Genomic DNA, 72,089 nt, shown 5'->3' with positions numbered 1-72,089 from the left:
CTTATGTTGTTAGTTACTGAGAGGGGCAGTTCTGTGATGCAGTTTCTATCAGCCAATTCAACTGGAAACGCTGGCTGTGTTTTGATGAATTGTTCTTTTTTTTTTTGTCATTGCCCCTCTGGCAATCTTCAAAAGCCTACTACATTATCAAACCTGTGGAGTAAGCCAGGAAAGTGCCTCTGAACTTGAATAAGGGCTTTAAAATGGGGCTAATATATGCTCTTCCCTCCTTCTTGCCTGACTGAAGGAAGCAAAACTGTTGCTCTGAAACTGGGTTGATCCCAAAGCATTCCCAAGATTGCAGAGAAATATAAATTCTCTCAACTGTCTTATAGGCTTGAGGACAGCAAGGGTCAGATTGGCTAATTTTAATTATATTCACTTAGCATGTCTTGAAGCCCATAAATCTAAATGCCAATAAATTAATATATCATGCCGAAGGCCTTCCAGCCACAGAGTTAAATCAACTATGCAGGGAGTGCCATGTGGAACAAGGCAAACTCCCAGAAGCTCGAGTATTTCAATTTCACTGTATCAATCTGCCATTAAAGGGGCCCTCAAGTCCCAGTGTCCAGATGTGTGGCTGTGAACAACGGTAACTTGCTGGGTATGAATTCAGCCCATTGTACCCTTGGCTTCTGTATGGCTGTCCACCCCTCACAGCCCCTGAGGATGGATGCTGAGTCTCCCCTGTCCATGAGCCTCGTGTGGTTTCAGAGATGAGGTGGTCCTTTTGTGTAGGAATGTTATAGTTAGGCTGAATGAAGGGTTTGATCAGGCCTGAGATTGGGGTGAGGCAGGCAAGGAGCAAAATCTCACCTATACCACTTCCATTTGATGGTGAAATCCTGCTGTGCACACCCTACTCCACGGCTTGGTGGGTCAGACAACACCCAGATCGTGATGGGCAGCTTAGGTCAAATGGTAGCTTGGTGGCCCATGGTTAAGCGTTCAATCTCCACTAAGACCCAGTAACGGTCCAAAAGCCATTTATCAAAAGGAGAGTATTTATTCAAAGGTGATGGCAGAGCCGTGCTCCAGAATCTTAAAGGCCTGCACTGCGATTCACATATAGGGCCTGACAAAGGCTCCAAACAGCATCTCTATCCACTACTGACATTCAAACATGACTGGCTCCGCTGGGTCACATGGCCCAAATGGCAGGGCAACTTGCCCAGCAGCTGGACCTCCTTTGTTCAGAACTCCACTCAAAACTAGCAGCTTTGGGGGTCACTCAGTAAATGAACTAGAGAAACGTACCTTTGTTGCCTGCAAAATCCAAAAGGCTCCAGCTAGGTATGGAGCCTCTTTTTGGTAGTAGGGGTACCGGATACAACAATGTATCCCCTCACTCTAGAAGGGACAGCTCACCATGTCCTAGATCATTGCATCACTACAACTTCTACTGAAGTGGACGGACACTGAATTTTTGTGGGATTTATTTCTCACTCTCTAGCATATAAATGTTTTACCAGTGTGTCTGGAGTGGTTGCTATTTCTGGCTCACTGGGTCCAATCAGCATAATGTCATCAGTGTAATGAATGAGGCGTTGCTTTTGGTGTACTGTTTTCCTGGGTAGAGGCAGTTTTAGTGGCTTCCATTTGGTCTTTCCCATGATAACAGCCCTCACTCCGTGGGTCAGGGAACCAATGTGGGAATTCTGTCAGACCCTGGGTATGTCTATTCCAATTTTGTATTCTGGAACTGGGGAAATAACCGTAAGATAAGGTAATGGACCCACTGTGTTCATTGTGAGATGGACCTGAGCAGTACAGGGCTTGGCGCTCAGACAAGGTCCATTGTTCACTTGACCTTCATAAGTGGCTACTCTGACTGGTGAACCACAGTGACATTCTGGGTCTCCTGGAATGAGTGTTAGCTTAGAACCAGTGTCCAGTAAGTCCCCAAAAGTCTGATTATTTCCTTTCCCCAGTTCACAGTCACCCTAGTAAATGGCCATAGGTTCCTTTGGGGGAGGCTGGGGAGAGAGATGAACAGTATAAATTTTTGGCAGGATAGAGGAATCCTTCCTCAAGGGCACCCAAATTCTGCTTCGTTCAAGGAGTTCTGACTTGTCTGGGAGTTGGTTGATTGTGGTGGGGGAGGTTTTCTGTGTGGGTCATTCAAGGCAGACTTTGTTTAGTAGATCTAGAGTTCTTTTCTTTCTTTTTTTTTTTTACGGACACTTTTTCTATTTTTGTTGTTGTTGTTGCTTTTGACAGCCTTTCCGTCTGTCAACATGATTCCCCATAAATTGTTCTTATTTATAAGACATTTCACACTACGTGAGAGCTGCCAGGAACATGGGGAGTCAGGGAGGGGGTGGGGGAGGGATGGGAAAGCCAGCTCTGAGGCTTGTAGGGCTGTTTGTGTTTATGTAGAATACTGGGGAGTGGCTATTCCCCTGGCTGGGGCCTGGGATCAGCGCTGGGCAGGAGCTGTAATTAAAGGCAAAACATTGGTACTTCTGGGCTTTACCACTCCCTCCCAGCTCCCAGCTCTGTGCTAGCTGCAGCCCCTGGAAATTCCTGCACCAAGCAGTGAATTATTCAACAGGACAAGGCAGGTAAAAAAAGAGGTGGATGTATTCACCTTAGCCCCAGTATGCAGGTGAGCAAAGAAGCTCCACAGTGGCAAGAAGCAGACACTCAGTGCAGAAACAAGAGTATTTACAGTGCAAATGCTTCTTTTTTTTTAACTTTCTTTTTTATTACTTAATTTATTTTATTTATTTATTTTTGGCTGCGTTGGGTCTTTGTTGCTTGCATGCAGGCTTTCTCTTGTTGTGGCAAGTGGGGCCACTCTTCTTTGCGGTGCACGTGCTTTTCACTGTGGTGGCTTCTCTCGCTGTGGAGCACGGGCTCTAGGTGAGTGGGCTTCAGTGGTTGTGGCTCGTGAGCTCGAGAGTGCAGGCTCAGTAGCTGTGGGGCATGGGCTTAGTTGCTCCGAGGCATGTGGGATCTTCCTGGACCAGGGCCCGAACCCGTGTTCCCTGCATTGGTAGGTGGATTCTTAACCACTGCACCACCAGGGAAGTCCCTACAATGCAAATGCTTCTTAACCAGACATATCTAACCAGAAGCAAAAAAAATCAGTGCATGCTTTTCCTACCACTTTTGTTAGTCTACTGTTTTATTTATCTGTCTGTCCTCATTGGGGACTGCTAATGTAGCGTACGTATTTATTTGTTTGTTCTTAGAGATGTTGTGATTTGTTGTTATTTTTAAGGTTATATATCGCATGCCATTTCACAAAAACACATGGGGTTTTATTTATATATTTGCCCAGAAATTAAACTTATAAAATGCATTTATCTTATGAAGAAGTTGTTTCAATATTTAAAAGCTATGTCAAGGTGGCAGGAATCTGTTATCTTGGGTTTTTTGGGGGGTGATTTGATAGTCTTATTTCAGAGTTTTAAAAAAACACAGGGGATTTTTTTCTGGGATGTTTCTGTAAGGAGATATATTAAGGTACTGAGGGCAGGGTCTGTTTTCAGACTACACCTCCTCTCTCCATCCTAGTCTTGACCTTGAAGTCTTCTAGGAGAATTGGGACCTTGCTGACCCAGCCAGGGGGAAGTGAGTGATGCCCCTGTCGACTGAAAAAAATGCACAACATAAAAGTTGAGAATTATGTTTTATTTGGAGGGCATTCTGAGGACTTAGGCCCAGGACACAGCCTCTCAGATGCTCTGAGGGATTGCTCTGAAGAGATAAGGGGGGAGCCAGGATATACAGGCATTTTTGCAACAAAGACCAGGTAGTAGGAACATCAAAAGATTACTGTTAATTAAAGAAAACCAGACATATCAAGTTAATGAATTTAGCGCTTTTCTATGTACAGGAAGATGTAAGAGTCTGGGCTCACTGAACTCATTCCTTTGATAGGCACCTCAGCTATCTGGGGCCAGCATCCTGTTCTTTCCCATCCTGAGTCTCCTCAGGGTGCATCGTTGCGGGTGGCTGTAGTGTCTGATGACTGCAACATCAGACAGCATTCTTAGTCCACACCTCAAAGGAGAGTCACTGCGTTGTCTCTTAAGGAAAAGGCAGAGGACAACACACTTCTTCGGATTTCTTAAGTTTCTCTCTCAAATTCCCCATCAATTAAAATTAATGTCTCGCTCTTCACTTTAACATTGTACTGTCATTCATGCAATTGGCTCTCCTTCCAAGGATCTGTAACAAACAGATCCTTTCAGTTTGAAATAGTTTTTTCTCAAACACCTTCATTTCATTTTACATGCTTTATCTTCATTAATCTCATTCTCTGTTGTATTTATATTATTTTGTTTACATCCTTTACCTCTCCAGACAGACTACAGGCTATCTGACTGCAGGATCCATGATTGACTGGTCTTCGTAGACTCATAGTTATTGCTAATGAAAATAAATGGCTTATCTATGTTTAATGAGTGAGTGAGTGAATGAATGAATGAAATCTCAGATCTTAATATCCTATTAAAAATGCTCTCTGTTACATATTTATTTTTAGCCTAACAGTTAGCTCGGGGATAAGGGAAAGGCACAGGCATATTTATCACTTTTGTCAGGAATAAGCAACATTGTTCTACTATGAAAAGAGCCCTTTATCGGGCCAATCACCATCCATTGAATGTGTAAAGAAAGCACTATATTGAGATGTGGAAAATGAGTGTTTTGGCTTTGCCCAAGGCTAGTTACAGGACATTTTGGAAACTGAGTATCCAGAAAATGGTGTGAAGTCAGACAGGTAAGAGCTTCTGGTAGGTGCTTCAGTAGCTCAGGTTTGACACAGGTGCAAAAGCCCAACTAAGAATGAACCAGACACTGTGTGCACTAAATGGCATTCGCAAGGTGCTGGGGGTGTTTCTGGTGAATTTGAGGTTTTTGATGTCTCGCCACAGAAAGAATTCAGTGAGAGACAAAGTGATAGGTAAGAAATGGATTTATTTAGAGAGATACACACTCTACAGAGTGTGGGCCATCTCAGAAGGCAAGAGTGGCCCCCAACTATGGTGTGGTTAGTTTTTATGGGCTGGGTAATTTCATAGGCTAATGAGTGGGAGGATTCATGTAATTATTTCAGGGAAGCAGTGGGGATTTCCAGGAATTGGGCCACCGCCCACTTTTTGGCCTTTTATGGTCAGCCTTGGAGCTGTCATGGCGCCTGTGGGTGTGTCATTTAGCTGAGGTATTACAATGAGCGTATAATGAGGCTCAAGGTCCCCTGGAAGACGGATCTTCCCCCACCTTGGACCTAGTTGGTTCTAACCAGTTTTTGTCATGTCCTGTGGCTATGCCATTCTTTTAGAGGTTGTGCCCTGCCCCTTTCCCTCCTGCTTCAGTGGGGGGTGGTTGCTGAGAAAGCTACAGAAATATAAAATTTATTCAGAATTAGGATAGATTTAGCAAAGACTTCATGAATAAAACACAACCCCTGGTCCAGGGGAGCTCTGCCCATGAAGGGAGACAGACATGGTAACAGGGAATTCTAAGTGACTGGATGGCTGCAAGGCCACACACTGTGTCCTGGGGTCGGGAGCCCTGAGCCAGCCTGTGGGAGTCTGGGTTGACTCTCCAGAGGTGGCAGCATTTGGGTTGGGAGTTGAAGGGGAAGGAAGAGTTTGCTAAGAAGATAAGCGTTTGTTGGCGAAAGACATCATGGGAATAAGGAACAGCACAGAGTAAGTGAGAAAGTGTGTGTGCCCATGGTGTGTGTGTGTGTGTGTGTGTGTGTGTGTGTGTGTGTGCACCCATGAGAAGGCCGAGGAGGTGGGGAGAGACAAAATGTTTCACCTGAGGACTTAGGGGTAGTTTAGCTTTGTTGGAGAGTATAGGCACTATAAAGGGCACTCACTTACTTATCCCCCTCTGGTTCCGGAAGCGATTGCCCGAGGCTTATAAAGGTGTATCATCTGTAGTGCCCCAATCTCTGAGCACACAGTTATCACATGGCTGCCATGTGCAAAGCCCTGCTCTAGGGGCCAGGGACACAGAAGTGGACAAAACACATGAAAACCCCTGCCTGCGTGGGCCTACTTTCATTCAAAAAACAGACAAGAATCAATACAAGTTAGTAAAATCTTGCATTGAGAGTCGAGAGTGACGAGCACTAAGAAGAAGAACAAAGTAGGACAAAGGACAGAAGATGTGAAGGATGGGCTGGGGCTGCTACTTTCAACCAGGTGACCAGGGAGTCCTCCCCGAGTGACACTTAGAGTCAAGAGCTGAAAGAGGTGATGCTGTAAGGTAGATGCCCTTGATGTTAGACATGCAAATGAAATTCCAACCCCATGAGACCAGCATTGCAGATTCTCTGACCAAAACAACCAGCTTTTCTCTGTGTGACAAACTTCACTAAAACAGAGGGCAGTGAAGGGATTCACCTTGTTAGGTTACCGAGCTTCCTGCCATTGTCTGAAGATCGCTGCTTCTCTTGGCCTCAGGCTGGTGGCCATGACATAAGGATGTACTCCTTCAAATCTCCATGATGCTCCACACACCATGAGGAAAGCACTTTCTGACCCACGGAGCTTAATCTCCCCAGAGCCCACACGTGGTTCTCTCAGCCAGCTGAGTTGTTCCATCCAGAACAGTGCTGTCCAATTGGATGATCTATGATGGGGGCGGGGGGTTCTATATCTGTGCAGAGTGCTGCAAATACAGCTGGTGGGATTGAGGATCTAAATTTTTAATCAAATTTAAGTTGAAAGAATTACAATGGAAATAACTACATGAGGCTAGTGGCTACTGTATTGGACAGTGCATATCTGGAGTAACACTCCAGGAGGCCTGGGGGGTGGAGCTCAGGTGTGCTAGTCCAAGGTGAGATTGGTAACTCCAAGTCTCACCCTTGACAAGGGCTTCCCAGCAGGTAAGATATTCTTCTTAGTGTGTAGCTACTGAATAACACACACACACACACACACACACACACACACACACATGTCCCTCTAGGACAAAAAATAATTTCTGGACCATTTGCAGTCTACGTCCTTAACCTGAAGGCTCCACACCCACAGGGGAGTTGACAGTGAGCATTCATTTACTCATTCTCTCTTCTTCTTCACATTGTGCTCACTAGGTCTCTTAATGTCTTCTTAATGATCTCTCCTTTGGCCATAGCAAGGCCAACAGGAGTTTTGAGGCATATCTTTGGCTGCCTTTGGGGGTGGGAAGTTGGGCAGGTTAAAATAATAGTGTAGCCTCTGTTGAAAAGGAGCAAAGAAGAAAGATAAGGGCCAGGAAAAACCAAGCCAGGAATAGGACCCCAAATGCAAGCCATGGTGATGAACGTACTCTGTGGTCGTACTGCAGAATTGACTGCCTAGCCTAGGTATCTCTATGAGAGGGGATCCTGGGCTGCTGCAGAGTATGAGAGGAAGGAGAGTATAGTGGTTAGAAGCACAACATTTACACAGAACCTGTGTCACTCCAGTATCAAATGAGCACACTTGGGCACAGACTATGGTTTCTAAATACCATTCTCCACCAAGAGGAAGCAGGGCTCCTTGGAGAAATGGGAATGCAAGGGCTGGGGCAGGGAAAATATAAGATGAACCTGGAACATCTTGTGCTACAGAGAGAGTGTCCAAAGAATAATAAGGACAACTCAAGGGAACGGGAGCCAGGCTGAACTGGTGCCTACTGGCCACATATAGGACCATCTGAGCATCAAAATGAATGGTGATAGTGATGAAATATCAGATATGAAAAACAAACAAACAAAAAAAACGGTCCCTGAGTCCCTACTGATAATAAATGATTAAATGGGGGAAAAGAGAAGATCAGCTAGAGTAGAAACTCAATTCACACGTAGAAGGAGTGATGGAGATGGCAAGGCACCCAACCACACCCAATGATTCAGGTAAGAAGCAACAATGGATGCTAAAGTGATCGGTGAAGGTTTGATGGCAACTGGCCATTTACATACTTTCAAAGCATCTCCCCACAAGTTACTTACTCATTACAAAGGGAAAATAGTAACTTTGTAGTGGAGAAAGCTGACAGATATCGCCTTAACCAAATCAGCAAAGTAACAGCACCAGAAATGGGGCAAATTAACATCATGTTCCTCCTGACATCACACACTGATAAAACATCATCACCTCTAAGGATTCCTACCCTAAATATGTAACCTAAATTTTATGGTGAGAAAACATTGGAAAGACCCAAATGGAGGAAATTCTGAACCAAAAAACTCCCACTATGTTCTATTTAAAAATGTCAATATAATAAAAGATAAGGAAAGGCCAAGAAATCATTTCATACTAAAGGAAACTAAAGAGACATGAAAGCTCTGCACCAAAAAAATAGTAGCCAAGAAGAATATCATTGGGAAATTGATGAAATTTTAATAAGGTCTGTAGAGTAGAGGATACCATTGTATCAGTGTTAAACTTCCTAATTCAGACAATCATATTTTGGGTATGTAAGTGAATGCTATTATTTTTAGGATTTTCATGTATGCTGAAATATTTAGGGATAAAGGGACATGTCAACAATGTACTCTCAAATATTCAAATAGCTGAGAGAGAGAGAGATAGAGAATGATAAAGTAAAAACAGGGTAAAGCCTTAGTAATTAGTATATACACGTTCTTTTAAATATTCTTTCAATTTTCTAAATTTGAAATTATTAAAAAAAATTCTAGCCTTTAGTGTCAGATTGCTTGGCTCCAAATCCAAGCACTTCCAATGATGAGCTGTGTGTCTGTGGGCAAGTTACTTAAGCTCTCTGGGCCTCAGCTTCTCTATCTGTAACATGAGGATAATAACAGTGCCTTCCTCAGGGTTGTGTTGAGATTGAAGAGTTAATATACGTAAAGCATTTAAAAGAATGTCTGGCACGTGGCAAGCATTGGACAAGTGGAGATTGCTGTTCTTTGTGTCTAAGAGATAAAATCATGGCAACTAGGAAGGTGAGAGGGGGATTTCTCCTGAGACTCTCAGAGTGATTATGTGCATAAGCACTGCTCTGGGGGGTACTTAATGCCCCTCGACCCAGGCCCCATCACCACCCTATGCCGTTCACGCCCTGGCAGTGCAGATAAGGGCCCTTACTGCCTTTGGATCTGCCACTGTCTAGCAGGTGACTTCAGCCTTTTACCCAACTTCTTTGAGCTTCAATTTCACCACCAGCAAGAGGGATTATAATCCCCACCTCTAGCTTTTCACTATAGCAAATAATTATCCAGTGATATTTATTGAAAATGCTGAATGTGCCAGGCATTTGGGGTGGATTACCATCTAATCCTCAAAACAAACCTCTGAGGTAGGTACTATCATTATCTCAATTTTAGACAAAGGCCATTGAGGCTTAGAGAAGTTAATTAAATTGCCAAGGTCACACAGCTCATAAATGGTGACACAGATTCAACCCAAGCCTCTAGGGGTAACTTCTGAGATCTTATTACTGATAATAACCCTTTCCTTTGTTATGAATATTTTTCTCTCATCTCTTCCTCCCTTCCCTCCTTCCTTCCTTCCTTCCTTCCTTCCTCCCTCCCTCCCTCCTTCCTTCCTTCCTTTCTCTCTCTCTCTGTCTCTGTCTCTCTCTTTCTTCCTTCCTTCCTTCCTTTTCTTTCTTTCTTTCTTTCTCTTTCTTTCTTTTTTTTCTCTTTATTTCTTTCTTTCTTTTCTTTCTCTCTCTCTCTCCCTTCCTTCCTCCCTCCCTTCCTTCCTTCCTTCCTTCCTTCCTTTCTTTTTCTTCCTTTCTTTCTTTTCTTTTTCTCTCTCTCTTCCTTCCTTCCTTCCTCCCTCCCTCCCTCCCTCCCTCTCTCTCTCTCTCTCTCTCTCTCTTTCTCTCTCTCTCTTTCTTTCTTTCTTTCTTTCTTTCTTTCTTTCTTTCTTTCTTTCTTCCTTCCTTCCTTCCTTCCTTCCTTCCTTTCTTCCTTTCTTCCTTTCTTCCTTTCTTCCTTTCTTCCTTTCTTCCTTTCTTTCTTTCTTTCTTTCTTTCTTTCTTTCTTTCTTTCTTTCTTTCTTTCTTTCTTTCTTTCTTTCTCTCTTTCTTTCTCATAAAGGAGGAAAACTGCCCAGGGAGGTTAAGTTACTCTTTTAAATTCACAGAGCATTCTAGTTGATCAGATCTGTGTCTCAAGCTGGAACTGCTGGTAAATGCTGTTGGAGGCCAGGAAGGTGTTTCTGACTTGGCCAGGACATCTGTCCAGGGGTCCAGCATGTGTGCAAAGTGTCAGTTTTCCCGGTGGCCAATCTCATGAGGTCTCACCCCTGCTAAGTAGGAGGCAGATTGGAGACAGACAACCTGGAGGCTTTCAGCCCAGACCAAAGCTGTCCCTTCCCCAGAGAGGAACCCTGAAGCCAGAGCAGCTTCTGAGGCCCCAGGTGCACACCTGCGTGAAGCTGTCGCCCCAGGTTTTCAGACTCATTTGAGGGGCATTACAAAGCCTGGTTCTTAGATTCCCAAATCTGGATAAGCAGCTTAAGCAGAGCTGAACAGACCCTCCCCCCACCTGGAGGTGGGCACTCCAGGAAAGGATTTGGGCTCAATCTGGTGGACCCTTGGCCCCCAGGTGACTCAGGAGCAGCATTGAGATCAGGGGGCTGGATCATGTGGGTGTGCAGGGCACAGGTGCAGCCAACCCCATAGCCCTGTACCCACAGACCTTCCTCACACACACGGCGGTCGCCCCCGTGGTGACAGTACTCTCACCCCCTCAGCCCCTCACAGCTTAACAGCCTGACCTGGGAGCAGGGGCGGTCATTTCCCTGCTGGGACATCTTTCTCCCAGCATCTCCCAAGGTCTGCCTGCCCACTGGCTTGGGCGGCTGGTGCAGTCCGGCTGCCACCTGGCTTCTGCTTCCCGCTGGCCACCCAGCACCCCAGCGCCAGGCCTGCCCTCAAGGCTGCCCCTCCTCACTCCCTTCAACGTTCATTCCTGGGCTCTGCTGATGCCCGTGTCCCCGCTGCTGTTTCTAAGAGCTGGCTCATGCTGGGGCAAGGCCAGGGGAGGAACATTCTAGAACCTCCGAGGAATTTACCCCTTTCCTGGAAGACTTTGAGGATATTCCTTAAGGGTGAGGGCGATTGACACCCTGGGTCCAGCAATCAAGCCAGCTGAGTGATGTTGGGGGGACTGGCCAGCGTTCACGCTTCCTGAGAACTGTCACATGCCGGGCCTTTATAAATAATGCCAACTCCGGTAATCATCCATCCTGCTGGTGGCCAGCTGCTCCTTCAGGTCTTGGGGCTCAGGTACATCAAGTGGTCTGCCCAAGGCCACGCATGAGTAAGGGGACCCCAAAGACTTCCTGGGGTTGGGAGGTGGTTGAAGAGAATGGAACATACCTGTTATCCTCAACATCTGGAGACCACTGGAGGCCCAAGAATGGGGGGAGAGTTCAGGTCACAGTGGCAAAGGTTCTCCCTACGTTTGGAACCTTCCATAAGCAGTGTGCTCTCCCCGATCCCCCCGGCAGGATTGCCTGGCCAGAGACTGGCTAGCCAGATGTGAGGGGTGCGCAAGTAGTGGCATTAACTGGAGGTTGGACTTTAAGAGCCCCGGGTCTGAGAGGTAGCAGGCTAGACACTCATCTCTTTGTATTTTAGTGAGGATTTGCTTCTCAGACTGGCAGTCCTGCCGATTTTCCCTCCTAAATATCTCTTGAGCCTGTCCATCCTTCACCTCCGCAATCACATGCTCCAAGTGTCAGCCTGCTGTGGCCATGGCTTTCTAGTTATCTCCCAGCTTTCTATTTGGCCCTTTATCCATCTTTCTCCAGTCTGCAGCCAGCATGATTGCGTTAAAATGTGAAACTGTCAATTTCTCCCCTCCCCCACTCCCCCCAATACAACCTTTTTGCATGGCTTTTTATCACTCTTAAAATAAAGTTTCCTGCCCTGACTACAAGGCCTGAATGGTCCGCACCCCTCTGCCCAGCCTCACCTTGCCTCTTCTCCCATGTTCTTCATTCCTCCATGCTGGCCCGTGGGACAGGTGATTCTGGTGCAGTCCCACCCCAGAGCCTTTGCAGACACTGGTCCCGCTCCCCGGATAACTCTCCACCACCAGCTTCCCTTCCACTTCCCCCAAGGAACTCCTTCCCAACCTTCAACTCTCAGCTCAGGTCTTGCTTTCCATGGAAATTTTTCTTGATGTCCCCTCCCCATTCCATCCTTAATAGCACTGATGTCCTATTATAATTGCTCACTAATTATGTGCTTATTTCTTCCTCCAGCGTCTGCTCTCTGCCAGCTGTGAGCTCCATGAAAGCAGGCACCAAGCCTGCTTTGCTCACAACCTGTCTCCAGCAGTGGGGAAAAGAATAACTACACCAGGCATACCTGCTGCATACATTAAATGGCAAATCCTGAGGCAATGAGACCCAGGAGAGAGGATTTTGAGAGATGAAGGGCTAACCTGACCCTGCTGACAGGTAGGCTGTCCAGGGGTCATTGGGGTTGGCTTCTGGCCCCCAGTGATGGCAGAAGGGCCCTGACATGGGAAAGCCCTTCACCAGGGTACCTGCTCCCTTGGGAACAATTCACCTGTCTTACCTCTGTAGGGACCTGTGATCTGTTGGGGCTGGAGTTACAGGTGAGGGCGGTGGGCTCAGACCAAGATCCCAGGCAGGCGCACCCCAGACTCTGCCCAGCTCAGGTGGTTATGGGTCCTCCTGGGAGAGAGGTTTACTGACACTTCAGCGAACATTCATTCTTACCCTAGTAGTCTTCAGTATTTGCATTATTACACATTCATTCATTTGTTTGGCCGTTCATGATTTCATTCCTTCTTGAGCATCAATTGGGAAGAATTGTGTTCATTGAGACAGCTACTTTAACTAATGAAATGGAGCAGGACCCCATGGTCCTCCCCCCAACCCAGGTCTTTCGCCTGCTTTTTGTCTGTAGAAAAACTTCAGTCAAAAAATAAATTTAATCAGAGAAGTGAGAAAATACAGAAGCAAAGGAAAACAGTCAAACAGGACAAAACAGTAATAGTTTAGTCATTAAGCAAAGTCAAGGACTTTTAGTTCCTCCTCAAGGGCTATAGATAATGTTATGCGCCATAAACTTTGAGCTGTCTTATAGATACTGAAACCCCCAATAGGTGGAAGGAGTTAACTACATGATGACCAGATTGTTGCCATGACATAAGCTGCCACAATTCTGAGCACTGGCCTCAAAGAAATGGGAACAAACTGACCCTGGAACTGAAGACTAACTTAAAACAATCAAGATGACACTGATCAGATACTACATGATCAATTTCAAGATGATTTTCAGAGCTGACTGTGCTGTTTCTGCATGTAGCCCCCTCCCTCCACTTATACACCCCTGAAACTCCCCTTTAAAAGCTCTTGCCCCCTGATTGTCAGTGGGGGGGAATTGGCCTTTGGACGAGTCTGCCCTGCCCGTCCCCGACCCTGGTTGCCAGCCTCTGAAATAAAGCAAACTTTCCTTTCTACCAACCTTGCCTCTTATTTGCTTTAGAGCAATGAGCAGCTGGACCCCACTTTCGGTAACAGTAGTGCTAATTTGGGTGAATATTCTTATTTCCTTGTAAAAGTAAAATGATAGTTTACCCTTTTTGAAGATGGCTTGATTTCAGCCATAATGAGAAACCAGAAATCTTGCTAAACTGTCTCCCTTTTGCTTAAGAGCTGGCATCCCCACATCTGGCTGATGGAAATGTGATCTCATCAGTTACCTGTGCTAAGACCTGGGCTTCCTCTGACTCGGCTGTTCTAACCCAGCTAAATATTTAATGTGTGTCTAGTTCATTTTATCTCCTCAGCCTCAAGTTAGTTTATCCCCATCACGATCTAATTCCAGCTTTCCTTTATTAAAGGGGCTTTCTTACAGAGCAGAATGCTTGGGCGGGCTAAGTAATAAATATACAGCAGTGTTCCTCAACACTGTTAGACCCAATCACCCCTTCACAGAAAATATTTTGTAACACTCCCTTTACTATACTGAAATGGAATTCAAAGATAGGATGACTTACCTGTACACATGATTTTTTAAAAAGTCAATAAAGCCCTGAACATAATAACTAGAGTGAAAAGGAAAAATAAAGGGAAAGCAATCTGTAACAAAATGCTATGTATTATAATATGTAAATGATCAGGCCTGACTCTATTAGAAAATATAATGAAGTTATCAGATGTTTTCACCTACTTAAAGTGAATAAATGTGGATGAAGAGAAAGGAGACAATAATTTTGCTAAACATTTTTCTTTATGTTTGACCTTTTGAAGTAAGGGCTACAGAAGAGTACTTATACATGGAGTGTACTTATGTATGGGGCCACTGTGATAGCCACAAATGCAGATGTATCCAGGTGTTTGTGCTGATGTATCCAGGTGTTTGTGCTGGAGGTGACTCAAACACCTTGAAGGGCATTGCCCTTGTTGCAGGATTTTCCCGAAAGAAGAGCAATTCTTGGTAAAGAAGCAATTCTTCCCTTGATTCACATGATTGTTGCATTTGAAAATTCAGTGTATGTGAAACTATGTAAATATACTTTGTGTATATATGTAAAATCATGTAAAGTTAAAATAACAAACAAGTCTGTTGCCTATATGAATGTCCAGTAGCACATTCAAAAGTGGGTTTGGGCCCTTCCCCATACCAAAGAAGGGCCACTTGTCATATTGATAACCCCAAGCACCTCCACAAAGTTCCAAAACACCCCTAAGGGTCAGCAACCCCCATGTGGAGAGCCACTGATTGACGGACAGGGTGTCAGTGTGGCCCAGAGGAGCTGAATCAGGGTTTCTGCCTCTGCCTCTGCCTTTTCTCCACAGGTTATGAGACAACCACGCCAGTAATAGCAATGATAGGATTCTGAGTATTCGCTGCCTGTTGGTCACCGTGGTAGCCACCCTACCTATGTGATTAACCCACATCAACTTCCCCAGGTTGGTGGTATTATTCCCATTTTAAAGAAGGAAACACTAAGTCTCTGATGTTGGGCAACTTGTTTAGGTTCTTACCTTTGAATGTATCAGAAGAGAAGAATATCTGCTCTGCAGTTTCAATAGAGGAGGAACAAAGACTGTGGATAGGAAGGTTTTCATCTGATGGGCTATGGAAGTTCTAGTGGAGATTAATACGTGTTAAGCATGTAATAATTTGAGAGTGCTTCTCTACTGTGTGCAGCCACAGGAGATGTCCACTGGTAATCACTAGGAAGCATAAAGAGGTCTGTGTTTCATATTACAACCAGGAAGTGACTCTTGTGACCATTTGGGTTTTAAAGTTTCCTTCCTGTTCTGACAGAAGCAGGAAAAGTGGATAGTGCCAATGGGCTGTTGAAGAGTGAGCCCTGGTTTAGAGAAATAAGGAGCTGCAGCCTCAGGGAACCATACTTGTAAAGAACAGAGAACTCAGCAGCATGACAAAGAGCCATGGCTTCACAGGCAAATTCTATCAAACATTTAGAGAAGACCTAACACCTATCCTTCTCAAACTCTTCCAAAATATAGCAGAGGAAGGAACACTCCCAAACTCATTCTACGAGGCCACCATCACCCTGATACCAAGACCAGACAAAGATGTCACAAAAAAAGAAAACTACAGGCCATTATCACTGATGAACATAGATGCAAAAATCCTCAACCAAATACTAGCAAACAGAATCCAACAGCACATTAAAAGGATCATACACCATGATCAAGTGGGGTTTATCCCAGGAATGCAAGGACTCTTCAATATATGCAAATCAATCAATGTAATACAAAACCATATGATAATCTCAATAGATGCAGAAAAAGCTTTTGACAAAATTCAAACCCATTTATGATGAAAATTCTCCAGAAAGTAGACATAGAGGGAACTTACCTCAACATAATAAAGGCCATATATGACAAACACACAGCCAACATCGTTGTCAATGGTGAAAAACCGAAACCATTTCCTCTAAGATCAGGAACAAGAGACGGTTTCACACTCTCACTGCTATTATTCCACATAGTTTTGGAAGTTTTACCCATAGAAATCAGCAATCAGAGAAGAAAAAGAAATAAAAGGAATCCAAATTGGAAAAGAAGAAGTAAAGCTGTCACTGTTTGCAGATGACATGACACTATACATAGAGATTCCTAAAGATGCTACCAGAAAACTACTAGAGCTAATCAATGAATTTGGTAAGGTAGCAGGATACAAAATTAATGCACAGAAATCCCTGGCATTCCTATACACTAATGATGAAAAATCTGAAAGTGAAATCAAGAAAACACTCCCATTTACGATTGCAACAAAAAGAATGAAATACCTAGGAATAAACCTACCTAAGGAGACAAAAGACCTGTATGCAGAAAACTATGACACTGATGAAAGAAATTAAAGACGATACAAACAGATGGAGACATATACCATGTTCTTGGACTGGAAGAATCGACATTGTGAAAATGACTCTACTATCCAAAGCAATCTACAGATTCAATGCAATCTCTATCAAATTACCAAGGGTATTTTTCACAGAACTAGAACAAAAAATTTCACAATTTGTATGGAAACACAAAAGACCCTGAGTAGCCAAAGCAATCCTGAAAAAGAAAAACGGAGCTGAAGGAATCAGTCTCCCTGACTTCAGACTATACTATAAAGCTACAGTAATCAAGACAGTAGTGGGGCTTCCCTGGTGGCGCAGTGGTTGAGAGTCCATCTGCTGATGCAGGGGCCATGGGTTCGTGCCCCGGTCCGGGAAGATCTCACGTGCCATGGAGCAGCTGGGCCTGTGAGCCATGGCCGCTGAGCCTGCACGTCTGGAGCCTGTGCTCTGCAATGGGAGAGGCCACAACAGTGAGAGGCCTGCGTACCGCAAAAAAAAAAAACAGAAGGGGAAGATGACGGAAGGGTAAGCCACGGAGATCACCTTCCTCCCCACAGGTACACCAGAAATACACCTACACGTGGAACAACTCCTACAGAACACCTACTGAACGCTGGCAGAAGACCTCAGACTTCCCAAAAGGCAAGAAACTCCCCACGTACCTGGGTAGGGCAAAAGAAAAAAGAATAAACAGAGACAAAAGGTTAGGGACAGGACCTGCACCAGTGAGAGGGAGCCGTAAAGGAGGAAAGGTTTCCACACACTAGAAGCCCCTTCGCGGGCGGAGACTGCGGGTGGCGGAGGGGGGAAGCTTCGGAGTCGCGGAGAAGAGCACAGCCACAGGGGTGCGGAGGGCAAAGTGGAGAGATTCCCACACAGAGGATCGGTGCCGACCGGCACTCACCAGCCCGAGAGGCTTGTCTGCTTCCCCGCCGGGGCGGGCGGGGCTGGGAGCTGAGGCTCCGGCTTTGGTTGGACCACAGGGAGAGGACTGGGGTTGGCGGCGTGAACACAGCCTGAAGGGGGTTAGTGCACCATGGCTAGCCGGGAGGGAGTCCGGGGAAAAGTCTGGACCTGCCGAAGAGGCAAGAGACTTTTTCTGCTCTCTTTGTTTCCTGGTGCGCGAGGAGAGGGGATTAAGAGCGCTGCTTAAAGAAGCTCCAGAGACGGGCGCGAGCTGCAGCTAAAAGCGCGGACCCCAGAGACGGGCATGAGACGCTGAGGCTGCTGCTGCCGCCACCAAGAAGCCTGTGTGCAAGCACAGGTCACTATCCCCACCACCCCTCCCGGGAGCCTGTGCAGCCCACCACTGCCAGGGTCCCGGGATCCAGGGACAACTTCCCCAGGAGAATGCACGGCGCGCCTCAGGCTGGTGCGATGTCACGCCGGCCTCTGCCACCCCAGGCTCGCCCCGCAATCCGTGCTGCTCCCTCCCCCTCGCCTGAGTGAACCAGAGTCCCCGAAGCAGCTGCTCCTTTAACCCTGTCCTGTCTGAGCGAAGAACAGATGCCTTCCGGCGACCTACACACAGGGGCGGGGCCAAATCCAAAGCTGAGCCCTGGGAGCTGTGAGAACAAAGAAGAGAAAGGGAAATCTCTCCCAGCAGCCTCAGAAGCAGCGGATTAAAGCTCCACAATCAACTTGATGTACCCTGCATCTGTGGAATACCTGAATAGACAACGAATCATCCCAAATTGAGGAGGTGGACTTTGAGAGCAAGATTTATGATTTTTTCCCGTTTTCCTCTTTTTCTGAGTGTGTATGTGTATGCTTCTGTGTGAGATTTTGTCTGTATAGCTTTGCTTCCACCATTTGTCCTAGGGTTCTATCCATCCGTTTTTTTTCTTGTTGTTTTTTAAACTTTTTCTCTTAATAATTATTTTTTATTTTAATAACTTTATTATATTTTATCTTATTTTACTTTATCTTCTTTCTTTTTTTTTCTTTCCTTCCCTCCTTCCTTCCTTCCTCCCTCCCTCCCTCCCACACTCCTTTCTTTCTTTCTTTCTTTCTTTCTTTCTTTCTTTCTTTCTTTCTTTCTCTCTCTCTCTCTCTTTCTTTCTTTCTTTCTTTCTACTTCTACTAATTCTTTCTTTCTACTTTTTCTCCCTTTTATTCTGAGCCGCAGGGATGAAAGGCTCTTGGTGCTGCAGCCAGCAGTCAATGCTGTGCCTCTGCCGTGGGAGAGCCAACTTCAGGACACTGGTCCACAAGAGACCTCCCAGCTCCACATAATATCAAATGGTGAAACTCTCCCAGAGATCTCCATCTCAACACCAGCACCCAGCTTCACTCAACGACCAGCAAGCTACAGTGTTGGACACCCTATGCCAAACAACTAGCAAGACAGGAACACAACCCCACCCATTAGCAGAGAGGCTGACTAAAATCATAATAAGTCCACAGACACCCCAAAACACACTACCAGACGTGGACCTGCCCACCAGAAAGACAAGATCCAGCCTCATCCACCAGAACACAGGCACTAGTGCCGTCCACCAGGAAGCTTACACGACCCACTGAACCAACCTTAGCCACTGGGGACAGACACCAAAAACAACGGGAACTATGAACCTGCAGCCGGCAAGGAGACCCCAAACACAGTAAGATAAGCAAATTGAGAAGACAGAAAAAACACACAGCAGATGAAGGAGCAAGATAAAAACCCACCAGACCAAACAAATGAAGAGGAAATAGGCAGTCTACCTGAAAAAGAATTCAGAATAATGATAGTAAAGATGATCCAAAATCTTGGAAATAGAATAGAGAAAATGCAAGAAACATTTAACAAGGACCTAGAAGAACTAAAGATGAAACAAGCAATGATGAACAACACAATAAATGAAATTAAAAGTTCTCTATAAAGGATGAATAGCAGAATAACTGAGGCAGAAGAACGGATAAGTGACCTGGAAGATAAAATAGTGGAAATAACCACTGCAGAGCAGAATAAAGAAGAAAGAATGAAAAAAACTGAGGACAGTCTCAGAGACATCTGGGACCTTATTAAATGCACCAACATTCAAATTATAGGGGGTCCAGAAGAGGAAGAGAAAAAGAAAGGGACTGAGAAAATATTTGAAGAGATTATAGTTGAAAACTTCCCTAATATGGGACAGGAAATAGTTAATCAAGTCCAGGAAGCACAGAGAGTCCCATACAGGATAAATCCAAGGAGAAATATGCCAAGACACATATTAATCAAACTGTCAAAAATTAAATACAGAGAAAACATATTAAAAGCAGCAAGGGAAAAACAACAAATAACACACAAGGGAATCCCCATAAGGTTAACAGCTGATCTTTCAGCAGAAACTCTGCAAGCCAGAAGGGACTGGCAGGACATATTTAAAGTGATGAAGGAGAAAAACCTGAGACCAAGATTACTCTACCCAGCAAGGATCACATTCAGATTTGATGGAGAAATTAAAATCTTGACAGACAAGCAAAAGCTGAGAGAGCTCAGCACCACCAAACCAGCTTTACAACAAATGCTAAAGGAACTTCTCTAGGCAAGAAACACAAGAGAAGGAAAAGACCTACAATAACGAACACAAAACAATTAAGAAAATGGGAATAGGAACATACATATTGAAAATTACCTTAAATGTAAGTGGACTAAATGCTCCCACCAAAAGACACAGATTGGCTGAATGGATACAAAAACAAGACCCATATAGATGCTGTCTACAAGAGACCAACTTCAGACCTAGAGACACATACAGACTGAAAGTAAGGGGATGGAAAAAGATATTCCATACAAATGGAAACCAAAAGAAAGCTGGAGTAGCAATTCTCATATCAGACAAAATAGACCTTAAAATAAAGACTATTAGAAGAGACAAGAAGGACACTACATAATGATCAAGGAATCGATCCAAGAAGATATAACAATTGTAAATATTTATGCATCCAACATAGGAACACCTCAGTACATATGGCAAATACTAACAGTCATGAAAGGGGTAATCGACAGTAACACATTCATAGTAGGGGACTTTAGCACCCCACTTTCACCAATGGACAGATCATCCAAAATAAAAATAAATAAGGAAACACAAGCTTTAAATGATACAAGATGGACTTAATTGATATTTATAGGACATTCCATCCAAAAACAACAGAATACACATTTTTCTCAAGAGCTCATGGAACATTCTCCAGGATAGATCATATCTTGGGTCACAAATCAAGCCTTGGTAAATTTAAGAAAATTGAAATTGTATCAAGTATCTTTTCCGACCACAACACTATGAGACTAGATATCAATTACAGGAAAAGATCTGTAAAAAATACAAACACATGGAGGCTAAACAATACACTACTTAATAACGAAGTGATCACTGAAGAAATTAAAGAGGAAATTAAAAAATACTTAGAAACAAATGACAATGGAGACACGACGACCCAAAACCTATGGGATGCAGCAAAAGCAGTTTTAAGGGGGAAGTTTATAGCAATACAATCCTACCTTAAGAAACAAGAAACATCCCAAATAAACAACCTAACCTTATACCTAAAGCAATTAGAGAAAGAAGAACAAAAAACCCCCAAAGTTAGCAGAAGGAAAGAAATCATAAAAATCAGATCAGAAATAAATGCAAAAGAAATGAAGGAAATGATAGCAAAGATCAATAAAACTAAAAGCTGGTTCTTTGAGAAGATAAACAAAATTGATAAACCATTAGTCAGACTCATCAAGAAAAAAAGGGAGGAGACTCAAATCAATAGAATTAGAAATGAAAAAGGAAAAGTAACAACTGACACTGCAGAAATGCAAAAGATCATGAGAGATTACTCCAAGCAACTCTATGCCAATAAAATAGAAAACCTGGAAGAAATGGACAAATTCTTAGAAATGCACAACCTGCCAAGACTGAATCAGGAAGAAATAGAAAATATGAACAGACCAATCACAAGCACTGAAATTGAAACTGTGATTAAAAATCTTCCAACAAACAAAAGCCCAGGACCAGATGGCTTCACAGGCGAATTCTATCAAACATTTAGAGAAGAGCTAACACCTATCCTCCTCAAACTGTTCCATAATATAGCAGAGGGAGGAACACTCCCAAACTCATTCTACGAGGCTACCATCACCTTGATACCAAAACCAGACAAGGATGTCACAAAGAAAGAAAGCTACAGGCCAATATCAGTGAAGAACGTTCATGCAAAAATCCTCAACAAAATACTAGCAAACAGAATCCAACAGCACATTAAAAGGAACATACACCATGATCAAGTGGGGTTTATTCCAGGAATGCAAGGATTCTTCAATATACACAAATTAATCAATGTGATAAACCATATTAACAAATTGAAGGAGAAAAACCATATGATCATCTCAATAGATGCAGAGAAAGCTTTTGACAAAATTCAACACCCATATACGATAAAAACCCTGCCGAAAGTAGGCATAGAGGGAACTTTCCTTAACATAATAAAGGCCATATATGACAAACCGACAGCAAACATTGTCCTCAATGGTGAAAAACTGAAAGCATTTCCACTAAGATCAGGAAGAAGACGAGGTTTCCCACTCTCGCCACTCTTATTCAACATAGTTTTGGAAGTTTTAGCCACAGCAATCAGAGAAGAAGAGGAATCCAAATCGGAAAAGAAGAAGTAAAGCTGCTACTGTTTTCAGATGACATGACACTATACATAGAGAATCCTAAAGATGCTACCAGAAAACTACTAGATCTAATCAATGAATTTGGTAAAGTAGCAGGATACAAAATTAATGCACAGAAATTTCTGGCATTCCTATACACTAATGATGAAAAATCTGAAAGTGAAATCAAGAAAACACTCCCATTTACCATTTCAACGAAAAGAATAAAATATCTAGGAATAAACCTACCTAAGGAGACAAAAGACCTGTATGCAGAAAATTATAATACACTGATGAAAGAAATTAAAGATGATACAAATAGATGGTAGAAAGATGGAGAACTCTACCATGTTCTTGTATGGGAAGAATCAACATTGTGAAAATGACTCTACTACCCAAAGCAATCTACAGATTCAATGCAATCCCCATCAAACTACCACTGGCATTTTTCACAGAACTAGAACAACAAATTTCACAATTTGTATGGAAACACAAAAGATCCCGAATAACAAAAGCAATCTTGGGAAAGAAAAACGGAGCTGGAGGAATCAGGCTCCCTGACTTCAGACTATACTACAAAGCTACAGTAATCAAGACAGTATGGTGCTGGCACAAAAACAGAAAGATAGATCAATGGAACAGGATAGAAATCCCAGAGATAAACCCACGCACATATGGTCACCTTATCTTTGATAAAGGAGGCAGGAATGTACAGTGGAGAAAGGACAGCCTCTTCAACAGTGGTGCTGGGAAAACTGGACAGGTACATGTAAAAGTATGAGATTAGATCACTCCCTAACACCATACACAAAAATAAGCTCAAAATGGATTAAAGACCTAAATGTAAGGCCAGAAACTATCAAACTCTTAGAGGAAAACATAGGCAGAACACTCTATGACAAATCACAGCAAGATCCTTTTTGACCCACCTCCTAGAGAAATGGAAATCAAAACAAAAATAAACAAATGGGACCTAGTCAAACTTCAAAACTTTTGCACAGCAAAGAAAACCAAAAACAAGACCAAAAGACAACCCTCAGAATGGGAGAAAATATTTGCAAATGAAGCAACTGACAAAGGATTAATCTCCAAAATTTACAAGCAGCTCATGCAGCTCAATAACAAAAAAACAAAAAACCCAATCCAAAAAAGGGCAGAAGACCTGAATAGACATTTCCCCAAAGAAGATATACAGACGGCCAACAAACACATGAAAGAATGCTCAACATCATTAATCATTAGAGAAATGCAAATCAAAACTACAATGAGGTATCACCTCACACTGGTCAGAATGGCCATCATCAAAAAATCTAGAAAGAATAAATGCTGGAGAGGGTGTGGAGAAAAGGAAGATCTCTTGCACTGTTGGTGGGAATGTAAACTGATACAGCAACTATAGAGAGCAATATGGAGGTTCCTTAAAAAACCAAAAATAGAACTACCATATGACACAGCAATCCCACTACTGGGCATATACCCTGAGACAACGATAATTCAAAAAGAGTCATGTTCCAAAATGTTCATTGCAGCTCTGTTTACAATAGCCAGGACATGGAAACAACCTAAGTGTCCATCATCGGATGAATGGATAAAGAAGATGTGGCACATATATACAATGGAATATTACTCAGCCATAAAAAGAAACGAAATTGAGCTATTTGTAATGAGGTGGATAGACCTAGAGTCTGTCATACAGAGTGAAGTAAGTCAGAAAGAGAAAGACAAATACTGTATGCTAACACATATGTATATTCAATTTAAGAAAAAAAAATGTAATGAAGAACCTAGGGGTAAGACAGGAATAAAGACACAGACCTACTAGAGAATGGACTTGAGGATATGGGGAGGGGGAAGGGTAAGCTGTGACAAAGCGAGAGAGAGGCATGGACATATATACACTACCAAATGTAAGGTAGATAGCTAGTGGGAAGCAGCCACATAGCACAGGGAGGTCAATTCGGTGCTTTCTGACTGCCTGGATGGGTGGGATAGGGAGGGTGGGAGGGAGGGAGATGCAAGAGGGAAGAGATATGGGAACATGTATATGTATAATTGATTCACTTTGTTTTAAAGCAGAAACTAACACACCATTGTAAAGCAATTATACTCTAATAAAGATTTTAAAATAAAAAGAAAAGACAGTAGTGTACTGGCACTGCAACTGAAATATAGATCCTTGGAACAGGATAGAAAGCCCAGAGATAAACCCACGCACATATGGTCACCTTATCTTTGATAAAGTAGGCAAGAATATGCAATGGAGAAAAGACTGCCTCCTCAATAAGTGGTGCTGGGAAAACTGGACAGCTACATGTAGAAGAATGAAATTAGAACAATCCCTGACATGATACACAAAAATAAACTCAAAATGGATTAAGGACCTAAATGTAAGGCCAGACACTATAACACTCTTAGAAAAAAAACATAGGTAGAGCACTCTTTGACATAAGTCACAGCAAGATCCTTTCTGATCCACTTCCTAGAATAATGAAAATTAGAACAAAAATAAAAAATGGGATCTAATTAAACTTAAAAGCTTTTGCACAGCAAAGGAAACCATAAACAAAACAAAGAAAGCCCTCAGAATGTGAGAAAATGATGGCAAATGAAGCAACTGACAAGGAATTAATCTCCAAAATATACAAATACCTCATGCAGCTCGATATATAAAAAAAATGAACAACCCAGTCAAAAAATGGGCAGAAGACCTAAACAGACATTTCTCCAAAAACACATACAGATGGCCAAGAAACACATGAAAAGCTGTTCAACATCACTAATTATTAGAGAAATGCAGATCAAAACTACAGTAAGGTATTACCTCACACTGAAACTTTTAAGATAATTGTAGATTTACATGTAGCTTTAGAGGTAATATAGAGAGATCCATGGACCCTTTACCCAGTTTGTTGTAAGGTAGCCCCTTGGAAAACTACAGTACAATATCCTAACCAGGGCATTGGCATTGATACAATCCACAAGTCTTAATTAGATTTCCCCAGTTCTACTTGTACCCGTGTGTGTATGTGTATGTATGTGTGTGTGCATGTGCATTGATAACACAATGTTATCTCATGCAAAGGTTCATATAGCCACCACCTGAGTTGAGGTATAGAACAAGTTCCAACAGCACAAGGATCTCCTGTGTTGCCCTCTAAAAAAACAGTTTATTGAGGTGAAATTCACAGAAAATAAAATGAATGCACTGGGAGTTTGGGGTTAGTAGATGCAAACTATTACATATAGAATGGATAAACAACAAGGTCCTACTGTATAGCACAGGGAAATATATTCAATATCCTGAGATAAACCATAATGGAAAAGAATATAAAAAATGTATATATGTGTATGACTGAGTCACTTTTCTGTACAGCAGAAATTAACACAACATTTTAAATCAACTATACTTCAATAAAAAATGAGAAAAAGTAAAATAACCATTTTAAATTGGATAATTCAGTGGCATTTAATGCAGTTACAATGTTGTATAACCTCCACCTCTATAAAAACAATTCCATCATTCCAAAGTCAAATTTCTTGCCCATTTAGCAGTTTCTTCTTACACCTTCTCCTCAGATACTGGCAAGAATCAATACATCTTCTGTCTCTATGGATGTATTTATTCTGGATATTTACATAAATAGAATCACACAATATATGACATTTTGTGTCTGGCTTCTTTCCCTTACCATTATGTTTTCAAGATTCATCAACATTGTAGCATTTGTCAATATTCTATTCATTTTTATGACTGAATAATATTCCATTTTATCTATAGACCACAATTTGTTTACCCATTCATCTGTTAATGGACATTTGAACCTATGTGAATAATGGTGTTATAAATATGCTTATATATGTAACAGTATCTGTTTTCAGTTCTTTGGGGGCACGTATATACCTAGGAATAGAATTTTGGATGATACAGCAATTTAATGTTTAAAGTTTTCAGGAAAGGCCAGACCATTTTCCACAGTGGCTGAACCATTTTACATTCCCACCAGAAATGTGTGAAGGTTCCAATTTTTCCACATTTTTGGCAACACTTTGGGAGATTGTTTTTCAATCTTATTTACTTGTTACAGGTTGTATTAATCTGATTAATCTGCTGGGTCTTCAACACACGTATTTTGAGGGGGGACAAAATTCAGTCCATAACCAGCATCTATTCGGATTTTTTATTTCTTCTTGAGTCACTTTTGGTAGTTTACGTATTTCTAGGAATTTGTCTATTCATCTAAGTTATCTAATTTGTTGGTGTATATTATTCATGGTATTTTCTTATACTCCTTTTAATTTCCATAAGGTTGGAAATAAAGTCCCTGCTTGAATTTCTGATTTTAGTTATTTGTGTCTTCTCTCTTTTTTCTTTGTCAGTCTACCTACATGTTTGTCAATTTTGCTGATCTTTTCCAAGAACCCACTTTTGGTTTCATGGATTCTATTGTTTTTCTGTCCTCTTTTTCATTGACCTCTGGAGTGGGTAGTCAGGAATGTTCCCAAAGATGATGGCCCCTGGTTAAGTCCAGAGTGAAATGGGGGGGGGGAGGGACAGTTCTCTACCCACAAGGAGGTCCCAGGCTGGTGGGGAAGACACAGTGCAAATCTGGAACAACATGGGGATGTTAGGGTCCTGATCTCAGCCCGAGGCCCCGTGGCCCATGCAGCAGCCTCTGTGCATGCTTTTGAGTAGAGGTGTGGTCTGTTGACCTTCACAGCTGGCAGTATCCCATTGTAGGACCAGACACAGTTTACATATCCAGGCTCCTGTGACAAAAATTTGGTTGTTCTAAGTTTGGAGGTACTACAGACAGTGCTGGAATGACCACATCTGAAAATGTCCTTTGGTGCATGTATGCACACTTATCTTTTAGGAATATGCCTATAAGTGGACTGGATATGTTCAGCTTGAGTAGATACAATCTTCCAACAGAGGTATGGATTTATTTATTTATTGGTGAATCAATCTAACTTCCTCAGTGCTTTAACTGGAATTGTGGCAGAGCCCTCAATCCACTAGCGGTCTTGGTGAAGCTTTTTACCAGTCCCCAAATCAGCCCAGTGTGCATGTGAAGGCCATGTGAATTATTGGGAGGAACATGAAAGGGCTCTGGAGCCAGAAATGTCTGGGGTTGACTCCTGCCTCTGTCACTGACTAGCTGTGGGGCCCTGAGCAAGTCACACAACTGTCCCAAGTCTACTTCCTCATGATGAAGCCCAATAGCATTCAGCTGTTGAAAGGAGTTAAATGAAATTGTGCCTACGGTGGGCCTGGTGAAGGACCTAGCACAGGGTGAGTGGGCAATAAATGGCCGCTGTCAGTCATGTTGTAAATGCTTTCTGCAGGTGGTGACCCAGGAGGTGAGAAGGGTTTCAAGTTAAAATCACAGGTGTGCAAGTGGTCAAAGCTGCTCTCATAAAGGCCATGCACCAAAACCCAGCAATTGAGCTTGGAAAGGCTCTGAAGTTCTCCTTCAAAGCCCAGTTCTTCCTATTTTACACCAAGTCCTAAGAAGTTTCTATTTCTTTCATCCCCAGTTCACAGCTGTTTAGTAGAAGGCACGATGACAGTGGGGGAGGTCATTATGGGGAGCGGTTTTCCACCCACAGACATTCAGACAACAGTGGGCAACTTTAGCTGAGGGTCGGAAAAAATGAACTGGCCAAAAAAAAAGGAAAGAAAAGAAAAGAAAACCCCTATGCCCATGGGCACGGCCATGCCTCCGCTCCTTTGAATATACTCAGCACATCCACATTGGCTGGAGCAGGAAATCTTAAAATGCTGCTGCAGCCCCTTGGTCTCAGGGCATTCTTGGGCTGTTTGTCTGCCTCAGTGGTTCTTCCAGTGTTTTTGCCCATCAGACTCCATCTTACATCCCACCTGCATTTCCCCACAATTTTGTGTTGTACCAGGCTCTGAATTCACATTCCTTTTGTACAACACTTTGGGGTTTGCCCTTCAGCTCTACTCACCATAAGTAAGAATCTCCTGGTGCAACCCTACCTCTAGGCTTCCCTGGTTCTCCAGGTAGGGCCAGCTACCAGACAGCCTGCTGAAAAAGGTAACAGTCAGTCATCCCTTTAGCGGGTCAAAGGTGCCCCTCACTGCCCCCCAAAATGTCCAGGAAGAGCACAGCACCATTGTGGTAACTCAGAAAAATGACCCTTAGTCACAACGATGTGTGAAGTTGTGTGTAGGATGTCAAAAGGCAGGGTGGTGTGGGGATATTTCCACCCACAAAAGTAAAAGAGAGAAGAAGTTTTGAATCATCAAGAAATCATTTTTTATTATTTGGCTTCTACTTGGCCATATTTTACTTTACAGAAGGTATTATGATCTCCATTTGCAATATTAGAACCTGTAGACTTCTTAAGGGTCTGGGACATGTAGGATGTCACAGAGCTGGTCCTCGTGGGTGGAGCCCAGAGCTGACCCTCAGTCCAGGGAGCCACACTGCTGAGCAGAGCCGTCCTCTGACCTGTGTCATACTCTGAGTGTGTGTGCACATGTTGTGTATGTGAGGTAGCCGGTCTTTGGGAGTCCCAGTGCTGCAGGGTCCTAGGAACCCAAAGGAGCAAGGCCTGGATATCCCAGGAGATGCAACAGAAGATGACAGATGAACACAGGACTGGGGAGGGGTTGGCAAGAAGTCCTTTATGAGCATCCATCCTAGGGCACAGTCTGGGAGGAGACAAGCTGTAAAATACAGAAGCTCAAGGCTCAGTCATTAACCATATTCAATACCCACTGGCCAAAGGTGAAGTGCATTTTCAGAGAGGTGAACAAGTTCATCAAAGGAGTGGAGTTTTGCTCTGTTGTATCATAGGGGACACCGTGTCAGTATAAACAGCACTGGCTGGAGGAGACGGGCAGAATTACAAAGGTAGGCGAGCCTTCCCAGGGGCCCCACTCCTAGGAAGCCTCCAGGCATTTGCTGCCTATGCCCTCTTCAGGCACAGATGCTCTGCTTTTCCACTGTGACTGGTATTTGGTATTACCTGTACTCAGCATGTCTCTGTTACTGAAATACCCACAGCCCAGAGCCAGCACACTCATATGAGGGGGAGCTCCAGCTGGGATTGGGGCCCCAGACTTTGTAGCTTTTGAGGGGACCAGTGAAAAATGGATGGATTGAAAGGATTTCCAACTCTTAATTTTGCCAAATTAAGACTTTAAAAAAAGTTGACTATTTCACATTCTTTTCCCATTTAGATTATTACAGAATATTAAGTAGAGTTCCCCATGCTATATAGTAGGTCCTTATTTGAAAAAGAATAGATATATGTATATGTATAAGTGAATCACTTTGCTGTACACCTGAAACTAACACAACATTGTAACTCAACTATACTCCAATATAAAATAAAATTAAAAAAAAATTGCCTATTATTAACTATAGCGAATCATTTCTCCAAGGGCGTTTTGGCACTAAGAGAAAGAAAATAATATTTCAAATTAAAGGACAATCTTTTATGTTAACTAAACAGGCTAAATTTATATTTTCTTTCTTCCTTTTTTTTCATTTCTCCAAGGGTCAGTGGATAGTTCATCATGAAACAGGACAGTTAAGAGGACTTCAGGCTGTCCCAGATTCAAACCCCTAGCCTCAGAGAATGTACCTTCACTGGGCACAGTACTTTCACTGTATTTTACTTCTCTGAGTGCGATAGTCAGGATTCTCCAGAGAAACAGAGCCAACAGGGTATGTGTGTGTGTGTGTGTGTGTGTGTGTGTGTGTATTCCAAAGGAAATTGGCTGGCAGTATTCCCTCTTGCTTGGAATTTCATCTTTGTTCTCTTATGCCCTTCAACTGATTCACCTGCATTATGGAGGGCAATCTGTGTTACTCAAAATCCACCAATTAAAATGTTAATCACAACCAAAAAACACCTTCACAGAAACACCTAGAATAATGTTTGACCAAATATCTGTGCACCGTGGCCTAGCTGAGTTGACACATAGCATTAAGCATCACACTGAGCTCAGTTTTCCTGAGTTAAAAGTAAAAATAATAATCCGTGTAAATTGGTTAAAAGGACTTCATAAAGGCTGTGCCGGAAAGCCTGCCTAGCTTCAGAGGCCTGGCTACACGAGCTGTCCTTCCTCCAGGCTCCGCAGACCCCTGCAGACAGTCAGTGGACCTTAAGCTCCTGAGGATTCTATGCTCTGAGCTGTTTCTTCCTTCTGATCAACCCTCCAGGGTTTGGCCCCAGGGGCCTCTGCAAGGTCTGTGCTTGACCCTTCACAACTCTCCTGTGTTGCGTGATTGGCCCACCTCCCTCATCCAATGATGCTTATTTTTGCAGCCAGGGCCCAGCACAGACCCTGACACCCAGTGCGTATGTGTAGAATGACGTAAGACCTGGATGAATGAGGGGATTTTAGGTGGAATTTTGCTCCTCCATCAACTGCTTTTGAAAAGCTAGACTTCCTTTGCACCAGCCTCTTTCTTCCTTCTCCTGCCCTCACAGTGGGACTTGTGTTCTGTGTTCTGAGCAATCACACTTGCCTCTCCCAGGCCCCTTCCCCCTGGGTCCCACGGAAGCCTCTGTCACTTAAAGGCACCAGGTATATTCCCTGTTTACCTTCTGTAGCACCTCTCAACTTCAGGAGTCCTGTCCGACCCTGCAGAGCTGCTAAGGTCCATCTACACCGGGTGCTGCCACTCCTTGGGACCTCACGGACACACAGCGTCCTGATTCATCTTGGACATCTACCCCCTGCTCCCCAGACCCTCCAGGCACCTCTTCATGATCCAAGATGACCGCTTTGTGTTGGCCAATAACTTGGTTTCCTGCTTTGCTGGGACTTCTGCTTTCTGGCTAGTTTCTCCTGCTGGCACCATAAACTTTCTCACCATCTTCACCAAGTGTTTACAACTCACTGGGAAGATGGAGAGATGATATCACGCCTCTCAATCTCTCTCTTAGGACCCTAAATGTCAGTGAGTGCTTACTGTCTTTTCTCCCACCCCTCCAACTCGGAACAAGCAATGTAAGGCAATCCCCATGCCCTCTCACCCCACCTGAGCCCTTGCTCTCTTGCTGAGCATGATGTGATGAAAAAGAATAGGATAAAGCAAGTTCTCTGGGACTTTGGATGAATTACTTCACCTCTTTGAGCCCCAGAGTCCTTGTCTTCCATCCCTACTATCCAGTGGAGTCACTGCTAGGAAGACATGAGTCACTGGACATTCAGGTGCCTGGCACAGGGCTTGGCACAGAGAAGAGGTACAAGGAAAGACAGTTTCCATTACTAACCATGCCTCCAAAAATGCATACTGCCCCTTCCATCCCGCCCCCACTGGTGTGGAAATGAACCTTGGTGCCCAGTTCATGTGCATCTTACCCCATACCTGCCATACAGGCTGAGCATGGGACGGAGCTGCCCTCCTTCTCCCAAAGCAGGGCAAGGTTGGGATGGGACTGTGGTGGTGTGAAGAACAAGGGTCTTGTCTTTCTCTTGGAAGTGGTGTTGGTGGAAGGATGCCAGCCCGGCCCCCGGCCCCTCTGCTCACTGCAGCCGCTGCCCACCCTCCTGATTCCTCTAGCATACTGAGGTGGGACCTTGCTCCCTTGGGGTGAATTTAGCCTTTGCAGCGGCCTCTCATGACTCACACAAGCAAGCCTTCCCAAAGGTGGCCTGGTTTTACTCTGTAAACCTCCCATCCTGTTCCTGGGGCCCTTCCAAACCAGCTCTGCTCTTGCACACGAGGTTCTGCGCTGCTGGCTGAGGTGCGTATTAGTGATGACTCCCCTGGTGGCCATTCAGCTCTGACCTCGTGGCCCAGCAGCAGCTGGCCAGTGGAGGGCAGAGGACTGCACAGAGGACCACTGCATCCCTGGCCACCCCCAATGTTCCCATCATGCACTTTTATTGAACTATTAAGACTACATTATGAAAGAGAGCTAATTAGAGGAGAGACAGCCTTGAACAGGGAAAAAATAGAGACAGCCAGAGAGGCAGAGCCAACTTGATTTTGATTATTTATTCAGTGGTGGAAGAAAAAAGTGTGCAGTTAAGCACTTACTGGAATTAGGGGCTCGCCATTAGAGCTTCTGCTTCAAGCGGAGAGTGTGCTTTAGGCTTTGGGGTATATTAATGCCATCTGCAGAGAAGGCCTGGGGTGCTGGTGGAGAATGCCTACTAGGCCCTCAGAGCCAACAGCCCAAGTCCACCTCATTTCCGTGGATGGGAAAAATGAGGTCCAGAAGGGGGTGGGGCCCAGTGCCTCTGCCTCTGGGGAGCCCCACCTTGTCACTGTAGTTTTTGTGCACAGCAGTTGTAGAGCGTATCACATGCAGTTGCATTACCCATCTGCAAGTCTGTGACAGCTTGTGTCCTGGGCGCCCAGCACTGGGCCTGCCATGTAGCAGGCTCCCACTCAGTAGTCGTCTTTTAGTTGACAAAGACCATCTTGAGATGGCTGATTGACTTTTGTATCTCCATTTCCTGACTGACAGCTCTTGGAGGCAGGGACTGAATCATATTCACCGCAATGTTCCCAGCCTGGCACATGGCTGGGATCCAATAAGTTGCTCTTATCATAATGTCTCCATAGCTCTTGTGGGGAAAGAAGACTGAATCCCGCCAGCTATGGAGCAGACAACCCACAGGTGTGAACTGTTCACGTGGAGGCTGGAGGAGCCCAAGGCTCCCTGGGCATCAAGGAGCAGACTGAGCTGCAGCTTTTCTGGCAAAACACATGGCAATTCCCATCTGGGATTGGGGTATGCACGCTGACACCTGCTAGGGTGGTTTGGAGCTCTCATGGTTTTTATGTTTGTTTGTTTTTTTTTGCGGAACACGGGCCTCTCACTGTTGTGGCCTCTCCCGTTGCGGAGCACAGGCTCCGGACGCGCAGGCTAAGTGGCCATGGCTCACGGGCCCAGCCGCTCCGCGGCATGTGGGATCTTCCCTGACCGGGGCATGCACGAACCTGCATCCCCTGCATCGGCAGGTGGACTCTCAACCACTGCGCCACCAGGGAAGCCCACGTTTTTGTTTTTTAATGGAAGTAAAGTTGATTTACAATACTATATTAGTTTCAGGTATACAACACAGTGATTCAATATTTTTATAGATTATACTCAATTTGTAGTTATTATAAAATACTGGTTATGTTTCTTATGCTCTACATTATCTCCTTGTATCTTATTTACTTTATATCTAGTAGTTTTTAACTCTTAATCCCCTTCCTCTATCCTGCTTCTCCCCCCACAGCTCTCCCTGCTGGTAACCACTAGGTTGTTCTCTGTTTCTGTTTTATTTGTTCATTTGTTTTAGTTTTTAGTTCCACAGACAGGTGAAAACATACAGTATTTGTCCTTCTTGTATGACTCACTTCACTAGGCATAATACCCTCCAGGTCCATCCATGTTGCTGCAGGTGGCATTACTTCATTCTTCTTTTTTTTTTTTAATCGAGGAGTAATATTCCATTGTACACATATACCACATCTTCTTTATCCATTCATCTGTTGATGGACCTTAGATTGCTTCCATATCTTGGTTATTGTAAATAGTGCTGCTAAAAATACTGGGGTACATGTATATTTTCAAAAATAGGGTTTCTAGGGCTTCCCTGGTGACACAGTGGTTGAGAGTCTGTCTGCCAATGCAGGGGACACGGGTTCGTGCCCTGGTCTGGGAGGATCCCACGTGCCGTTAAGCAGCTGGACCCGTGAGCCGTGGCCTCTGGGCCTGCGTGTCTGGAGCCTGTGCTCTGCAACAGGAGAGGCCACAGCAGTGAGAGGCCTGCGTACCACAAAATAAAAAAAAAGGGGGGGGTTCCTGTTTTCTTCAGATATATACCCAGAAGTGGAATTGCTAAATCATATAGTAGTTCTATTTTTAGTTTTTTGAGGAACCTGCATACTCTTTTCATAGTGGCTGTACCAGTTTGCATTCCCACCAACAGTGCACTAGGGTTCTATTTTCTCCACATCCTCACCAACATTTGTTATTTGTTGTCTTTCTGACAAGACCATTTTGACAGGTGTGAGGTAATATTTCATTGTGGTTTTGATTTGCATTTCCTCGTGGTTAGTGATGTTGAGTATCTATTCCTGTGCTTGTTTTCTATCTGTATGTCTGCTTTGGAAAAATGTCTTCTGCCCATGTTTTGATTGGGTTTTTTTTTTATATTGAGCTGTATGAACTCTTTCTATATTTTTGATATTAACCTTTTATCAGACATACCATTTGCAAATATTTTCTCCCATTCAGTAGGTTTTTTCGGTTCGTCAATGATTTCCTTCACTGTGCAAAAGCTTTTAATTTTACCTAGGTCCCATTTGTTTATTTTTTCTTTTATTATCCTTGCCTGAGGAGACAGATCCCCAAAAAATATTGCTAAGACTTATCTCGAAGGTTGTACTGACTATGTTTTCTTCTGGGAGTTTTATGGTTTCCAGTCTTACATTTAGGTCTTTAATCCTTTTTGAGGTTACTTTTGTATGTGGTGTGAGATAATTTTTGAATTCACTCTTTTACGTGTAGCTGTCCAGTTTTCCTAGCACCAATTATTGAAGAGATTACCTTTTCCCCACTGCATATTTCTGCCTCCTTTTTCATAGATTAATTGACCATATGTGCCATGGGTTTATTTCTGGGTTCTCTGTTCTGTTCCACTTATCTATGTGTCTGTTTTTGTGCCAGTTACCATACTGTTTTGATTACTCTAGCAACCTTGTGACAATTTTGGAACAACTATAACATCTACAAGGCCATAAAAAACATTGACTTTGCTTGGCGTGACTTTATGGCTGTCACCATGAATGGGCTTTGGAAGAACTTTTTTGTTTTGTTTTTGTTTTTGCTTTTGTTTTTTGTGGTACGCGGGCCTCTCACTGTTGTGGCCTCTCCCGTTGTGGAGCACAGTCTCCGGACGCGCAGGCTCGGCGGCCATGGCTCACGGGCCCAGCTGCTTCGCGGCATGTGGGATCTTCCTGGACTGGGGCATGAACCCGTGTCCCCTGCATTGGCAGGCGGACTCTCAACCACTGAGCCACCAGGGAAGCCCTGGAAGAACTTTTGCGTGCAGTTTGTTCATGATTTTTGTGGATTTGAGAAGGTGGATGAGGAGTCCAAAGAGGCTTCAGCAACTTAGTGACCCTCAGCAAGCAGCTGGATCTAGATCTGCAAGCAGACAATTTCATTGAACTCCTTGCTGTGCAACACAAGGAGCTTACTAATGAAGACCTGATGGAATTGGAGGCCCAGAGAAAGGATGAAGAGTGACAAGAGGAAGAAGAAGTAACTGAAGAACCAAAGAGACTCACAACACAGGAAATGGCACGGGGTTTTTCTTTATTTGAGGAGGCACTGTTAGTTTTTGAGGCACAGGACCCAAACATAGAACGATACACAAAGGTTACAGCAGCTGTTCAGAGTGCAATCCAGTGCTACTGTGTCATCTATGATGAGAAAAAAAGAGCTACTACCCAGACATCATTGGATCATTTCTTCAAGAGGGTAGATAGAATTGAATCCAGCAAGGAACCAGAACCTGTGCCATCAGCATCAGGTATGGGTGACATTGCAGCTTGCCCTCTGTCTCCTATTGCTGAGGATCCTTCAGCTGTACCATCTCCCACCTCCTCTCCCTCCTCCAGTCAGTAACTCTTCCTGCCTGTTCACTTGATTACAGCCCCTGTATGCCAGCAGTTGTACTGTAGTACCACACTTTCCAAGGTACTGTACTGTAAGATTAAAAATGTTCTCTTTATTATTACTTTGTGTTTGTTTCTTACACATTATTTGTGTGAAAAGTATTATAAACCTATTACTTTACAGTACTATATAGCTGATTGTGTTAGTTGGGTACCTAGGCTAACTTTGTTGGATTTACGAACAAATTGGACTTAAGGACGGGCTCTCAGAATGGAACTTGTTCGTATGTAGGGGACTTACTGTAGAGTAGTCTTGGTTGTAGGTGTTTCCCTTTCAGGACTTGAATCTATCATGCCACTCCTTTCTGGCCTGCAATATTTCTGCAGAAAATCAACTGATAGCCTTATGGGCTTGTATATGACTCTGTTTTTCTCTTGCTGCCTTTAGAATTCTCCCTTTAACTTTTGCCATTTGAATTATGATATGTCTTGCTGTGGGACTCTTGGGTTCATCTTGTTTGGGATCTTTTGTGTTTTCTGAACCTGAAAATCTGTTTCCTTCTTCAGGCTTAGGAAAAATTTTCAGCCATGATTTCATCAAATACATTTTTACCCCTTTCTCTCTCTCTCCACCTTCTGGGACCCCTATAATGTGAATATTAGTACATCTGATGTTGTCCCAGCGGTCCCTTAAACTATCCTTATTTTTTTAAATTTGGTTTTGTTTTCATTGTTCTAAATGGGCAATTTCCATTATTCTATCTTCCAGATCACTTATGCATTTTTCTGTACCACTTAATCTGGTGTTAATTCCTTCTAGTGTATATTTCGTTTTAGTTATTTTATTCTTCATCTGTGTTTCTTAAATTATTCTCTAGTGGTTTATTAAAATTGTCACTGTGTTCATCTATTCTTTTCCCCAGTTCAGTTAGCATTCTTCTTCTTCTTATCACTTTGAGCTCTTTATCAGGTTAATTTTTTATCTCTGTTTCGCTAGGGATTTTTTTTTTTCAGGTTTGTTTTCTTGTTCTTTCATTTGAAACATATTCTTCTATCTTATTTTGTTTACCTCTCCCTGTCTCTATGAAATTAGGTGAAGCAGTCACCTATCCTGGTCTTGCACATGTATCGTTGTGTGGGAGCATCCCTGTGCGGTCTGCACGTGACCAGCGGCTTTGAAGGGAGAGCTGGGTCTGAAGTGGGCACAGCATGTATCTTCCCTTGGGGTGTGCTGGTAGTCACTACCTTGGTGGGAGGTGGGGCTGGACTTAGAGGGGCTAGAGCCAGATGCAGGTGTGAGCTGGGCTTCTGCTATGCTCAGTGGCTGTGATTACCCTATCGGGGGTGGGGTCAGGGCCCAAGGCATTGCAGCAGGAGCCCTGAGGGGGCTGATTTTCGGCTGAGTGTGATGGCAGTCTCTGCCTTGGTTTGGGTTATGGCCAGGGCCTGAGGGCTTGGGGCTGCACTTCTGCATTTGTTTCACTTTTTTAGTTGGTGTGCATGTCTTGGTTAGAGGCTGGGTCAGGGCTGGAGAGGTTGGGGCCACACTATTGAGCTGGTTTCACTCCTGCCAGTGATGTCAGTCTCTGCGCTGGAGCTAGTTTCCTTCCTCCCAGAGGTGGGCAGGGACATGTGTACTGGCGATGGCTGTCTCCACGCTGGTCAGAGGCTGGGGTCCAAGCTGGCTCTGTTCCCTCCAAATGGGCACACTCGCATTGACAATGGCAGCCTTTGCCCTAGCGGAGAGCAGCTCTGGAGCTAGAGGGGCTGGAACAGGAGGCTGGTATGGGCTGGGGGGTGCACTGGGGTGATCCTGGCAAGCCAGCCAGAGCCCCAGGCAGTTTTCCATCTGCTGCCTCCATGCTGTGACTGGGAGTGAGCAAGTCTATGTGTGTGCTCTCTAAGAGCTGAGTCTCCATTTCTTACAGGTTCTTTTCAAACCAGCTAAAGAGCTTATCTTGCCAGTGTTAAACCCGGGACTGAGGTGCCTTACATGTGGCTCAGACCCCTCACTCCCCAGGGAGGATCCCAGCACCAGTGGTATCCTCTCCTCTTCTGGGTCCCTCACCAGGAGTATGCTTCTCCTCCCTTCCTACCAGCTTTCATGTGGATCCTTTTTTTTTTTTTTTTTTTGCGGTACGCGGGCCACTCACTGTTGTGGCCTCTCCCATTGCGGAGCACAGGCTCCGGACACGCAGGCCCAGCGGCCACGGCTCACGGGCCCAGCCTGCTCCGCGGCATGTAAGACCCTCCCGGACTGGGGCACGAACCTGCGTCCCCTGCATCGGCAGGCGGATTCTCAACCACTGCGCCACCAGGGAAGCCCCATGTGGATCTTTATATATAGGCTTGGTTGTAGAAGAGCTGTCTTGCTAAGTTTCATGTTGATTTCAGTGAGAGTTATTTTACATGTAGTTGTACTTTTGATATGTTTGTGACGGGGAGGTGAGCGCATCCTCCTCTCCCACCACCCTGATTTCTCTGGAGCGCTCCTATTTCAAGCCCACAACCCAGCGTGCCACCGCCACTGTGATGCTCATTTGAAAACTCAGTACAGTAAGTCCCCTCCACATGAACGTGTTCTACTCCGAGAGTGCATTCATAAGTCCAACAGAGTTAGCCTAGGTACCCAACTAACACAACCGGCTATATAGTACTGTACTGTCATAGTACATATCACACGAATGATATGTAAGAAACAAACACAAAAAATAAAGAAAATATTTTTAATCTTACAGTATCTTTAAAAGTACAGCAGTATGGTACAGCAGCTGGTGTACAGGGCCTGGCATTGGGTAAACAGGCAAGAAGGCGTTACTGACTGGAGGAGGGAGAGGAGGTGGGAGATGGTAGCGCTGAAAGATCGTCAGCCAGAGGAGATGGAGGGCAAGCTGCCATGTCACTCCTGCCTGACGTGGATGGAATGCACATTCGCACCTTTGAAAGTTCGCAACTTGAAGGTTCATATACAGGGGACTTACTATAGTGTCTTTTTCTAGATGCAGTGGCCGCTGATGGCTAAGCAGGCCCTATGTGTTTTATGATGCTATCCCTGGTAACACTCTCTGCTAGCCCCCCCTCCTGCAGAGAAGCGATCTCCCCAAGGGCAATGAGGGAGAGTCAGGGCTGGATCCCAGAAACCGCCCACCCAAACCAGATCTCAGTTCAGCTGATGTCCACTCATCCCTCCTGTTCTAGTCCAGCCACCAGGAAGGACCACTGAGCCTGAGTGGGTGTGCCACATGCCCTAACATCACTCAGTCCTGTCATTTCTTCCTGCCTTCCCACCCTCTCATCTCTGAGCCTGCATATTTGGTCCCTGTGCATCTAGGGAAGCTCTCAGGCCTTCTAGCCTTGAGCCTGGGTCTTTAGATTCCTGTGTTGTTGGGTTTTTCTGCTCTGGCCATGAGCACTTCCCTAGTGTGCTAGTTCATCTCTAGTGGGTTTCAAACTGGAGCTGCCTCAAAATTACCCAGAGGTTCTGATTCAAGAGGTCTGGAGAGGGTCCTTGTGCTTTACCATGGCTGCTGGTGCTGGTGAGGCAGGAGTGGGGGAGGGGGAGAGCCAGGGTCTGGCTCCACCGTTCCCTAACTGTGTGATCTTGCGTAAGAGCCAGAAGCTCTCTGGGTTCATTCTCCGCATGTATAAAGTGGGGATGCCCACACCTGTCTCATGCCATTGTTTCTAGAGAAGGCAGTGGTGATGGGGGCTTCCCCTTGGTCCTCAGGCAGGTGCACCGTCTCTGTCTGGGTCTTCAGGTCTCTGCGGCGTCCACGTCCCCAAGATGGGCTATAAATGCCCCTGGCGCTCCTCACGGGGTCACACTGTCTTCAGGAAAAGGAGAGGAAAAGAGACGTGAGGATAAGAAAATTCTTCCACCCATTGCCTGACTTTCCTATGATGAGAAAATGTATCACCAAACCTAACCAACAGGCAAATCATACAAATAACAACAGCTACTGATCCATCTCACCTAGCAGGAGGCACTGCCGTAAGTTTATGTTTCGTCACTAATCCTCACAGCCCTGTGATTTGTGTATGTTTATCTCCTCCAGATTTCCAGAGTGCTGTCCTGAGCCCAAGGCCATGTGGTGAAGCCAGAAATGGCAGCCAGATGGCCTCTCTCGGGGCCTGGGGTGACCACACCCCTCACTGCCTCAAGCTGGGGCTCCTAGACATGCTCACGGCTACTGTCCTCCCTGTCCTTCCTCCTGAGATGGTCCTCCTGGGAGGACTCAGCACACAGCAGCACACCCTCCTCCGGCCCTGCCCACTCCCTTTCCTGTGACCTCAGACACCCTGCTTATTCCATGTGTGTCTGAATTAGGCATTTCCTCCCAGGGATGTCAGTTTTAAATTCTATTTGACCAAACTGAGTCCCCTGGCATGCTGGCTTGGTGGCATCCCCAGCCGTTTTTCACCTTTCTTCTCCCAGGAAGGGTCAGTCTAGGACCCATTTTTGGACCCAGCTTCTCCTGAAATCCGTAATGGATGGCTCATAGGAAGAGAATGAGGCAGCTCACAGGAGCTCCTAGATTATAACTTCTCCTGCCCCTTGACTCTGAAATTGCGATAATGGCTACCTAGATGCTGTGCTTGTATTCATATACCTAAATCTGTTATTTTACAAGTGAAGAAACCCAGGAACAGAGATGTTGTGTAACTTACCCAAGGTCACACAGCTAGTAAGTGGCAGTACTGGGTCTGGCTTGAGAGACCAGAGTCTCAACCAGCATCTGTCCTGCCCCATGCTTGGCCCCTGCTGGCAAAATGCCTTGTCAGTCTTCCATTTTTCTTGGGAGGGAAAGTTTAGAAGGCAAGTCCTTCCTGGGGTGGGCTGTCCGACTCTTCCTTCCCGGCTCCTCCATCACCCTCCCAGCTCTCACAGTGCAAGGCACTGTGTCCAGGTCCCCCAGCTTCTCTGCTAAGGGGCTCTGTGTGAGTTTCTGCTCACCCTGGGGTTGGGGTTGGGGTTGGGGTTGGGTTGGAGGGTTTGGAGCAGCAGTCGAAGATACAGGCATGATTTTGAACATTGCGAGTTCTACGAAAGTTCTCCCCATTTGACAGTCTCTGTACTTTTCACAGGTGTCCTGCGGTTCCCCTCTCTGGCTCCACTTCATCCTGTTGAATCCCGTGGCTCTCAAGGGAAAGAAAACCCTTTACTCAAGAAACTCACTTTAGATCCTTTGTAGAACAAAGCTTTTCTGGCCCTAATGGAAAAAGGGAAGCAAAACTAGCACCCAGAGCAAGGGTTTCTTATTAGCCATGCACTTAATGGGACCTGTTTAGAATCACACATTGTTTCCAATGTCTGCATCTTTGGAAGTGCCCCCTCCAGATGGCAGCGCATGCTGGGCTTCTAGAACTGGTCCATGCTGGACACTTTCACTGAGGGTCTGGGCCATGTGTGTCTTCTGGGCTTCTCAGATGGGTGGGGCTCTGGGGCAGGAGAGTAAACCCTGCTTTGCAGAAGAAAAGATGAGGCAGGAAGGGTAGCTGAGACCAGGGTTGGGCCAGGATGGGAGGAACTGGTGACATCTGAGGACCCCTCAGCTCCTAGCTCTCTAAGACATGACCTCATCCAACTCTGACAACACCCTGTTCTGGAAGTGAGGAAAATATGCCTCAGAGAGGTTTAGCAGCTCTCCCAAGGTGGTTTGGCCAGTGAGGAACAGTCTTTCTGACTCCACGGCCAGATGTTCAGGGCTTTGCACGCCAGCCATCTCCAGGTGGGCGTCGGCTTTCTCTCCCTGGAGAGTTTTGCTTTTCTCTTCACTGGTGAAAGGCTTTGTATGTGAATTCAAAGAACAAAGTGAGCGTCAGAGGAAGAGGATGTTTTCTCTGGAAAAGGCAGAAAACCCCAGCTTGGAGTCAGCAGCCAAGAGCTGTCAGTTCTGACAAGACAGTGGCCAAGATTTCCCCTCCGTAGTCTCAGGACCCAGGAGAACCTTGGCAACTTTACAAGAATAAACGATGGAGAGAAGCAATGGCTCTCTCCACCTCTGCTGCTCTTTCCTGCCCCTCAGCCTCACGCCTGCTTTGGGAAACAAAACGGCACCAGCAGTGACAATCGAGGCACACACGCACACACATGCACGCATGCACACACACATGCACACGTGTGCACACACGCAGTTGCACACACATGTACACACATTCTTGCACACACATGCGCACACAGACGTGCACACACATACTTTACAGGACATGGAGGGTCTTGTGGTTAGGAAACAAAAGAGGAGGAACTGGGAAAATCTCAGTGGAGAGGACCCTGAATGCTTGACCTCCAGGGGTAGGTCACCCTTGGTTCCCATCAGACGTTGCTCCTTCCGTAAGCTCATCTTGTGCCCCTGAATATAAGATCCATGACAGCAGGGACCACTATTCACTGCTGCATCCGTGAGGCCCAGGAGAGGGCTTGACGTCACGTGGCATTTTTAGAAAACAAATGTTTTTCTCACTGACCATAGTTGTCTGCAGGGACATTGTGTGGGAACCAGGACCTGGGGACTGGGTGTCGGGGCTACAGCTTTCTCCTGAGATGAGCTGGCAGAGAGCTGAGATGAGCTGTTCAGGCGCACAGAGGCTGCCTCAAGCTCAGAAGCACAAGGGTGGGCAGAATAGAACGGGGTGGCTGCCTGTGGGCCCGGCGGGTTGATGCCCAGGAGGATGGAGAGATTGGAGCAGGGTATGAGGTGTCGGGAGGTGGGGGTGAGGTGGGTGTCACCCTCCTGCTGCCCGCCCACCCCCCCGCTCCTCTCCTCATGCATGCCCCCACCCTTGTTGAATGTACCCAAGGCTTGCAACCCCTTCCTCTTTCTCCTGAACTCTTTGGGCTGCTGGTGGGATGCCCTCCTGCTATTAGAGATGGGAGAAGCCAGGGAGGTGACCCAGTTCAGCCCCCCTTGAGTCCACTGCACTGTAGAGACATTGCCTCCTACCTCCCAACCTCTTCAGCTTTACTTGTTTGCTGGATTTATTTTGCACCTTATAGTGGAAAATTTTTAAACATTTACAAAAATAGAAAGTATAATGAACACCTTATGCCCATCAACGATTTTTTTCATGATTCTTGATATTTGCCAACCCTGTTTCATGTCTTTCACATTTTTCCTGGATGGTTGTAAAGCAGACCCCAGACATTAAGTCATTTCACTTGTAAACATGTGAATATGCATATTTTGTTGATAAGGACATTTTCTTTTTAAACATAAGGTCAGTCACCCTACCCTCATCTGGCTGGGAATGTCTCTTCAAAGCTGGCCACCAACAATCCCTCCCGTTTCTACCCCATTCCTCAGGAGTGTGAAGGCTGGGCCCCATCCCTTGAATCTTGGCCAGGCTTGTGACCTGCTTTAACCAATATAACGTGATGGAAGGAACACCATGTAATGTCCAAACCCAGGTTAACAGGCCTTGCTGTCTCTGCGTTTTCCTTCTTGGGACCCAGTTGCCATGTAGTGAATCTTGGTCTGGAGTATAAATGCTGAGATTCCATGAACAGAGGGAGCCAGATGGCTACAAGAGCCCCAGCCACCTCCGCAGAGGCATCAGACATGTGGATGAAGTCTTCTAGAATGTTCCTGCCGACCTGGGCTCCCAGCTGAGTGGAGCCACATGAATGACCCCAGCCAGGACCACACTCAGTGAAGAACCCCTCAGGTAAGCCAAGCTTCACTTTGCAGAATAAATGATTATCCCACTTGAAGCTTGACAGTTAGGGTGCATGGCCCAGCCCATGATGTGAGCTGTTCACAGCAGTCCCTTCTTTGCTAAGGGAGGGATTCTAAGCTGTGGGGAGGCCGTGGTGAGGAGGTAGCTCTTCAACCAGGCAGGAAAGGGTCTGGAGAGTGTGCATCTCCCTCCCAGGGAGTCCTGACTGGGCCAGGCAGGCTCTGGCTCCTGCAGAGTAGGTGCAGGGTCCTTGCAGCCTGGCCCCCAGGGATCCCTCTGCCAGCACTGGCTGAGTGCTCTTGGGCCGGCCACTTCACTACTGCTAATCACAGTTACCTCATCTCCAAAGCTGAGGAAACATGGCTTGAGTCTTGGGGCTGCAATGAAGATGACACAGGGACACAGATGAGGGAGTGGCAGTTCCTACCCTGAGTAAACTTTCTATGTTGTGACCTTCTAGGGAGCTGGGATCCAGGAGCCCAACAAACCAGCTGAGATGTGACTTGGGCTCTTACTGAGTCCAAGCTCACTCTGCTTGCTGCACGACATGTCAATAAATTGGGAGATGAGGTGTTGAGGCAAGGAATAATGATTTTATTCGGAAAGATGGCAGAGGGAGAAGATGGCAGATGGAGAAGATGGCAGACTAGTGTCCCCAAAAACCATCTGATTGGAGACTGGATGCCAGTTTCTCTTATAGAACAGAGAGGGAGAGGTGGTGAGGAAGTAAAGTAAAAGGCCATTAATCTTGTAAGATATCTCCTTTCTTGGCCCTCATCAGGGAAGGGATGTGTTAATTTCTTCTTTTCTGCAGCCATTCATAGTTGGGCAGGGTCTCCTGTGACAGGTCATTATGTATGCTTACAGCTATAGACAGCATCCTTTTAGTGATTATAATAACAAAAGCAACAGAAAGCAAAGGTTAAAGTAAAAGAAACAGATCCAACATGGAGTCAGATTTCCCTCTTCCCTGTTACAATTCCCCACTGTCGATGTCCATTCCACAATCTTGTGGGGAAAAGGGACGATGACCACTCTTGGCTACTTCCTGCTGTGTAGGGGTAATGAGGGGTGATTGTAGAATGCAACTGATCAGCCTTGGGCAGGGGATAATTCTTAGAATTGTTAATGCAAGTTCATGTGCTGGACGTGCAGTGAGGCCAAACAAACTGAAACATCAGAGTTTGGAGCAGAGAAAGGTTTATTGCAAGACCATGCAATGATACAAAGTGGCTCATGCTTTAAAAAGCCTTGAGCTCCCCGAAGGGTTTCAGCAAAGCATTTTTAAAAGCCAGGTTGAAGGGGTGATCAGATCATGAACAGTTCTCTGATTAGCTGATGGTAAGGCAACAGGGTGGTGTCAAAGGGGTTAACTTTATCAGTCTTTAGGCTCCAGGAAGCCTGGGGTTATGTGCTTCTGGTCATCAAGTAGTTAATATCTTCCATTTGGTGAGGGGTTTTCACATCTGCAAAACAACTCAGGAAATTTGCATCAAATACTATTATCTATTTACTTCAGAGAGCAGCTAAAGCAGGGGACATGGGGGAAGATCTGTCCCAGGAAGGCCCCATAGGGTCCTGCTCAGTTACAGAATTTTTAGTAAATAGTACAACTCTCAATTATTTGAACCTGATGCTCTGTTGTTCAGTAGAACAGGATTAAACAAATAGATTGACCCACCCTTCTCAAGCTGTAAAGAAATTGCAGTCTCAACACCTATCCTTTTTGAAGAGCAACCTTAGGTCTTCTGAAGGTTCACAAACCCACTGCTCTCCAAGCCTCTCAGGAGCTGCATCATTTTAGATGATGGTGGTGCAGGTTTAATGCAAGTGTGATGAATCCAAGGCTTTGTCCCAGCCAGTTTGACAGATGAATGCATGGTGAGTAATACCACGTGTGGTCCTGTCCACCTTGCAGTCAGCTGGTGCCCAGGCCTTTGTTCTCTCCAGGTTTTAAGGAGGACTTGATCTCCAGGTCAGAAATGATGTAGGGTACTTCAGTTGGATAGGCAGATCTGCTGGAAGCAAACTCATGAACAGAGGTTAGCATAGTGCCTGAAGCTTTAACATAATTAGAAACAGCTAGGTCTTTCAGAGCATTTACAGATTCCCCTGTCCAGGCAGATACATGGAATGGCCTGCCATACAATATTTCAAAGGGGCTTAATTTAAGCCTGCTTCTGGGAGCCACTCTGATCCATAGCAGGGCAACTGGCAACGCCTTATCCCAAGTTAAATTAGCTTCTTGCCATGTTTTAGCAATGCTCCTTTTCAATGTATGATACATTTTCTCACTTTTTCCTGTTGATTGTGGTCTCCAGGGTGAATGTGACTTCTAATCAATTTGCAGCACTTTACACACTTTTGGAGTTATGCTAGAGAAAAGAGCAGGTCCATTATCACTCTGAAGGGTGTTAGGCAGTCCAAACCGAGGAATAATTTCCTTAAGGAGGACTTTAACCAGTTTGGAGGCTTTTTCTGTTTGTGTGGGATATGCTTCCACCCATCCTGAAAAAGTGTCCACACACCAGCAGGTATCTGAAGTTTCCTGCACCTCGAGGCATTTGAGTAAAGTCTATTTGCCAGTCCTCGGTGGAGCAGGTCCCTTTGTGCTGGGCCCCATTTGGGAAGGTCTGACAGCAGTTTTGGGGTTATTTTTAACACAAATCATGCAATTCCGTGTGACTCACTGGATGGTCTTTTGTAGGTGAGGTCCAAGTATATACTTTTGAATCCATTGCAGGCATCTCTCCCGTGATGTGTACTGTCATGAATGTGCTTCAGCACAGTGTCCAAGAGGGCCTCAGGAATCAAAACAGTTCCTTGTTCATTACATTTCCAGCCAGGTGAGTTATGGTCGAAGTGAAACCCCACTCTTTGGTCCTCTCCTTGTCCTTTTCTGAATACACTGGCTGATATTTTGACAGGTCGATCTGTGGGAGAAGTGACCCAATCATGGCTTGATAATCACCTTCCTTTGCTGCTTTCTTTGCAGCTTGGTCAGCTAATCAATTGCCTTTTATTATATGAGTCTCGCCCTTCTGGTGGCCTGGGCAGTGCATTACAGCCATTTGTGAGGGCTTATGGACTGCTTCTAATAGTGACAGGATTTCAGAAGCATGTTTTATGTCTTTATTGTTTGAAGTGAGAAGCCCCATTTCTTTCCAGATCACCCCCTGAGCATGCACCAAAGAGAATGCATAGTGGGAATCTGTGTATATATTTACTCACTTCCCTTTAGCAAGGAGCAGGGCTCTTGTCAGAGCAATGATTTCTGCCTTCTGAGCTGAGCTTCCTGGGGGCAGGGCTTTTGCTTCAACGATCCTTTTAAGTGTTACCACTGCGTACCCGGCACGTTGCCTACCTTGGTCCATGAAGCTGCTTCCATCGGTGAACAATTCCATATCTGGCTCAGCCAAGGGTTGGTCCATTGTGTCCGGTCTGCTAGAATACAGTAGCTCGATGATGTATAGGAGTCAGGCTCTGGGGATTGTGCAGCATCCATCGGGAGCAATGTGGCTGGGTTTAGGGCTGAAGTGACTTGAAGTCTTATGTTGGGATTGTCCAGGAGAATGGCTTGGTACTTTCCCATTCTCCAGGAAGTCAGCTGATAGCCGGCTTTCTGTTCCAGCAAAGAAAGGACACGTGAGGAACATACACAGTGTTCACAGTGGTGGTTTGCCCCGGGGTAAACTTCTCACCTTCCTGAAGTATATCCCAAGTGGCTGCTACAGCTCGAAGGAAAGGAGGCCACCCCTTAACAGTCTGTTATAGTTGTTTTGAGAAGTAGGCAGTGGGTGGAAGGATATTCCCCAGAGTTTGAATTAACACCCCAAGGCTTATGCCTTGTCTCTCATGGACATACACTTTGAAAGGTGTCTTTAAGTCCGGTAGTCCCAAAGCCGGTGATGAGACTAACTTCTTTTTTATTGTTTCAAAGGCTGTTTGGCACTCTAGCCTGCAATTACCTGCTTTCTGTCAGGCAAAAGATCCCGCTATCCTTGGGAGAGGACAAAGCCCAGATAAGAGATTTGCTGTTTGCATATCTGGGTCTTTTTCTGGGGATATTATATCCACAATTAGCTAAATAATTCAGGGTTCTGATGGTATTTTGTAGACATTTATCATATGTAGGGCTCGCTATGAGCAAGTCATCCACATAGTGGAGCAAGAGTCCTTCGTCCAATATTAAGTTTCTAAGGTCTTTAGCCAACATCTCCCCAAACAAGGTGCAGGAATACTTTTTTATTTAGGATCTTTATTGGAGAATAATTGTTTTACAATATTGTGTTACTTTCTGCTGTATATAGAAGTTAATAAACTATATGTGTATATATATATATATATATATATATATATATATATATCTCCCCATATCCCCTCCCTCTTGTGTCTCCTTCCCACTCTCCCTATCCCACCCCTCTAGGTAGCCACAAAGCACCAAGCTGATCTCTCTGTGCTATGCGGCTGCTTCCCACTAGCTAGTTATTTTACATTTGGTAGTGTATATATGTCCATGCCACTCTCTCACTTCATCCCAGCTTACACTTCCCCCTCCCTGTGTCCTCAGGTCCATTCTCTACAACTGCGTCTTTATTCCTGTCCTGCCCCTACATTCATTAGAACCATTCTTTTTTTTTTTTAATATTCCATATATATGTGTTAGCATACGGTATTTGTTTTTCTCTTTCTGACTTATTTCACTCTGTATAACAGACTCTAGGTCCATCCACCTCACTACAAATAACTCAATTTCATTTCTTTTTATGGCTGAGTAATATTCCATTGTATATATGTGCCACATCTTCTTTATCCATTCATCTGAAGATGAACACTTAGGTTGTTTCCATGTCCTGGCTATTGTAAATAGAGCTGCAGTGAGCACTGTGGTACATGACTCTTTTTGAATTATGGTTTTCTCAGTATATATGACCAGTAGTAGTAGGATTGCTGGGTTATATGGTAGTTTTATTTTTGGTTTTTTAAGGAACCTCCATACTGTTCTCTAGAGTAGCTGTATCAGTTTACATTCCCACCAACAGTGAAAGACGGTTCCCTTTTCTCCACACCCTCTCCAGCATTTACTGTTTGTAGATTTCTTGATGATGGCCATTCTGACCAGTGTGAGGTGATACCTCATTGTAGTTTTGACTTGCATTTCCCTAATGATTAGTGATGTTGATAATCCTTTCATGTGGTTGTTGGCAATCCGTATATCTTCTTTGGAGAAATGTCTATTTAGGTCTTCTGCCCATTTTTGGATTGGGTTTTTTGTGTTTTTGATATTGAATTGCATGAGCTGCTTGTGTATTTTAGAGATTAATCTGTTGTCAGTTGCTTCGTTTGCAAATATTTTCTCCCAGTCTGAGGGTTGTCTTTTCATCTTGTTTATGGTTTCCTTTGCTGTGCAACAGCTTTTAAGTTTAATTAGATCCCATTTGTTTATTTTTGATTTTATTTCCATTTCTGTAGGAGGTGGGTCAAACAGGATCTTGCTGTGATTTATGTCAAAGAGCGTTCTTCCCATGTTTTCCTCTAAGAGTTTTAGAATATCTGGACTTACAATTAGGTCTTTAATCCATTTTGAGTGTATTTTTGTGTATGGTGTTAGGAAGTGTGTTCATTCTATTACATGTAGCTGTCCAGTTTTCCCAGCACCACTTATTGAAGAGGCTGTCTTTTCTCCATTGTATATTCTTGCCTCCTTTATCAAAGGTAAGGTGACCATATGTGCATGGGATTATCTCTGGACTTTCTATCCTGTTCCATTGATCTATATTTCTGTTTTTCTGCCAGTACCATACTGCCTTGATTACTGTAGCTTTGTATTATAGTCTGAAGTCCAGGAGCCTGATTCCTCCAGCTCCGTTTTTCTTTCTCAAGATTGCTGTAGCTATTCAGGGTCTTTTGTGTTTCCATACAAATTGTGAAATTTGTTGTTCTAGTTCTGTGAAAAATGCCATTGGTAGTTTGATAGGGCTTGCACTGAATCTGTAGATTGCTTTGTGTAGTATAGTCATTTTCACAATGTTGATTCTTCCAGTCCAAGAACATGGTATATCTCTCCATCTGTTTGTATCATATTTAATTTCTTCCATCAGTGTCTTATAGTTTTCTGCATACAGGTCTTTTGTCTCCTTAGGTAGGTTTATTCCTAAGTATTTTATTCTTTTTGTTGCAGTGGTAAATGGGAATGTCTCCTTAATTTCTCTTTCAGATTATTCATCATTAGTGCATAAGAATGGAAGAGATTTCTGTGCATTAATTTTGTATCCTGCTACTTTACCAAATCATTCATTAGCTCTAGTAGTTTTCTGGTAGCATCTTTAGGATTCTCTATGTATAGTATCATGTCATTTGCAAACAGTGACAACTTTACTTCTTCTTTTTTGATTTGGATTACTTTTATTTCCTTTACTTCTCTGATTGCTGTGGCTAAAACTTCCAAAACTATGTTGAATAATAGTGGTGAGAGTGGGCAACCTTGTCTTTTTCCTGATCTTAGTGGAAATGTTTTCAGTTTTTCACCATTGAGGACAATGTTGGCTGTAGGTTTGTCATATGTGGCCTTTATTATGTTGAGGAAAGTTCCCTCTATGCCTACTTTCTGCAGGGTTTTTATCATAAATTGGTGTTGAATTTTGTCAAATGCTTTCTCTGCATCTATTGAGATGATCATATGGTTTTTTCTCCTTCAATTTGTTAATATGGTGTACCACATTGATTGATTTGTATATATTGAAGAATCCTTGCATTCCTGGGATAATCCCCACTTGATCACAGTGTATAATCCTTTTAATGTGCTGTTGGATTCTGTTTGCTAGTATTTTGTTGAGGATTTTTGCATCTATGGTCTTCAGTGATATTGGCCTGTAGTTTTCTTTTTGTGTGACATCTTTTTCTGGTTTTGGTATCAGGTTGATGGTGGCCTCGTAGAACGAGTTTGGGAGTGTGCCTTCCTCTGCTATATTTTGGAAGAATTTGAGAAGGATAGATGTTAGCTCTTCTCTAAATGTTTGATAGAATTCGCCTGTGAAGCCATCTGGTCCTGGGTTTTTGTTTGTTGGAAGAATTTTAGTCAGTGTTTCAATTTCAGTGCTTGTGATGGTCTGCTCATATTTTCTATTTCTTCCTGGTTCAACCTCAGAAGATTGTGCATTTCTAAGAATTTGTCCATTTCTTTCAGGTTGTCCATTTTATTGGCATATAGTTGCTTGTAGTAATCTCTCATGGTCCTTTGTATTTCTGCAGTGTCAGTTGTTACTTCCCCTTTTTCATTTCTAATTCTATTGATTTGAGTCTTCTCCCTTTTTTTCTTGATGAGTCTGGCTAATGGTTTATCAATTTTGTTTATCTTCTCAAAGAAGCAGCTTTTAGCTTTAGTGAGCTTTGCTATCGTTTCCTTCATTTCTTTTTGTTTTATTTCTGATCTGATCTTTCCTTCTGCTAACTTTGGGTTTTTTGTTCTTCTTTCTCTAATTGCTTTATATATAAGGTTAGGTTGTTTATTTGGGATGTTTCTTGTTTCTTAAGGTAGGATTGTATTGCTATAAACTCCCCTCTTAGAACTGCTTTGCTGCATCCCATAGGCTTTGGGTCGCCGTGTTTTCATTGTCATTCATTTCTAGGTATTTTTTGATTTCCTCTTTGATTTCTACAGTGATCTCTTCGTTATTAACTAGTGTATTGTTTAGCCTCCATGTGTTGTATTTTTTACAGATTTTTTCCTGTAATTGATATCTAGTCTCATAACATTGTGGTCAGAAAAGATATTGATACAGTTTCAATTTTCTTAAATTTACCCAGGCTTGATTTGTGACCCAAAAAATGATCTATCCTGGAGAATACTCCATGAGCACTTGAGAAGAAAGTGTATGCTGTTGTTTTTGGACAGAATGTCCTATAAATACCAGTTAAGTCCATCTTGTCTAATGTGTCATTTAAAGCTCGTGTTTCTTTATTTTGTTTCATTTTGGATGAGCTGTCCATTTGTAAACGTGGATATTAAATTCCCCTACTATTATTGTGTTACTGTCCATTTCCCTTTTATGGCTGTTAGCATTTGCCTTATGTATTGAGGAGCTCCTATATTTGGTGCATAAATATTTACAATTGTTATGTCTTTTTGGATTGATCCTTTGATCATTATGTAGTGTCCTTCTTTTTGTCTCTTAACATTCTTTATTTTAAAGTTTACTTTATCTGATGTGAGTATTGCTACTCCAGCTTTCTTTTGATTTCCATTTGCATGTAATATCTTTTTCTATCCCCTCACTTTGAGTCTGTATATGTCTGTATTTCTGAAGTGGGTCTCTTGTAGACAGCATATATATGGGTCTTGTTTTTGTATCCATTCAGCCAGTCTATGTCTTACAGCTGGGGCATTTAATCCATCTACATTTTAGGTAATTTTCAATATGTATGTTCCTACTACCATTTTCTTAATTGTTTAGGGTTTGTTATTGTAGGTCTGTTCTTTCTCCTGTGTTTCCTGCCTAGAGAATTTCCTTTAGCATTTGTTGTAAAGCTGGTTTGGTGGTGCTGAATTCTCTTAACTTTTGCTTGTCTGTAATGGTTTTAATTTCTCTGTCGAATCTGCATGAGATCCTTGCAGGGTAGAGTAATCTTGTTTGTAGGTTTTTCCCTTTCATCACTTTAAATATGTCTTGCCACTTGCTTCTGGCTTGCAGAGTTTCTGCTGAAAGATCAGCTGTTAACCTTATGGGGAGTCCCTTGTATTATATTTGTTGCTCTTCCATTGTTGCTTTTAATATCTTTTCTTTGTATCTAATTTTTGATAGTGTGATTAATATGTGTCTTGGCGTGTTTCTCCTTGGATTTACCCTGCATGGGACTGTCTGTGCTTACTGGTCTTGATTGACTATTGCCTTTCCCATGTTAGGGATTTTTTTCAACTATAATCTCTTCAAATATTTTCTCAGATCCTTTCTTTTTCTTTTCTTCTTCTGGGATCCCTATAATTCACATGTTGGTGGGTTTAATGTTGTCCCAGATGTCTCTGAGGCTGTCCTAATTTTTTTCATTCCTTTTCCTTTATTCTGCTCTGTGGTCGTTATTTCCACTATTTTATCTTCCAGGTCACTTATCCATTCTTCACCTCAGTTGTTCTGCCATTGATTCCTTGTAATGAATTTTTAATTTCATTTAGTGCTTTGTTCATCATTGTTTGTATGCTCTTTAGTTCTTCTAGGTCCTTGTTAAATGTTTCTTGTATTTTCTCCATTCTATTTCCAAGACTTAGGATCATTTTTACTATCATTACACTGAATTCTTTTTCAGGTAGACTGCCTATTTCCTCTTCATTTGTTTGGTCTGTTGGGTTTTTACCTTGCTCCTTCATCTGCTGCTTATTTCTCTGTCTTCTCATTTTGCTTAACTTACTGTGTTTGGGGTCTCCTTTTCACAGGCTACAGGTTCATAGTTCCCGTTTCTTTTTTTGGCGTCTGCCCCCAGTGGGTAAGTTTGGTTCATTAGCTTTTGTAGGCTTCCTGGTGGAGGGGCTGGTGCCTGTGTTCTGGTGGTTGGGGCTGAATATTGTCTTTCTGGTGGGCAGGGCCATGTCCAGTAACGTGTTTTGGGGTGTTTGTGAACTTATTATGATTTTAGGCAGCCTCTCTGCTAATGGGTGGGGTTGTGTTCCTGTCTTGCTAGTTTTTTGACATGGATCATACAGCACTGGAGCTTGCTGGCTGTTGGGTGGAGCTGGGTCTTATTGTTGAGACAGAGATCTCTGGGAGAGCTCTCGCTGATTGATATTACCTGGAACCAGGAGGTCTCTGCTTGTCTAATGTTGTGAACTTGGCTCTCTCACCTCAGAGGCTCAGGCCTTACACCAGGCCAGAGCATCAAGACCCTGTCAGCCGCACGGCTCCGAAGAAAAGGGAGAAAAAAATAAAGAAATAAAAAAATAATAATAAATTTAAAAAATTATAAAAAATAATAATAAAAAAGAGAGCAACGAAACCCATAAACAAATCCACAAATGATCACAAGCTCTAAAAACTATACTAAGGTAAGCATAAAAAGCAGAAACAAATCAGTTGCAGGCGGCAAACCCCAAGTCCACCATCTCAATTTTGGGATGATTTGTTGTCTATTCAAGTATTCCACAGATGCAGGGTACACCAAGTTGATTGTGGGGAATTAATCCACTGCTCCTGAGGCTGCTGGGAGAGATTTCCCTTTCTCTTCTTTGTTCGCACAGCTCCTGGGGTTCAGCTTTGGTTTTGGCCCCACCTCTGCGTGTAGGTCACCCTCAGGCATCTTTTCCTGCCTAGAGAGGACAGGGTTAAAGCATCAGCTTATTAGCTGGCTCTGGCTCACTTATGCGGGTGGGTGAGAGGGGAACGGTAGTTATAACTGGAATTCAGGCAAGTGTGTGGCGGCAGGGCCTGGCATGATGTTGCAACAGCCTGAGGAGCACCATGTGTTCTCCCAGGGAACTTGTCCCTGGGTCATGGGACCCTGGCAGTGGTGGGTTGCACAGGCTCCTGTGGGGTGTGGATAATGGCCTGTGCTTGCACACAGGATTATTGGTGGCTGCAGCAGCATCGTTAGGTTTCATGCCCGTCTCTGGGATCCAAGCTGATAGCCGTGGCTCGTGCCTGTCTTTGGAGAAGTTTAGGTGTGCTCTGCCTTCTGTGGGCAGACAAGGAAGGAATACTCTCCCCTTGTGCATCCCGAAACAATGGTCTCTTGCCTCTTAGGCAGGTCCAGACTTTTTCCTGGACTCCGTCCCAGCTAGATGTGGTGCACTAGCCCCCTTCAGGCTGTGTTCATGCAGCCAACCCCAGTTCTCTCCTGGGATCTGAACTCTGAAGCCCGAGCCTCAGCTCCCAGACCCCACCTGCCCCAGTGGGTGAGCAGACAAGCCTCTCAAGCTGGTGAGTGCTGGTTGGTACTGATCCTTTGTGTGAGAATCTCTCTGCTTTGCCCTCTGCACCCCTGTGGCTGCACTATCCTCGGTGGCTCTGAAGCTTCCCCCCTGCCACCCCCTGTCTCCACCAGTGAAGGGGCTTCCTAGTGTTTGGAAACTTTTCCTCCTTCACAGCTCCTTCCCAGAGGTGCAGGTCCCTTCCCTATTCTTTTGTTTCTGTGTTTCCTTTTTTTCTTTTGCCCTACCGAAGTACGTGGATAGTTTCTTGCCTTTGGGGAAGTCTGACGTCTTATGCCAGCGTTCATTAGGTGTTCTGTACGAATTGTTCCACATGTAGATGTATTTTTGATGTATTTGTGGGGAGGAAGGCGATCTCCACATCTTACTCCTCCGCCATCTTGAAGGTCCCCGTTCAAAGTAGGGGAATCCTTAAATCCTTGAGGCAGGACTGTCCAACAATACTGTTGGGCTACCTGTGTTTTTGGGTCCTGTCATTCAAAAGCAAAAGGTTGCTGTGATTAGTCTGAAGTAGGAATGTAGAAAATAGCATCTTTCAAGTCCAGGACTAAGAACCAGCCATATGTTCCCAGAATAGTTGTGAGCAGTGTGTGGATTAGGCACCACAGGGTGTAAGTCTTGGATTGCTACATTAATAGCCCTCAAATGTTGGACAAAGTGATACTCTGCTGAGTTTGACTTTTTGACTGGGAGGATAGGGTTTTTATATGAGGACCTGCAAGGTTTAATCAGTCCTGTTTTCAAAAACTTCTACAGAATTGTCTGAATTCCCTTGCGGGTCTCTTGTCTCAGAGGATATTGTTTTAGATTAGGTGTCCCACGGGATTTGTATTGGTCTTGCGTTTTTGGCCTTCCCTGGAGTGCCATCAGCCCCCACTTCTTGCCTTACCTTTTTGTAGACCTCAGGGGGAAAGAGCTCTGTCTCCTTTTCTAGGGTTTCCATGAGTGCCATTTGTAGGTTTAAAGCATGCTCCAGTGGGACCCTGATATTAAGCTGTTCTGGTGAAAATGTTACTTGAACATTTAATTTACAAAGGAGATCTTAACCCAAAAGGCGGATTGGACACTCTGGCACATATAAGAAGCTATGATTCAGGGTGAGGTCCCCTAGTTGGCATTCTAGAGATTTTAAGAATGAACGGTTTTGTACTTCTCCAGAAACTCTGGTGACCAGACTGAGATGTTTTCTGTGCCACCTTGGTTTTTACCAGAGAACATCCCCACCAGAGCCCTACCCGGTTATGGTCCTTCCAGTTCAGTGGCAGCCTTTCTGCCCTCAGGATAAGAAGCAGTTAATCTGACCTAGTCCTGCTGCAGCCCTGAGCCAGGAGGACATGGAGGGGTTTCCATGGGCACTCCCAGGGCCCATGCAAGCTGCACTTGCCTCCTTACCCAGGCTTCCTCCTAGCAACTAGGAACTTGACTGCAGTGGCTGCCCCTTGTCATCAAAAAAGAAAAAATGCAACACTTAGTTTTGCTAAGGTGTGAAGGTTTTGACATGTTAATACCTGACCAAAAATGTCTCAAATTCGTAAAAGTGAAACCCCACAACCCAGATTGGGACTTGAACCCACTGTCTTTTCATTGAGATCAAACACCTGGTCTCAGGACTTAATGAAGCGCAGGTTCTTTTGTGTCTGTACACAGAAAGAATTCAGTGAGAGACAAAGTGATAGAAGTAAAAGTAGATTTATTTAGAGAGATACACATTCCACAGACAGAATGTGGTCCAGCTCAGAAGACGAGATGGCCCCAGGGCATGGGCTTGTCTAGGAAAGTGAGAGCCGCCAAGGGAGAAGCACACTCCACAGACAGAGTGTGGACCATCTCAGAAGGCGAGAGGCACCGAAATATGGGGTGGTTAGTTTTTATGAGTTGGGTAACTTTACAAGCTAATGAGTGGCAGGATTATTCCAACTATTTCAGGGAAGGGGCAGGGATATCCAGGAATGGGCCACCACCCCACTTTTTGACCTTTTATGGTCTGCCTCGGAACTGTCATGGCAACTGTGAGTATGTCATTTAGATGCTGATGTATTACAATAACCGTATAATGAGGCTCAAGGTCGACTAGAAGTTGAATCTTTCACCATCTTGGACCTAGTTTTTCCTAACCAGTTTATGCCATATCCTCAAGGGCTATGTCATTCTTTTAAAGGTTGTGCCCTGCTCCCTCCCCTCCTGTTTCAAAAGGGCTAGGAGACCAGTCAACTGGAGCCAGAGTGTGGGCCTGTCCTCCTCCCTTTCCTCCCCCGCTCCTTTCTTCCTCTCTTTCCACTCAAACTTACATAGCATGTCAAGTCTCCAGCAGCCTCTGTATTAATCTCTGGGGACTTTAAAGTGAATAAAAACATGTCCCTGCCCTTACATTGTGGGAGACAGACATTTATCTGAACAATAGTCTTCTGAATAATAACGCAGAATGCCTATAGTGGTAGAGAAATCCTCAGTCCTCTGACAGCATAAAGGCAGGAGTGAGGTGGTTTGGGTGGGCCAACGAAGTTTTCAGGGTGGGAAGGAGCTCCTGTGGGTGTCATAGGAAGAGCAGGTGTCAGGCATGTGGGCCCAGAGAAGTGTGATTCCTGGTAGAGGATCCAGCCACACGAAGGCAGCCCCGGGCTCATATCTGTGGTATCAGGCGTTATTATGGTTGGCTTGGAAACCCTCATCCTTCACGACTCATCCCCAGGCTGCCTTTGTGTGAAGTTTCCTGTGATTTCCCTCGAGGCCCCAGAGTACCAGTGCACACATCATGCACAGAATGGAACAAAACCGGAGCTCCCAGGGGAGGTGGCCACTTCCTGTTGGCCTCTGAGTTCTCAGCCCACACAGAATGCATTTCCACATGTGGTAGGTTTGCCCTGTAGGGTCAGATTACAGTGAGATCCAATAAGGAGCTCAAGTTTGGGCTTTTTCTTGTGGGAAATAGGAAGTTGCTATAGGAGATTATGTGCAAAAGGGATGTAAGCAGAGAGGGTAGGGGGTCTCTGGAGAAAGAGAACCAGGCATGGCTTCCTTGACATAAGAGAAGCCATTTTGGCCTGAGCCATTTGGGGATCTAAGCCTGGAAACAACATTTGTTCTTGAACAGGTCTCAGTAATCAGTGGTCTTAAGGAAAGTGAGGGAATGCAGGAACAAAGGAAAAGCAGTCAAGAAACAATAGTTCAATGATAAAACAGAGTCTTAGTTCCTCCTCGAGGGATATACCTCATAATCTGATACAGTCTTTGAGTTCTGCAGGAACCAAGGTCCCCACCCAGGTGGAGGATGGAAAGATGACGTTGACCCTCCTGACTTCAGTCAACTAAAGCTTAGACTCTGTCGACCTTTGCCCCAATTCTATGCTGAATTCTCCTCTGCTCAAGCCCCTTCATGAACATGCACGTACCCTTAGCTTAAAAGGTCCCCAGTTTTGCTGTTTGGGGAGACACTGCTTTGGGAAAGATCCCTTGTGCTCTCCTTACTTGCTGCAAGTAATAAATGCTTCGTTCTGATCGTTGGCTTTGTTGTGTCTTTTGGCTCAACACCCACTAGAAGGTTACCCAGTTTTTGGGTTAAGAGGGACATTGTCAGATTTTATTTTACAGTGATTTTTTTGGAGGGGGGCACGTTACGCTGGAAACTTGGATCGCTGGGCTGGCTCTTACCTCCTGCTCTGATCTGACACTTTGTGTCCTGAGCCTTTGTGACGGGCAGGAAGGGACAAGTGAGGGATTGGGCCTCATCTCAGGGAGGGAGGAGCAGGGAACGAAGGCCAGGAGGAAGGATCTGAAGACACATATTAAAAAAAAATCTCTCAGGATGCTTTGGGCTGAAAGCAAGAAGCTCCGGCTGCAAATGGCTTTAAGAAGAAGGAATTATACCATATGCTGAGGCAGAAGCAGAGCCACGAGTGGTCTCAGAGTTTGTGCACTGGCTCCAGACATCCTCGGAGACCCAGGCATATTCCATCATTCCCCTCAGTCATCCTCTCCCAACCAGGGATGTTTCCCCAGTGGTTGTGTTAGGGGAACCACTGACTGAAACCGCCCATCCTGGCCAGGCCCAATAGCAACCACTTGCATGAGTTCTCTTACAACAGGAGGTCCTGGTAAGGAATGTGGAACTAACAAGCTACCGCCAACCACAAGAATTCGGCAAAGGTCAAAAGGAGAGAGGAGATGCCAGTCCATACATCCTACCAACCTCCCAGAATCCTCCTGGCTGGAATCCATCTCAGCTGAATGATGTGTGCGCCACCAGGAAGGAGGCTGAGTCAGAATGATTGGCCAGAGACAACCCGGAAACTAACCCCATCACCATAAAACCTGAGACTGTGAGTCACGTGGCAGAGCAGTTTTCCTGGGTTCCCTTAACCTGCTGCTCTCCACCTGGGCTTCCTTTCCCAATAAAGTCTCTTACTTGGTCAGCACATGTGTCTCCTCAGACAATTCATTTCTGAGTGTTAGACAAGAGCTCACTCTTGAACCCTGAAAGGGATCCCCCTTCCTGCAACAGTTGAGGGAAGACAGCAGAAGAGAGGGCACCTTCTCAGCCACTCTTTATAGTAGAGAAAGCCTCCTTTCCCAGGAGGCCCCAGCAGAAGTCCCAATATGTTGTCATTGGCCAAGTCTGGCTCCAGCGCCCAGAACTCCTCAGGCAGCATGGGAAGGTGGAGTGTGCCATTCTCCGCCACTGGAGCCAAGTGGGCTGTGCACGTGGAGAGCAAGGCGGGGAGGGGTGGCCCTCAGTCACATCCCACACACCAGCAATCCTGCAGGGTTCATTTCTGTGTCTCCCCATTGGGATTCACAATGGAATTCTCACAACAATGGGGAGAATCCTTTTAAAGGAATAGGGGTGCCAATGAGTCAGCATCCTCCATCACAGCTAGACTCCGTGGGTCTCAGGAACAAACTACTGAGTGTCTGGTCCAAGGTCCACTGAGATGGAGAAGGCTGCTGATCCTATGGGAGGAAGAAAGGGGGCCCCCAGGTGCTTCCCTGGGATCGTGAGTGAATCAGGGGCTTAATCAGCCACGAGGCAACATTCTCAAGTGGCAGTGCTGAGCCATTAGGCGCAACTAATAGCTGTCTGTTTTTGAAAGATGCTAGGAGCCAGACAGTGAGGGAGTTCTTTGCATGCATTACCGCTAATCCTGATCGTGCACACGTTACCCCTACGCCTGATTTGCCAAAAAGGACTAAAGGTTTCCTGTCACCTGTTGACCCTCAGCCCCTTCTCTGTTCTCTCTAGCCGCCACCCCCAGTTTCTCCGTGTGACTGAATTTGCATAGGTGCCTGATTTCTCAGGAGGGAGTTGCTCTTAATTTAGGCTCTCCCTGGTCTAGGAGCTCAGCCTGGAGCTGCACAGGTATCCTTGCTGGTGTTTTGTTTTGTTTTTCACTATTGTTGGTGTTTTCTGTGAGCGTTCAGGTGGTCTTTAGCAGCCGGCCCAGTGCCCATGGAGTACGGGGGCCCTTATGTGAGGAAGTGGGGGGGGTGCTAGAACTGCAGTCACTCTGTGGGGTGCTGTTGAGAATCCCCAGAGACCAACCTGGCCACCTCTTGTCCCCTTTCTCTGGTGTGTGGTCTTGTCTGTTGGTCACCTTTGCTGCTCTCTGGGCACTCTGACCACCGCCCTGACCCTTCCCTCCCTGAGCATGGACACAGACTCCTCCCTTGTGTCCCCAAAGCACAACTAATACCATGCTGGAGCAGCTTACAAGACTCCTCTGAGGCTTGGGCATGGCCTGGGAGATGACACACAGAGGAGGGGAGGGCCACGCTGAGTCTCAGGCACATGAGCAGAATATCTAAGGAAGAACCTTTTTGGGTCCCGTGTGGACTAACGGGGCATGAGGTTGAAAGTGAGAGTTGCTTTTTGGTGTAAACTTTCTGAATTTTGCACTTATAATTTTTAACCATGCATATCTATTCCTTTTTCCAGCTCACTCAATCAGTTAAACAACCAATAAACAAACAGGCACTACTGTGTCCAGAAGCCCTTCCCAGGGGTCTTCTTCTACGTCAGCCTGCGACCCTGAGATCCCCTGCTGAGTCTCCAGGGCCCCAACACAATGTCAGGAAGAAAAGCCACAGCACCCTGTCCTGACCTCCTGCCCTGGCTCCTCTCATACATGTCCTTGGTGTCCCCTAAGATGTTCTTGATCCCTGGGCAGATGGCCTCTTACACAACTATGCAGTATACCTCTCGTTGGTTCATCTCTTCTTTTCTAGGAGACGATTCAGGCTTTATGGCAAAACTAAAAGTTCCACTGAAAAGTCTGCCTCTGTTTGGAGAGGCCCAGTGGCCAAAAGACAACTGAGAAAGTGCTGGCAGCCCCAAGACTGCAGTTTTTTACATTTCACATGGGATCCTGGAGCTGAGGGACCCAGGAGGTCTCAGAGTGCAGCCAGCCACTGTACTGATGAAGACATTGTGAGTCACAGGGAAGATAGGGCTGGAACTTGAATTACACCCTGCCCCACCGCACCCCCCAAAAAAAAACCCTGGTGGCCCTGTCATGGGCGGGGCTCTGGGCCCTGACATCCCTTGCGCTCTGGTTCCACCTCCAGGGTCCCCCGGGGGCCGCGTAACTGAGCCTGGAGTGGGATCCAGGGCGGAGTATTTCCAGGGTGGGTGGGAAGGGATGAGAGATCCAAGTCTGACCTGGGCAGAGGTTTGACAACTGGAAGGTACTGCATGTAGCCCTGCAGACCTTCCCCACAGGGAAGCTGCGGCGACGTTTTCGGTGGGTGCCAGCTCTGAGGGGGCAGAAGCAGGAGCTCTTTGAAGTGGGAGCTGGCCGGCCCTACAGGCTCGTCCGCAGCAGCTCTCAGACGGAGGCTGCACGTCTGCAAGAAATCAGGTTCAGCCAGGGAGTGTGGAAGGCACCCCAGCGGTGCTTGCTGAGGCTGAAACAGCGCACAGTCAGGCATGGGTCCAGGTGACACTCTGAGAGTCAAGAGTGCTAAGCACTGGAACTGCATCCTGCCATGTCCTCCATCTGCTTCCTTTTCGGCCTTTCCATGTTTCTTCAGGGCAGTGCTTCTTAATTATGGGTGATGTCAGAATCACTAGCGGGGTTATTTTCCCCAAAATTGACCTGCGAAAGCCCACTTCAGGGATTCTGATGCTAGAGTCTGAGGTGACAATTTTGAAATTCCCCCTGGGTAATTCAGGTGAATGAGCCCATTGTTCTCAAACTCTGCCTCTTTCACACAAGGGGGGGCGGGGAGTAGGGGAAGGGGGCAGGCCTGAGTGGGCAGAGCACCGGCTCAGGGCTCAGGATGTGAATCTCCACCTTTGTCCCCTTATCTCTGCCTGGAGTGCCAGCTGCTCTCAAGGTCCTACCTGAGCCTGTGCAGTTCACCTGGAACACACTCTGCTCATTTCCGTGTTCACCCCTTTGCTGCCAACATTCTTTCAGCTGGAAAGTCTGATGCTCTTCCTCCTTAGGAAACCTCCCTGCTAACTTCCCTCCAACCCCCTGACTTCCTACTACATTCACAAACTACACCCCTGGGGGGATATTCGTTACGCCCACTTCACAGTTTAAAGTCAGGGGGCTCTTGCCTCTTATTAAGTCCTGTTTCCATTTCCTAGAACATCTAGCTAAGGGTTATACTTATTGAGCAAATGAAATAAGAAGAAATGAATGTCCATGGGAATGAAATGTAGGTAGAAAGAGCAAATGAATCAAGAATGAATAAGTGATTGCAGACTCTTCCCAACCTCTGCTGAAAATAGACCAAACCTGGTCACTCTCTCATATTCTTTCCCAAACCTCTTCCCTCTTCGTAAGGTGGTTGAGGTCGGGGGTGACAATTGTTTTAAAAATTTTATTTTATTTTTGAAGTATAGTTGATTTACAATGTTGTGTTAGTTTCTGTCATACAGCAAAGTGATTCAGATATATATATATATATATTCTTTTCATGTTCTTTTCCATTATAAGTTATTACAAGATATTGAATATATTTCCCTCTAATATACAGTAGGTCCTTGATGTTTATCTATTTTATATATGGTAGTGTGCATCTGTTAGTCCCAAACTCCTAATTTGTCCCTTCCCCCACCTTTCCCTTTTGGTAACTATGAATTTGTTTTCTATGTCTGTGAGTCTCTTTCTGTTTTGTTAATAAGTTCATTTGTATCATTTTTTAGATTCCACATACAAGTCATATCATACGATATTTGTCTTTCTCTGTCTGACTTACTTCACTTAGTATGATAATCTCTAGGTCCATCCATGTTGCTGCAAATGACATTATTTCATTCTTTTTTACGACATTTAGTTTGCTTCCATGTCTTGGCTGTTGTAAATAGTGCTGCTATGAACCTTGGGATGCTTTTCGAATTAGAGTTTTTTCTGGATATATGCCTAGGAGTGGGATTGCTGGATCATATGGTAGCTCTAATTTTAGTATTTTAAGGAACCTCCACACTGTTTTCCATAGTGGTGGCTCCAGTTTACATTCCCACCAACAGTGTAGGAGGGCTTCCTTTTCTTCACACCCATTTCACCATTTGTTATTAGTAGACTTTTTAATGGTGATTATTTTGACTGGTGTGAAGTGGTACCTCACTGTAGTTTTCATTTGAATTTCTCTGACAATTAGCAATGTTGATCATCTCTTCACGTACCTATCGGCCATCTGTATGTCTTCTTTGGAGAAATGTCTATTAGGTGGTCTGCCCATTTTTTTTTTAATTGGGTTGTTTGTTTTCCCTTATTGAGTTGTATGAGCTATTTGTATATTTTGGAAATTAATCCCTTGTCTGTTGCATCATTTACAAATATTTTCTCCCAGTACGTAAGTCGTCTTTCTGTTTTGTTTATGGTTTCTTTTGTTGTGCAAACTTATAAGTGTGATTAGGTCCCATTTGCTTATTTTCATTTTTATTTCTGTCACCTTGGGAGACAGACCTAAGAAAACATTGCTATGATTTATGTCAGAGAACGTTTTGCCTATGTTCTCTTCTAGGAGCTTTATAGTGTCATGTCTTATATTCAAGTTTTTAAGCCATTTGAGTTTATTGTTGGGTATGGTGTGAGGGTGTGTTCTAACTTTATTGATTTACATGTGACTGTTCAACTTTCCCAACACCACTTGCCAAAAAGACTGTCTTTTCTCCATTGCATATTCTGGTGTTCTTTGTCAAAGATTAATTGACCGTAGGTGTGGGGGCTGGCTTAATTTGATTTGATTTGATCTGTTTAGTACTTACTGACTGAATCTAACCAGCTCAGATAGGCCCCTTGAAGCCCCCCATTTGATCATGTGTGCCCCCTTCTGTTGCTCAGCAGTTGGCCTTGTTATATATCTGGGCATCGTCTGCTCTTAGGTCATTTGGGGTGACATTCTCAGGCCTGAGATTCCACCAGCAGATTACCAACCTCTTCTGCTTGCTTATTCCGGCTGGCTGTTACCAGTGCTGGCTGAGCTATTTATACTTTGTTGGTCAGCTGCCTTGGAACAATGCACAGTAAGCAGTTTTATCCCTTGGCTGACTTCTCTATACTCTGTGTGATGGAAGGAAGCTTGAGAGGAGGTGGGGTTGATGGAGCCCCTGAGTTGGCACCCAGATCTGTAATGTTGCAGATTGTCCAGAACCTCACCATCTGATAGGTTTTTCACACCTAAATGCTGTGTATTCCTTGACCAATACATCCCGAGTCTTTTCAAGTGTACTAAAGGATTGAAGTGGTCACCAAAGGCCTTGGAATTGGGGATACTGCTAGGTTATCTCAACGGGGTAGTGACAGGTAGAAACCTGTGGGAGAGAACCAGGTGGCTCTTTCAGCTCAAAGACCTGAGGTTAGATGCAAGAGTCTAAATGTGATGCCATCACCTTTATCCTTCCATCCCCATCCCCACTGCCTCTCTGCTGCCATCAGACACCACGATCACCACTATCAGAACCCATCCTAACCCCAAGACTGTCACCATCACCAGTGCCACCACCATCATGAATAGCCCCTCCCAACCCCAAGACTTCCACCATCACCACTGCCACCAACACCATCAATACCCCCTCCCAACCCCAAGACTCCCTCCAACACCACTGCCACCACCACCAACACTCCATCGCAATCCCAAGACTCCCACCATCACCAGTGCCACCACCATCATGAATACCCCCTCCCACCCCCAAGACTTCCACCATCACCACTGTCACCACCACCATCAGCACCCCATCCCAACCCCAAGACTCCCACCATCACCACTGCCACCACCATCATCAATACCACCTCCCAACCCCAAGCTGGGCAAGTCACCACCCTGCCGTCATCGGCAGCAGCAGCACCCACCCCAATACCAAGGCTATTGCCACTACCATAACCATCAGCAGCCCTGCCCCCACCTCAACCCCAAGACTACATCATCACCACCACTCCCATTTCCATGGTCACCTCCGTTGTCTTTACCATAATGCCTGTGGCCGAAGAGCTGGAGGGCCTTTCCCATACCACATACCTTCCTAGGCTTCACTTCCCTTTCTGCATTTTCCTGGAGGTGTTTGTAAAGCCAACTGCATTTGTACAGTGGGGGTGTGCGGGCTCATGAGGTAGATGGGGCTGGATGATAACACTGGTAGTTCCTACTGGCCCTAGACAGCACAGTACCTTGAATTCTGTACTCGTCAGTGTGAGCTTGATGTCCAGGTTAGTTCTTTGAATTCAGAGAGCTTCCTGAGCAGAAAGTTACATTAAAATCCCAAGAACCACAGGAGACTGAAAGTCAAGGGTTGTTCAACCAATGGACACTCACTGGACAACTGTAAAGGAGTGATCTGAGGGAGGTGGGCAGGGGGAGGCAGGCACAATGAGCAGGGCAGACTGCGAGGAGGTGACCTTTGAGTAGGAAGGAACCAGTCATTTGTAGATTGTGGGAAGAGTGTTCCCAAAAGAAGTGTTAACAGGTGCAAAGGCCCTGAAGTGGCTCAGAGCTTAGCTTTCTTGAGGAATAGAGAGGCACTGATGGCCACCGTGGGCTTGGGCCTTCTCATTGACTAAAGCGTGACATAAGACGTTGCAAGGGTTAAATAAGTAATATGTCCTCAGCACATGCTACCTTACTGAGCACACACTTTGTACATGGAAACGCCGAGACCCGCTGTTATTACACTTCTTTGCCTTTTAGAGACCTTTACCTCTCTTCCTCCTCTGCCTTCTTCTGGCAGTTCATGATGGTTTGGGGGGTGGCAGTGACTCTTATGAAGAAGCTGAGTGGGACTGGGAAGGCACAGGATAGTAGGTGAAAAGCAAATTAGTACATTCCATTCGTTTAGAAATGGTGAGAAGTCATATTGAGGTGGGCAGGCCAACACTGCTCGATAAATAAGACGTCCGAATCTGTATTCATGTCCTGCCAGACCCTCCTAGTGAAAACATACCTCTGGGATATTTACTAACTGTTTCCTGAGATATCATGGCTCTACCTCTTAGAGACTTTTTTCCTGTGTTCTCAGAACAGGGAATCAGACATTCCTGGCCACACACCTCCAAGGCACACAAAGCAGGATACTTACCTGTCATGAAAAAGTCCTTGTGTTTTAATTCTCTGTATGTAGAATATAGACCCCAGAGTCCACCTTCTGTAAAAAATACAGAATTCCCTGCTTTGGGCACTAACTGCTGACCTTGAGTTTGAATTATTGGTGGCCAGGATAATGGACATCCTAGAACAGCTCTTGCAGGACCAAACACTCAGCAGGGCCAAGCCAGCATCACATTTAGTGACCTGGGTAGACTGTAAGAGCTGACAACTATTCACTTCACAATGACATCTTCACCTATATTCTCCTGGCACAGATTTTTTTGCTTGTTAATCATGTAGGATCAATCTTTCCTTCCACAAAGTGGCATGCTCTCTCCCAAACTTCTTGAAATGCACGGACCTCCTGGTCTAGCTCTTTATCTTCCACAAGAAGCAGTGGAGAGGCAGTGATAAATGGCAGGTGACAAGGGTGTCAAGGAGGGAAGTGATGGGGAGAGGGAAAGCTGGGGTCAGACAGGAGGATGAACCACCTAAAGTGGGCAGCCGTCGCTTGCTTCTGGCAAGTCAGGAGAGACAAACGGCCAGAGTTTCTGGCTGTTCTAATTTTCCAAGGGAATCCAAAAATCCAGATATTTTCTGGTATGTCTCCTGAGTTTTAAATATGGGCAAGTAATTCGAAGTTTTAAGAAACCCTGTGCAGTGCTGAATCGAGAGGTCCACAGTGGAATGTGGAACTCTGTTCTGGAGGATGAGAGGGGAAGGATTGCCAAGTGCCTCTCATCAATTTTCCATGTGCTATCCACAAGGACAGAGCCTGTGCCACCTATATTTGTGGGTCAGCTTACCCCGGTCCTCCACAGAATTTCACTTATAAAACAGATTCCATGAACTTGGTGGAGGGTCCCATGTGAATCATAAAGGAGGTGGGCGGGGCCTATCCTTGAAGAAGGGGTTGGGTGCTGGGCTGGGAGGGCCTGGAAAATCCTTGATGGCAAGAAACAGAGGGACTCTGCCTGTCATGATCTGAGTGCTGCGTCCTTCCAAAATTCATATGTTGAAGCCGTAACACCCTGTGTGGTAGTATTTGGAAAGAGGGCTACTGGGAGGTAATTAGGGTTAGATGAAGCTATAGGGGAAGAAGGATTTGGCCTCTATTCTCCTGGGTTTGATAGCTGGGTCTACAAAATAAACTTACAACAGTCAGAAAAGGTATGCACATTTATTAATTTTTAATATCATGTGCCTAGAACATCACATGAAAAAAAGTGAATACTCAAAAGAATGGTGAGATTTGAGAGCTTATATAGTATTTTAATAGGGGAAGGGGAGGAGGGGTGGAAGCCACTTGGAGGAGAGTACGTGATTTTCAGGAAAGAAGAATGGGGCCCTAGAAGCATTGATGGGAGGTGTGATGATTTGTGACCGTCTGTCTCGATGTGGTGTAACTTCCGGTCAATTCCCCTATAAGGAGTCAATTCTCCCTGGTTGATAAACACCCAAGGAGGAGATCTGTGACAATTGCGTTCCTTTTGGAGGAGGCTTGGCCTTTAGACAGATTAAGGGAATTCAGAGAAAGCCTCTCTCTGCATTTGCTATTTTTCAAATGTCTTCAGCTCAAAATATTCAATATGCCAAAGGGGCATCTTTTGGGGTGGCACGTTCTGAACACTCCTTCAGGGACATAAGAGTGAGGCCCTCCTAATAGGATGAGCACCCTTATAGGGCACCCTCACCCTCTCTAGCTCTCTTGTTCTCCCCCCACTGGGGGAGTAATGCCAGAGATCTGGGGTTTGGGTTCTATAACTGGCAGCACTGACCATCGAAACTGACATCTTCTGCTTGCTTTGCTAACTCAGTGCTGCTTTGGAGCAAACGTGGTATTATTGGCTGTTGTGCTAATGATCCCTTTGTGGAGATGACATCAGCAGCTTCCAAGAATACAGGACCTGGAGGAACCGTATCTGACAGTGATGAGTGCTTTGATTGACCAGCCTCTGGTGAGGTCTTGTCTACTTTTGCTGGAGCAAAGCCCAAGCTTTCATTCAATCCCAGTTTCCTGGGGTCAATCTCAACATTGAATGGGAAGAGACGCTGTTTCTTGGTCACACAAGACTGCAGCTCCTCACCCAGACCTCTGGGTTCTGGTAATGTACTCCCAGCAGGTTGGTGTCCCAGGGCCTTCCACGTGCCTGGAAAAGGCAAAGGCTGAGGGAGGTGGTGAGTGCTGGGAGCCGAGCTCCCCAGTTTCTGGGGGAAGAATTCCATGCAGGTTCAGGTCACCTGGGGAGGGGTAACCTTGTGAGGCTGAGGTTGGGACTCTGCAAACCGCATTTCTGCTTAGCCAGTTACTCCTTTTTAGGATCTGTCCATCTTGGGCACTGCAGTGCAACTGCGTGGCTGGAAGGGGAGAAGGGGCTGCCCCCTTATCTCCTGTGGTCTCTCTGTTCCTGGGAGCATCACTTGGCAATGCTTCTTTGCCAGAGTGGCGACAGTTCCCTCTTGTGGCAGCAGCCACAGCCAGTTTGCAGTTTCCACCCCCTTCAGAACCACCCTAGTCTTGCCTTCAGATTCTACAGCACCATGGAGAGTGGCACCTCCTTAGGTCCCAGATGGCAGGAGCCCTCCGGTGGGCTCAGAGACCCCAGCACCAATGGCCAAGATTAGGAAGTCCCGATAAAGATCAAGATGTATGGAAAATGCATTTTTTATTTCCTCAAAAGTCCAGCTTTTCTCAAACAAGCGCAATGTTAGTTCTGTCATAAATTAGGTTTCTTGTATGTGTGGGTCTGTTACTTGGTTCCCTCTCCTTTCCATTTGTCTTTTCCCCTCCCCCTGTACCAATACCTCATGGCCTAATTACTGGAGATAAAGAATAATTCTTAGTATCTTATGATCAGTTAAGTCTTCTCGCCTAATTTTGCTTCTTCAGGACTATCTTGGTTATTCTTACTCTTTCCGCTTCTATGCAAATATTATTGATAGAAACATATATTAGAAACAGATCAAGTTACACAACCACAAATCCAACAGAACACAACAACAACAACAACAAAACACACATCTCAACCACTTCTGTGTTTTGATTGGAGCGCGTCAAAGACATACATCACTGAGGTTTTTTAATGTCTTTTAATTAAGTTTCTAATTTTGTCCATAGAGGTCACCTACTTCCTCTCTTAGATTTATTCCTATGGACTTCACATTCTCAGGACACATTTCAATGATACTTGTAAAAGTAAACTTTTTAAACATTTGTTGTTAGTATAAAGAAATGCAATTTTAGAAACTGACCTTTAATTCAGTAATCTTGCTAAACTCTCTTATTAATGCAATGATTCATCTGTAAATTCTTTGGGTTTTCTGTATTGTCAGTCATGTTGTCTGCAAGTAATGACTGTTTTGGTTCTTCTTGTCCAATGCTGACATTTCCCCCCTTGCCTTTCTCTGCCCTCTGGTGCCTCCAGTACGATGTTCAGTGTAGGTGATGAGAGTGAGCCTTTCACTATTCCTAATCTTAAGGAAACACTGTTATAAGTTCGCATTATCAGGTTGAGTAAATTTCCTTCTATTTCTACCTTGCTAAGAGTTTTTATAATGGATACATGCTAAATTTTATGAAATGCTTTTTCTGCACCTTAGAGATAAGCCTATGACTTTTTTTCCTTTGATCTGTTAATGGATGGCTTTCATCTGTTGATTTTTTAAAGTGTTAAATGAACCTCACACTCCTAGAATAAACTCAATGTGGTCAAGATAGATAAGCTTTCATATGTTTTGCTGAATTTAGTTTGCTAATATGTTTTTAGGAATTTCTTTTTTTTTTTTCTGTAATAGTGATCTTGGGGTCTTCTTATTTATTTATTTTTATTTTATTTTTATTTTTGGCTGTATTGGGTCTCCGTTTCTGTGTGAGGGCTTTCTCTAGTTGTGGTAAGCAGGGGCCACTCTTCATCGTGGTGCGCGGGCCTCTCACTTTCACAGCCTCTCTTGTTGTGGAGCACAGGATCCAGATGCGCAGGCTCAGTAGTTGCGACTCATGGGCCTAGCTGCTCCACGGCATGTGGGATCCTCCCAGACCAGGGCTTGAACCCGTGTCCCCTGCATTAGCAGGCAGATTCTCAACCACTGAGCCATGAGGGAAGCCCTTTAGGAATTTCTTACATCTACATTCATGAAAAAAAAGATTGTCTGTAATTTAATTTTCGTATACTTCTGTGGTTGGATTCTGGTATCTGGTTTACACCAGCCTCATAAAATGAGTCTACGGCCTTTTCTCTGGAAGAGTCAATAAATTTAGGATTGTGTTTCTCTTGGATACTTGGTGTAGCTCTGGTGGTCTCTCTGTGGGAAGGTTTTAACTGTTGGTTCGGTTTCTATAATGGTTATAAGACCACTCAGATTTTCTGTTTTCCCTTTTTCCTTGGTATTGGTAAGTTACATTTTTAAGATTTTGCACATTTCATATAAATTTTTAACTTTATTGGTATAATGTTGCTCATAATGTCCTTGTATTGCCTTTTTAATATCTGCAGCATTTAAAGTTATGTTTTCTATTTTACTCCTAAATTACTTATTCATGTCTTTTCTCATGTGTTTCTTGATTACTTTTGCCTGAAGTTTTAAAATTGACCTTCTCAAAAGAACCAGTTTTAGACATTACTTTTCTCTCTATTGTATGTGCTTATTTTTCATTAATTTTTGCTTTTGCCTTTGTATACTCTTTTTTCCACCCTCTTTGGGTATATTTTATTGTTCTTTCAAGCCTGGTGCTCGGTTCATTAAATTATACTTTCTTGTTCCTAATATTAATATTTACTATTCTATCTCTATGTCAAATTAACATTTCATTACATTTTGATATATAGCCTTCTATTATCTTTCAGTTTTAAATGTTTTCTAATATTCATATGATTTCTTATTTGACAGGTGTTATTCAAAAGTACGTTGTTGAATTTACATGTTTGTTATTGATTTCTAACTTAATTACATTGTGGCCAGAGAATGTAGTTTGTAAGATACCAGAATACCAATCATTTAAAAGCAGTTGAAAAAATAAAATAAAATAAAATAAAAGCAGTTGAGACTTTTCTCTCTCTCTTTTTTTTGTCTCTTAATATGTGGACAATTTTTGTAAATATACCATGTGCACTTGAAGAAAATGTGCATTTCTCAACTGTTGAATGCTATGAATATTAATTGATTATCTACCTGTCAACTATCTATCATCTCCCTCCACCTACCTACCTAGTTACCTATAACTATCCATCTATCTGTCTATCTATCTCTAATCTATCTATCTATCTATCATCTATATTTATCATCTTCTATCTAATCTCTGTTATATCAAGATTGGTGTGTTTTTCAAATCTTTTATATCTCTGTTTTATTAAAAATTTTGTTGCTTATTTAATCTTGCTATTCCCCAAACAGTGTGTCAATATCTCCTAAAATATTGGGTTAGCCAAAAAGTTCGTTTGGGTTTTTCTGTAAGAATGAACATTTTGGCCAACCCAATAATCCTGGATTTGTCTATTTCTCCTCGCAGTTCTGTTATTGCTTTATATATTTTGAAACTGTATTTTCATATGCATTCAAGTTTATAAGTGCTGTAGTAGTTTTGGGGGGAATCAATATTTGCATGATTTATTTTTTACTGTTTTATCCTCTCTGTGTCAATATGTTTTAGACTTATTTCTTGTAAACGACATCTATTTACTTTTCTATTTTGACAATATGTTCTTTTAAATAGAGAATGTAATAAATTACATTTATTGTAGTTCTGATATAGGGTTGTGTTTTTTTTTTTTTTAACATGTGGCTTGTGGGATCTTAGTACCCTGACCAAGGATCGAATCTGTGCCCTCAGCAGTCCTAACCACTGGACCACCAGGGAAGTCCCTATATTTCTGATACAATTGAATTGGTTTCCAATAACCTACTTTGTACTTTCTGTCTGATCTTCTCTATGTTTATTTTTCTTGCTTTCTTTTGAATTGATTGAATATTTTTCTCACTTCATTTTTGCCTCTAATGTAGAATTTATACATTTTTTTCTGTTACTTTACTACTATTTGTGTTTAACTTACCAAAATCAAAAGTTAATTAATATTATTGTCATTTTCCTAAACAATACAAAACCCAAGTATATTTTAATTTTAACTCTCCTTTCTAAATATGGTGTTGATGTCCATTATTTCAGTTTTACTCTACTTCTAAGCACATAAGAGATTATTATTATTGTTTTGTAAATTTAGCTTTTGTTTAGATTTACTTATATATTTACCACATTTTTTGCTTATCATTTCATCTTGCATCTTACACTTCCCATTTGGATTTTCCTCTACCTGACGTATTTTAAAATTTCCTTTAATGAGAGTTTCCTGTTTGTCTGAAAATGTCTTTCTTTCTTTATATTCTTGAAAGGTAGTTTTGATAAGTATGTAACTCCAGGTTGACAGTTTTTTCTTTCTCATTTAAAATATTATTTCTTTTTTCAAATGG

The 72,089-nt window shown here is 44.3% G+C and overlaps 1 long non-coding RNA gene across 2 annotated transcripts; it reads left to right on the top strand.

Moving 5' to 3' along the window:
- Nucleotides 1-36,510: 36,510 nt before the first annotated feature.
- LOC149748601 (uncharacterized) lies at nt 36,511-71,809 on the top strand. Of its 2 annotated transcripts, none has more exons than XR_016394189.1 (4): nt 36,511-39,503; nt 40,598-43,174; nt 45,930-46,032; nt 71,422-71,809. It is a non-coding gene; the product is annotated as an uncharacterized LOC149748601 (long non-coding RNA). The 2 variants fall into 2 exon arrangements; XR_016394188.1 differs by lacking the exon at nt 71,422-71,809 and adding an exon at nt 50,993-58,620.
- The last annotated feature ends 280 nt before the right edge of the window (nt 71,810-72,089 follow it).

The sequence above is a fragment of the Delphinapterus leucas genome, chromosome 8, assembly GCF_059928025.1.
Source record: "Delphinapterus leucas isolate spDelLeu-1000000601 "Yukka" chromosome 8, BTC_Dleu_Yukka2, whole genome shotgun sequence".
NCBI lineage: Eukaryota > Metazoa > Chordata > Mammalia > Artiodactyla > Monodontidae > Delphinapterus > Delphinapterus leucas.
The sequence above is the reverse complement of the archived record's forward strand: the minus strand, read 5'-3'. Positions and strand labels throughout refer to the sequence as shown.